Source organism: Lycium barbarum, chromosome 4 (assembly GCF_019175385.1).
Source record: "Lycium barbarum isolate Lr01 chromosome 4, ASM1917538v2, whole genome shotgun sequence".
Taxonomy (NCBI): domain Eukaryota; kingdom Viridiplantae; phylum Streptophyta; class Magnoliopsida; order Solanales; family Solanaceae; genus Lycium; species Lycium barbarum.
Genome location: NC_083340.1, coordinates 123,586,008 through 123,658,096, shown reverse-complemented (window position 1 = coordinate 123,658,096; position 72,089 = coordinate 123,586,008). Strand labels below are relative to the sequence as shown.

The 72,089-nt window shown below is 37.4% G+C and overlaps 1 pseudogene; it reads right to left on the bottom strand.

The window, feature by feature from the left end:
- Window positions 1–14,541: 14,541 nt before the first annotated feature.
- Window positions 14,542–29,559, bottom strand: LOC132636349 (cell division control protein 2 homolog 1-like; annotated as a pseudogene).
- Window positions 29,560–72,089: the final 42,530 nt, after the last annotated feature.

The window sequence follows — 72,089 nt, the reverse complement described above, 5'->3', positions numbered from 1 at the left end:
AACCTCTTCGGGATCAACTTTGGGGCCGCACTAGGAGGGAAGCCTTTGAATGTATCTCTTTGAATCTGGTCCCTTCAAGATTGGGGGTGCTCCCAGGATCTGATCCACCCTAGAGTTATATGTTTTCACTTTTTTCTTCGTTGAATCAACCCGTTTTGCTAAAGTCTCGAGCATCTTCAAAACCTCGGTAGACGAACCGGCTCCGGATCCGTTGCTCTCGACTATCCGTGCTTTCTCTCGCCTTGGTTCGGTAACCCCTTTTGGCTTTGCTGAAGATACTTGGTCGTCTTGGCTCTGAAGCTGAGCTATAACAACCCCTTGTTCAGCTATGGCGGTCCCTTGTTCCTGCAACATTTCAAATATTAAACGTAAGTTAATCTCATCCAGTATATCCGGTGTTTTCCGGCCTTGAGCCTGAGACAAAGTAATTGAGTTATGGGTATTTGAAGTGCCGTGAATTTTGGCACATTTTATGTCTTTTTCACTAGAAGTGTTGCTTGTTTTTAAGTGTTTTTACATCGGTTCTTATATTATTTTGGTGTTTTGTAGGGTTGGTTGACTAAGGAACGGAAATGATAAGAAATGTTGAAAAACGGACAACTTGGAGTAAAAGGACGGTCCGTAACTCGAGTTACGGACCGTAACGTGATCCGTACCCTGAGAGGAAGATCCAGATACGTGTCGCTATAAAGGACGGTCTATAATTCAAGTTACGGGCCGTAACGTGTACCGTAATCTGAAGGAAATTTCCTGTAAGAAGCCTAAATAATGTCACATGTTACGCCTAGAAGGACAGTCCGTAACGCAGGTTACGGGGCGTAACATCATGGCGTAACACATTGGCCACTGAACACTGAAGCCATGACCCGCTAGAAGATACGGACCGTAACCTGTGTTACGGTCCGTCGCAAGAAGCCGTAACGGTTGACCTATATCAAGCTAACAAAGGACGGACCGTAACCTGTGTTACGGTTCGTAACGATGCCCCGAAAGGGTGTTTTTGTCCAGAACTTTGGCGTGATTTTTGGCCCTATAAATACTTAAAGTTAGGTTTTTAACACTCATTCTGATCTTTTGGGAGCATTAACTTTAAGCCTTGGATATTTGTGAAGTGGTTAGAGCATTTAAAGCACCAACTTTACCCTCATTCTACATTGTATTAGCATTGTAAGTACATTATGTTAACTTTTAAGCTTTCTTTGTTAACCAAAATGATGAGTAGCTAGTTTTACTTTTAAGGTTGTGGACCCCATAATGAGTATTATGTGAATGGGTTTCTACTATTGATAGATGCATAATAGTTGTTGGTATTTATTCTATCTTTGTGCGCTAGCGTTAGGTAATGATTGCAAGCATTAGCCTAAGCCATTATACTACCTTTTCTTGGGAAAGCGAGTTAGTATTGGTAAGATTGAATAACAATGACTCGAGGCGTTAACCCTCGTTTAATAGACTAACTTAGGGATAAGAACAAGTTTAATTGGCATTATTGGTCGCTCTTCGAGTTCAACTCTTTTACATTTGGAAAAATCATAAAGAGGAAATACGGCCTAACTGTTGGGAAACATTAGAAAGTCCTTAAGAGATCAAGTGCATATTCTTAGAACAACCATTAGAAGTATATCACATTGAAACCTGAAGCATAATATCTAATCAAAGTGGGGAACACAACCTTAGTCTCTCTCTCGCATTAAGTACAATTCAAGTCGAAGTATTCAATTACATTACACAACAAATATTTCAAACTATTCAGAATAGGATTAAAGCCTTTAAAGACTAGTATCACATACAATTAGTACCATTTTCTCTCCATATTCCCTGTGGGATTCGACCCTAACCTTGTTTGGATTATTATATTTGACAACGACCGCTTTACGCCACTCATAGGTGTAATTTGAGCGTATCAGTATTCAAAGGATCTGTGGCCGGAAGGGAGGCATTCTCCTGATTGACGGTATTCTGCCGGTTGAGCCTTCTCTTGAGTTGACAGCATTTGGGTCGGCTGGATCCGCAGGCGGGTTCCATAACCAACTGTTGTTTTCGTTTTCAGCAACTATCTCGTTGTTGTTCACATGCCCGGAATGACCACTGCTTGCCATTTCGTACGTTTTCTATGCAGATCTGCAAATTCCCAAACAACAAGTGAGAAAAGAAGTAGCAAAAGATTAAACCACCACTATTATCCTAGGCCCCACGGTGGGCGCCAAACTGTTTACCCTCGGATTGTGAGCAACAATTAAATTTGTAAATGGTAACTAGGATATGTGGATGAACATAATCTTCTATGATATAAGATCCTGTAGAATATATATATATATATGTGTGTGTGTGTGTGTGTGTGTGTAATGTGAACTAGTAAGTGATAGCAAATATTATTGAGCAGTAATGAGAAAAACTGGAAAGGAAAAGTTAGCCAATGTATCGGATTGGTTCGCCTTGGAGATATTTCTTATATCCGGACCAAAATGCTTAAGGGAATCTTTATAACACTTTTCTGATTACAATGTTGTTGAATGATGAAAAGCCAACCTAAAAAAGGAAGGGGTAGCCCTCTATTTATAGGTAATCATAAATGGGCCTTAGTACAATATAAAAAAGCCTTTCTAAAAAAGAAAACCCTAAAACGGATAAGGCTGATCTGTACGGTCTGACACCCGTACCGTTGTCAGCGCAGATGGCGGAACTGTTTGGTGACGCGTGGCCGCTCCATAACTGATTATTCGGACCTACATCAGATATGCTCATTTAGGTTCATGGTCTATCGTGTCCGGTAAAATACCTTCGACGTTGAACGCGTTCGTGCCCATTCGGACCTGTCTTTTACTCCGGTTCCATTAGACACAAGTTGACCCAGTTTTTACCGTATACAATAATTTAATCTTAAATGAGGTTTTTTATATTGTGTAATTATGCCCATGAAACATGAGAAGTAGAATAGATTTGCCCTCCGTTAATAGTTGGGTCAAATATGCCCCTCATCATCACTACTTGAGGTCAATTTTGCTTCTAAACTATGCGAAATGGAACAATTTTGCCTTTATATTTAAACGGTGAAAGCTTAGTACACAGTGATGTCACGTGTCATGCGAAAGGATTATTTTTTTTAAACGGAGGATAAATTTGAACCTTTCGTATAATTCAAGGGCAAATTTGTGCATAGTTCAAGAACAAATTTGACCCTTCCCCCAAATTTTGAGTTTTTAAATTTTGTTTTATTCCTCCTTTCTTTCTTCACATTTGTTCCAAAATTTTCATTTTGGTTAGACAAAATTTGTGGAAAATATTTTTTTCTAAAAAACTAAGTTTCTTAAAAATGATGAAAATATTTTTCTAGTATAACTAGAAAAAACAAGCTCCACACATTGCATTTAATACTAATTATCTCTTCTCCACCCTTCAACACACCCTACCTCCAAAAGAGGATTAAAGATGATAGGAGCACCATTATCTTTAACGTAACAATGCCAATTACTAGCTATAAATTTTTTCCAAGTCCAACAGATCTATTAAGGTGGGAGGGGTGCAGAATTTCACGAAAACAATATTTTTTGATTATAGGTTGAAACCTTATGTACATGTGTGTGTACATAGAAAACATAATAAAAGAAATGGAAAAGGGTCAAAAATGCCCCAAGTTTTAGTTTGGTCCAAAAATGCCCCTAAACTATACGAAATTGAACAAAAATGTCTCTATTGTTACTTAATTGGGTCAAAAATACCCTTTTTCCAATAAACATATTGTTTCTTTTCTTTTTAAACACATTCTTTTTCTCTAAAAGTTTATTTTTTAAGAAACCTTTTCTTATTTCGTTTCTTCTAAAAATCCCTTTAACTAATAAAAAGTGAGAAGTAATTTTTTTTCTTCTTAATCTTGTTTTATCAATTAAAATAAAATTACCCCATGTACTTTTTAAACTGATAATATAAGTCATATACAAAAATAAAGAAATAATGTGTTTAAAAATATTATTTTTAAAGAAACCTTTTTTTGTTTCTTTCGTTTTAAAATCCCTTACCTAATAAGAAAATGGGAGGTAGTTTTTTTTCTTCTTAATCTCAGTGTATCGAAATAAAATTACCTCATGTACTTTTTTTAACTGATATATATATAAAAGATAACGATAAAATTCTTTTTCTTAATAAGCTAGAAAATATTTTAATTTTTTAATCTTTTCTGATTTGAATTAGGATAAGCGTTTGCTAATGTGATCCTTGGTTTTAAGTTAAAACGAAAAAGGGTAAACAATAACTCCATCGACGATATCTTAAAGATATTTGGTAGTTTGGAGCAATGTAATAAATTTTCTTGTTTTACGGCATTAAGATTGTTGTAACTTAACTTTAAAAGCAGGAATTATATCAGCAATGCTTATCCCACTTCAATTCGGAAAGGATTAAGAAATAAAAATATTTTCTATTTTATTAGGAAAAAGACTTTTTCGTTGTCTAAATTAACGATGGAGTTACTATGATCTTATATATATGACTGATATTATCAGTTAAAAAAGTACATGGGGTAATTTAATTTTAGTTGATAAAACGAGATTAAGAAGAAAAGAAAATCACTTCTCGCTTTTTTATTAGTTAAAGAGATTTTTAAAAGAAAAGAAACATGAAAAGGTTTCTTCAAAAATAATATTTTTATAAAAAAAATTGTTTAAAAGAAAAGAAACAATATGTTTAGTACGAAAAGGGCATTTTTTACCCAATTAAGTAACAATAGGGGCATTTTTGTTCAATTTTGTATAGTTTAAGGGCATTTTTGGACCAAACTATGAACGAAGAGCATTTTTATTCAATATGCATAGTTTAAGGGCATTTTTGACCCTTTTCTGTAAAAGAAATATAATAGCTGTATATTTCATCTTGTATACAGTAAAAACCGCTATGATGAAAATGAGTCAGTCCGGCGAAAGGTCGGGATAAATTGGGAGCATGGATGTCGAGTTGGGACATCGGTCCAGGTTCGATGATACGGAGATAGCAAGGTCCGAGATGACAGGCCGAATTTCTCGCCACTAAATTCGCCGTCTGTTATGTTACAGCTGAGGAGACGCCAATTAGCGTCAACACGAGAAATCCGCGATGGGCCAGATTTCTCGCTGCTAATCCCGTTGTCCGGTACTTTCGGACCGTTGGCGCCGCCAGCTGCAGTAAATAAAGTTTTACCTTATTTAGGGAAGCATTAGGGTTTTGCCTTTATAATATAAATAGGGGTAAAGCCTTATTAGAAAAGGAGATTCTACTTTTTGGCTCATAAACTCTATAACACTCATTATTCAAATATATAAGCTATATACTTGTTTAGTCCGGTCAAGAGGCAAGAGAGCTTGGCACCGGCTAGTGGAAGATAACAATTCACAGGTTGTTTCAACTCTTACTCTTTACTTGCAATTGATTGTTATTTCATATCTCATAACGTTAACAACGAATTAAACCACGTATTCTTTAAACCGCGTATAAATTTAATTGTTACCTTTTTTTAGGGGTAAACAGTTTGGCGTCCACCGTGGGACAAAGGATAATAGTGGTAATTTGTTTGCAACCCTACTTTCACTTTTTCTGTTGAAATTTGTGATTTCAGGTTAACCTCTAAATGTCGAACAACAACCAGTCGATTCATTTGAACAATAATGGTGAACCATGTCACCACGGCGAAAACAATAACAACGGGGTACCAGTCAACAATTTTCCCCAAGATCCAAATGGCGTTCACCCCATTGATCCAAATGTTGTTAATACAAATGACGCTGTCGACCAGAACATATACGGCAACCAGCAAGTTGCTCTGTTCAGCAGCAATAACCCTGTGATTTCACCTCGGGCATCTGTGCGAAAGACATCGGCTAATGCGGGAGAAGAAATTGACTTACTCTTGATATTTGAAATGTTGCAGGAACAACGGACGAATATTGCCCAACTCCAAAAGAAGGACAGCGGAGTCAATGCGAAGGAACCAAACCGAGCCAGTGGACCAGCCCGAAAGGAAAATCAGGTGGCTGACAATGGCAACGGATCGAGTTCCGGAGGGTCGACCGAGGTCATGGAGATGCTTGAGGCGTTGGCTAAACGGATTGATACAAATGAGAAAATGGTGGAAACGTACAATTCTCGAGTGGACCAGATTCCCGGGGCTCCGTCGATTTTGAAAGGGCCGGATTCCAAACGATACCGTCAAAAGTGTTATCCCCCGAGTGCGGCCTCGAAGTTAACCCCGAAGAGGTTCAAGATGTCGGACATTCCTAAGTATGGCGGAACGACGGATCCAAAGGAGCACGTGACTTCCTTCGCCTATGCCATAAATGGCAATGATCTTGAGGAGGACGAAATAGAATCGGTGATACTGAAGAATTTCGGCGAGACATTGTCCAAAGGGGAAATAATGTGGTATGATATGCTTCTTGAACATTCTATTAACTCATTTGAAATGCTTGCAGATACTTTTATAAAGGCTTATGCTGGAGCTCGAAAGGTCCAAGCAAGGAAGACTGACAAATTCAAGAATGCCCAAAAGGACAACGAGTTGCTTCGAGAGTTCGTGTCGAGGTTCCAAAAGGAACGGATGCTGTTACCCCCGGTTCCAGAAGAATTGGCAGCCCAAGCCTTCACCAAGGGCCTTAACCTCCGGAGCTCTGTTGCTTCATTCAAACTGAAAGAGAACCTGTTAGAATACGAGGCAGTGACATGGGCTGACGTCTATAACAAGTATGAGTCCAAAATTCGAGTGGAGGATGATCAAATCGAACTGCCACCAGGAATGGCGAACCGAGGTAAAATGCAGATAGTTCGAAAAAGGCGATGGATACAGATCCAAATTCATCCAAAGTAGATACCAACCGTATGGACTTCTAGAGAGGTCGGACTTCAGGTCGGACAGGGGAAGAAATGGTCCTAGTCATCACTTGGTCGAGAATGACAGGCGTAATGAGCACAGTTCGGGAAACCGAGGGTTACAATTTAGAAGTGACACTGGCGGGTTATCTACCAGCGGAGAGAGCCCAAAGTTGTCCGAGTACAATTTCAATGTGGATGCTGCTGGAATCATTTTGGCTATTGGCCATATTGAAGGAGCGAGGTGGCCGAGGCTGCTTTGGTCCGATCCTTCCCAAAGGGATCTAAATGTGATATGCGAGTACCATGGTACTCATGGCCATAGAACAGACTGTTGGCAGCTAAGAGACGAAGTGGCCCGAATACTAAAAAAACGAGCACTTGCGCGAGTTTCTAAGCGTCCAGGCTAAAGGGAATTACAGAAATAGAGATACAAACAGGCAAGTTGAGCTAGTGGAGCCACAACATGTGATCAACATGATCATCGGTGGGGCTGAAACTCCCCAAGGTCCGATGATGAAGAGGACAAAAGTCTCAATCACTTGTGAAAAAAGAACTTGGGACTACGTACCGGAAGGATCCATTTCCTTCAGTGATGAAGACGCGGAGGGCATCATGTAACCCCACAATGATGCCTTGGTAATCTCTATCCTTATTAATAAATCACAGGTTAAACGTATTTTGATTGATCCAGGTAGTTCAGCCAATATTATCCGTTGGAAAGTGGTGGAACAGCAGGGACTACTAGACAAGATCGAGTCGGCGGTCCCGGTCCTTAACGGATTCAACATGGCATGCGAAACTACAAAGGGAGAAATTACCCTACCAGTGAATACCGTTAGGACGGTTCAACATACGAAGTTTTGCGTCATTGAGGGAGAAATGAGGTACAATACGTTGTTGGGTAGACTGTGGGTACGTGACATGAGGGCGGTGCCCTCAACGCTGCACCAATGTTGAAGAAGCAGCCCTGGTACCAAAGGCACCAATGTTGAAGGATGTTGACAAGTCATTCAAGGGCAAGGACGCTAAATAGAAACCACAAGACTTGGACACAACTGGCATAAAGAGAGAGGAAGGATCGGCGAACTTCGAGGAAAAGGACTTCGGGGTTCCTAGATCATTCGTGCTGCCGGATAATTCGGATGCAACCAAATCAACCGTGGAAGAATTAGAGCGAGTCGTCTTGTTCATACATCAACCGGACAGAAAGGTATACATGGGCACGGGGTTAACCCCGAAGCTCAGGCATAAATTAATTGAATTTCTTCAAGCTAACGCCGACTGTTTTGCATGGTCCCATTTAGATATGACAGGTATCCCACCGGAGTTGACGACTCACAAACTAAGTCTGGATCGAAACTTCCCTCCGGTGAAGCAGAAAAGAAGATCGATGGCTGAAGTTAAGTATAAGTTTGTCAAAGAGGAGGTAACCAAGCTTTTAAAAATAGGTTCCATCCGGGATGTCAAGTATTCGAATTGGTTAGCTAGCGTAGTAGGTATTCCTAAGAAAGGCAATAAATTTAGAATATGCGTAGATTACAAAGATTTAAATAAAGCATGCCCAAACGATTCGTTTCCTTTGCCTCACATTGATCGAATGATTGATGCGACGGCAGGGCATGAAATGCTAAGTTTTCTTGACGCTTACTCCACTTACAACCAGATTTGGGTGGAACCAGAGGACCAATAGAAAACTTCTTTTGTAACCTGATATGGCACATATTGTTACAACGTAATGCCATTCGAACTAAAAAAATGCTGGAGCAACTTATCAACGCCTAGTTAACCCGATGTTTGAAGAACAAATAGGAAAAACAATGGAAGTTTATATTGATGACATGCTAGTTAAGTCCCTGGTGACGGAAGACCATTTGAAGCATTTACAGGAAACCTTCGACATACTTCGCAAATATAGCATGAAGCTGAATCCGGAAAAATGTACCTTCGGGGTAGGCTCGAGCAAGTTCTTGGGCTTTATGGTGTCAAACCGAGGAATAGAAATCAATCCGGACAAAATCAAAGCCATTGAAGATATCAAAGTAGTTGATAATGTGAAGGCGGTGCAAAGGTTGACCGGAAGGATTGCAGCTTTGAGCCGGTTTATCTCTCGATCTTCGGATAAAAGTCATCGCTTCTTTTCACTGCTGAAAAAGAAGAATGACTTTGTATGGACACTGGAGTGCCAGCGAGCTCTAGAAGAACTAAAGCAATATGTGTCAAGCCCACCTTTGCTGCACACACCGAAGGCGGATGAACAGTTGTTTCTGTACCTAGCAGTGTCCGAAGTAGCGGTAAGTGGCATTTTGGTGCGAGAAGAAGAATGTACGCAATTCTCAATTTACTACGTTAGCAAAACTTAGGGGGGGGGGGGGGGGTGCAGAAACTGATATCCACACTTAGAAAAATTTTCCCTAGCTTTGATAAGCACATCTAGAAAACTAAAACCTTATTTTCAATTTCATCCTATATACGTAGTAACCACATATCCTTTTAAAAATGTCATGCATAAGCCCGAATTGTCTAGCAGGTTGGCAAAATAGGCAGTAGAAATTAGTGGTTATGATATAGAGTATGAACCCAGAACGGCCATAAAGTCTCAAATTTTGGCAGACTTCGTGGCAGATTTTACACTCGCAATGGTCCCCGAGGTGGAAAAAGAATTATTGCTAACATGGGGGAAACTTTTGAGGGTCTGGACCTTATACACGGACGGTGCATCAAACACGAAAGGGTCCAGACTGGGAGTCGTACTTAAGGTCCCCCAGGCGATATTATTAGACAATCGATACAGACTTTAAGATTGACTAATAATGAAGCCGAGTATGATGCTATGCTTGCAGGTTTAGAGCTGGCCAAAAGCTTAGGAGCCGAAGTCATGAAGCAAACTGTGACTCGTTTCTGGTCGTGAATCAAGTTAATAGCGTCTTCGAGATAAAAGATAAGAGGATGCAGAGGTATCTAGACAAAATCCAAGTGCTACTACATCGGTTTAAGGAATGGACCTTGTAGCATATGCAAATAGAATAAAATAACAAGGCAAATGCGTTGGCCAATTTGGGTTTGTCAGTAGGAGCGGAAGAATTCAACTCCAGGACAATCGCTCAATTGAGGAACTCCGCAGTAGACAACGGTCATGCCGAGGTAAATACAGCGAGTAACCTGGGACTAGCGCAATAAGTACGTAGACTATCTTCAAGATGGGAAATTGCCCACAGACCCTAAGGAGTCCAGAGCTCTTCGGACCAAAGCAGCAAGGTTTTGTTTGATCGATGGCCAATTGTATTGTTGGTCTTTCTACGGCCCTTTGGCTAGATATTTGGGGCCGGGAGAAACGGACTATGTGATGCGAGAAGTCCATGAGGGGACGTGCGGAAATCATTCGGGGCTGAATCATTAGTCCGAAAGTTGATCAGGGCCAGATACTACTGGAATCAGATGGAAGAAGACGCAAAGAATTTTGTCCGGAAGTGCGACGAATGTCAAAGGCATGCGCCGATGATACATCAATCGGGAGAAGTAATGCACCCGGTCCTATCTCCATGGCCATTTATGAAATGGGGAATGGATATTGTCGAGCCTCTGCCTTGGGCCTCTGGTAAGGCACGATTCATTTTATTTATAACTGACTATTTTTCTAAGTGGGATGAAGCGCAGGCCTTCGAAAAAGTCAAAGAAAAGGAGGTCATCGGCTTCATTTAGGATCACATTATCTGTAGGTTCGATATTCCCATCGAGATAACGTGTGGCAACGACCGGCAGTTTATTGGCAATAAGGCCATAAACTTCCTTGAAGGTTTGAAGATCAAGAAAATCGTGTCTGTTACGGTTCGCATTTCGTGGGCGGGGTTAGCTCTCGGAAAGCTACTAAGAACTTGTTGGTGCTCTTTCAGACTTGTTTTGAAAAAGAGTCCCACCTAATTTTTAGGAAATTAGGAAAATCGGGTCCAAAGGGTTTATTCAATCGTTGTAAAAAATCCTTTGTAATCCAAAGTTCTAGGTAAGGGTTCAGGTGATCCCTTAGGAAATGTGTTGGGCACCCTAGTATTAAGGATCCATACTATACGGTTGACCTTCGAATTCCAGTGTGTGATATTTGCATGAACTATTTATTTTGTGTTTGTTTTTCGTATTTATATAAAAAAATAAAAAAAAAACCGTCATTTTGGCATACTACTTGGTTTTTGAAGCAAATTAAATATATCCCCTTTACATATAGGGTATTTTAGATTGGATTTATAATATCTGGATAAGAATAATCTCTTTTATACATATAAGGATAATATATATTTTTTTAAGAAAATTTCCAAAAATGTTCCGATTTTGATATATATGTATATAACTACGTATATATTCATTCCATGTTCAGGCACAATCTCTACACTTCATCCGGGTCAGTTCATATAATACGCCAGACTATCCTCTTCTTAAAACTTAGCATTTATAAATGTGTCTTATCTATTCGAATGAATCCGATTTATAAAATGGTTTGATTTTATCCTTATTGGATCCGTATATATATATATATATATATATATATATATATATATATATATATATATATATATATATATATATACATGAAAAGCATATTTTAATTTAAATGTTTGGGTCTTGGCCCATAATCTCAGATTTTATAAAAAGGGAATTTTCGTTGGGCATAGCCCAATTTTTTTTTGTTATCCTTTATGCCATTTTTTGTCCAAAACTCGTTCCAATTTTGTGAAAGAAAACATATCCTCTATCCCTTTTTGACACTGATACGATTAAAAGCCATAACACTTTATAGTTTCAACAACCCTTTGATTTTTATATTTAAACTTGTGTTTATCAAAGTTGTTTTATTATTCTTGAATCTTTTAAAACCATTGTGTTTGAACCGGTTTTTGAAAAATCGTTTGGGAATTTAAAAGTCTTCTAAACGGCGTATGTACCGTTGTCCTAAGACGGCTAGTTCGTAATCAAAAGGATTCCAATATTAATGTGAGTTTTTACAACTTCATAAATACAATACAACACTTAAATATAAATGAAACAACACAAGTAAAGAAAAGGGACGGGCTGGGGTGTACCAAACCCCTTAATTGTCCATTTTTACCCATGGCTAGGCCTTCATGCAATGACGTTCAAAATTAGCTTGCCTTTCACGACTTCACCGAACTTTTTTATTGAAAGAAAGACCTGTTGGGCTACACTGTAGCCCAACAGGGAGGTCTGACCCGGCCCAAGTGGCCATGCAGTGGAGGAGGAGAGGAGGAAAGGGGAAACCAGTTAGAATTTATTTTTTGAACTTAATCATATATATATATCGGACAAGACTGAAGCAGATATATATTTATATATACACATGCATATCAACGAATCATACTATCAGTACCATATTAAGCCTAGAAGATGGGCCTGGCAAGCCCAACACACATAAACCCTTAGCATATCTACCCAGGCCCAACTTTGGGAATGTGACACTTAAGCTAATCCTAAAATCTAATTCAACTTATCCTAAACAGCAAATAGTTGAGCATGCGATAGATCTATATAAAGAGAAGGTGCAATCTCAAATGAGCCAACAGGTCCTAAACTCAATATAAGCAACCATAACAACACAGCTATAGCATTCAGTAAGCTGGACAATTGAGAGGAAACACATCATTAACATGTTTAGATACTTTAGCTGTCTGTAGGGGAATACTTAAGAACATTTCACAAATAAGAGACTTATCAGGATTTAAAAGTGAAAGGTAGAAGCCTTGACATTAATTCAGAAAGCCTATTTGAACTAAGGTAAGTTCATTGCATGCCTTTACTATATCCTTATTCTAATTTTGCAACCAGATGGTCTTAATGAGCTTTAACATCACTTCACAAGAGGCAAGATCATTTTTGAGATTGAAACAATCTTTTAAGGAACAACAGATTCCAATTAACACCAAGGTAGACCCCATTAAAAAAAACAAATTCATTTTATTCAAAAACCCTATACCCTTAGTCTAATGAGAGGAAGAGTATGGTTTGTGTCTACATATGGCAAGTTTCACCCCATGGATTATAGGGCCTATCATGTCAGCCTCTTATTTGGGAGAGTAGTACTATAAACCAAGTTGGACTTGGTTCTTTCCCAATCTCCTCTCTAAGGCATCTTTAAAACACTTCCTATGCCAAGTGATTTGCAATATGCATATCTACACACCTATTTTCCTTCATCCCATCAATCTTACTATCCTAGAAGTGAGACAACTTGATTTTAAAACGAAAATTAACTTGAAATCTTCCAAAATAAACTGTTTTAACTTCTTTTTAACCAAACAGAACCTAAAAGACCCTATCTGTTTAATCTATGTTGATTTTAGTGGCACATTGTTAATAAAATCCTTCGGAGGTCTTATTAACCCCTTCCTAATCAACCAAAGGCTTCAATAGGCCCCATGACAACACAAATGAGATTCAGAAGAGACCTTAAAGACCTGAGGTGAAGTAGTACAGGGTTGGTCATCACTCCAACCCTTTTCTAGACCTTTACCTCAGTAAAAGGAAAGCAGTACAAGGCTGGTCATCACCCCAGGCCTGTTCCTAGACTTTTCCTTTTGATAAGGAGAGACAATATGGGTTGGTCATCACCCCAACCCTTTCTATGCCATCATCCTTACCTCTCTAAGGTGTACTCAACCCTTTATCCCATCTTATAGTCAAATGGCAATCACTAAAGACCTTTAGGATTAGGCTGAGTTTAATATTACCCTTAAGCTATACTATTTTGTTTATTTAAGACTACCCTCAACTAATTTATCCTCTTTCCTAAGGCATCAATCAACTAACAACTTATCAATATTAGACCATCCTAGGTTTTACCTCTAATAGGCAAATATACACATGACCAGTTTCAATCTTGAAGACAAATCATCCCTTTAAACTAGTTAAGACAGGATAAATACACAACTTGACCCTATTCATTTTATCACTCCCAACCTATATATACCAGTTATCAACATATATTTAAGCATTGGAAATAGCAGTTTCATAAACTAAAGTAAGCAGTTCTTAGGAGCAGTTGAAACAATTTAAGAACAGTGTAATAAAATCTTACTTCTTTAATACAGGGATGCCTCAAGGCCAATAAGAAAACCAGGAAAGGTTAGAGGAATGCAATAAAAGAAACAATGTAGGTGAAACAGGTTTCAACATTCATAGCAACTATATTCTTAGCTTCTTGAACTCAGATTAATACTATCAAGTTATATTGTCAAAGGCAGACCTAGCTCAGATAGAACACTTAAGTCTATGGTAGTCTAAATGTCTATATGATTAAGTCATCTATGTAAGCTTAGACTAGATGATACTATAGTCTTATAACCCCAAATTGCCAGTTGACAAAATAGTCTTATAACCCAAAATTTGCCAGTTGACGACCCATCTTAAGCTATTTACAATAATCACAGCCAAAGTTGAAATCAAACCTTTTATTCCCAGTCTTAACCTTGACTCTAGAACCTTTTGACTAATCCATGTTTTCTTTGTGTAAGCAGAACATCAAGGATCAAAACCAAACAGACACAAAGGTAAGCATACCATATTTAGGCCAAATCCTCAGGATTAAAAAATAAATGCAGAGCTAATCAGCTAACAAACCTAAACTAAACAGGAAACTAAACTAATACTTAAACCAAGCATAGGTGTCACGACCCAACCCGCCATGACTAGCACCCACACAAACTCTTTGTGGGCAAACCAACACGTAAGTCATATATTCATTCTAGTCTATTTTTATATTAACCAATTCAATAAGTTATTAGCCATCAAGCACAAGATAAATCAAATTATGTCATGCTATAAAACAATGAAGTAAATGCGGAAGTCCTATTATTACAAACCCCAAAATCCGAAAGTCACCGTATGAGGACTCTAATCTAAAGCATGTCTAAGGAATGTAATCTGTCTAAATAAATAACCAACAATGTCCGAAATAGATATAGACATCATAAAAGAAGATCTTCAGGCGACTTAGCATGGATATAAGCTCACCCTAAATCTGTCAGCAACAGCCTCAACGCTAGATATGAGGTCGGGTAGCAGTCTCTGGATCACAATCTATACTCAAAAGAATGCAGCAAGGTAGTATCAGTACAAACACTATGTAACAGTAGATATCATAAACCGACTAAGATTAGTATCATGCATACATCATAAAATCAATAAAATAGACAAGCCAGCCAACAACACGAAATAAATAATCCAACAAGTCACCCAAAGATATCAAGAAGCAAATCAACAGAAACAACAAACGGGAACTAGTCTACCAACAATAACCATATGCTCGCTGTACACACATGCTAATTGATGTCATTGCTCAGTAGTCATGACCTGCAGGGGACCCATGGTGTCCATGTACCACTCGTTCCGGATACTCATCGGACCTGAGCCATAAATCCTTCGCTCCGAAAAGAACCTCGGGCGTGGTCCATATCATATACCACACGTTTTCGAAACGAACCTCGGACCACGAGCTCATAATCTAAGTCACATCCTCACCCCCGGTCAAATGTGCCTTTTCATATATATGCAATAGTATTGCTTATCCTCTTATTTTCAATAATCGAATCATCATTTTGTATCCCAATTTCACCGAGAAGATCTTATTAACTTCTCACCACAACAACATCAAACTATAGGTTCCAACACAATGAATAGTGGCATGAAGCCCACGCAGTCACTCGAACAATTGCATATAGGAATTCAACCACACACACACATCATGTTTGAAGACTAGACATGCTTTCTTCTATCGAATTCACAACATATACAATCAACTAATCAAAGTCTAACTCAAGTAGACTGTAACTTACCTCAAACGTAGAGCTGGAATAATGCGAATCACTCCGCTACAGCCTTTCCCTTCCGTAAAGCCTCGAAACGCTCAAAGTCTAAAAATTAGAATGCTCAATGAGTCATAATTACTCTAGTCACAAACTCAATTCAAGAACACCCTTCCCTTTAGCCCCATTCCTATGGATGAATGATTTCGAGGTGTAAAACAACCTAACAATGGCCTTAGTAACAACCACTCATCAATTTATAAAGAAACTTTATCAAAACATCAATTACAATTAGTTTCCATGGTCAAGCTACCATTTTTACGAAACCCTAAGTCTCAATTCACTTAGTTCATGGCTCTAATGGTTCAATTCTTGATTAAAAAGAGTTAACCCAAACCCATTAGATGATAACAAATGATATCAATCATAACCCATCATTTATAGAAAGTCTATTAGGTTCTAGGGTTACTATTACTAATTCACCATTGGAGACTCATAAAAGGGATGATAATCATGAAGATGATAATGTAATGATTGAAAGGGATGGTTGAGACTTACCTCTCAAGAATATTCTTGACCTAGCTTGGAAATTCGCCCTAGGTGCTTGTGACGAACTGTTTTGGAGTTTTATGAATAAAGAATTCGGAACTAAGTGTTTAAAAATCGAGATTCTGCCTCCGTCGACCGCTGCGACTGTCAAATCACCGCTGCAGCGGTCTCGCTATAGCGGCCAAGTGCCCGCTATAACGGATCATAAAGAAACTGACCTCCGTCATAGCGGGCCATATCCCGCTATAGCGACATTGCCATAGCGGTCCATTGCCCGCCACAGCGGACACAACGAATATCAACTGACTGCTTGTGGCGAGGAGTTCACCGCTATAATGGTTCCACCGTAGCGGTACCACTGAGGCAGTAAGCTCGCAATTTTCCCCAGTTTTTCACTCTACCACCCAACATTTCATCTGAGGCCGCACAAACATAAGCAAACATGCACATAGATATAAAAAACACCATACGAACTCACCTGTGGCCTCGGAATTCCCAACGGAGTTCTAATTTCCTACGTCACCCCCCGATGGACTCAACACAATCAAACAATAATCACAAACAAGTCAAGTTTTCAGTTCTTAGACTTATACAATCGGGTTTTTATTAGCTCGTTCTACCCTTGGGAAGGTTCTATTTGGTGGAGCGATCCTATATTTTTCATAACGATCGGGAGGGTCGTTACACCAGATACCATTTAAAATACCGTTCGTCCCCGAACGGACAAGGATGAGAAATCTCGGAAAAGTTACCTAACTCGGCAAAAAGCTGAGGATACTTGGTACGCATATCAGATTTTGTTTCCCAAGTAGCTTCCTCTACCGGGCGATTCTTGCACTGAAGTTTAACGGAGGCTATTTTCTTGGACCTCAACTTGCGAACATCCCTATCTAAGATAGAAATAGGCTTTTCCTCATATGTCAAGTTCTCATCTAGCAAAACCGAATCCTAACCGATTATGTACGACCCATCGCCGTGGTACCTCTTCAATATCGAAACGTGTAATATCGGATGAACGCTTGATAGACCCGGAGGCAAAGCCAACTCATAAGCTACCTCCCCCACACGCTTGAGAATCTCGAACGGCCCAATGTACCTCGAGCTAAGCTTGCCCTTCTTCTCAAACCTCATTACACCCATGAAGATACACCCTTCATGGGTGAGACTTTCAACAACACTTGCTCTCCCTCTCCGAACTCAAGATCTCGGACTTTACGATCAGCATATTCCTTTTGCCTACTCTGTGCTACCACTCTCTTAGAAGGTCCGTACTCCAAGGTCTCACCTCAAACGCATCCAACCACCCAATAAGAGACCTATACCTCCTCCCGTACAACGCCTCAAATGGAGCCATATCAATACTCGAGTAGTAGTTATTGTTATATGCAGACTCGGCCAATGGTAAGAACTGATCCCAATGACCACCAAAGTCTATCACACAAGCCCGAAGCATATCTTCAAGAACCTGAATAGTCCGCTCGGACTGCATGTCAGTCTGAGGGTGGAAAGTTGTACTAAGGTCCAACCTAGTACCCAATTCCTCATGCAAATGCGCCCAAAATCTAGAAGTGAACGTTGTGCCCCTGTCGGACACAATGGAGATGGGAACCCCATGTAGCCTAAGCACCTCACGAATGTAGATCTTAGCTAATTTCTCCGCATCATAAGTTATCCGCACCGGAATAAAGTGGGTAGACTTAGTCAACCTGTCAATAATAACCAGATAGAATCAAACTTCCCCAACGTCTTTAGAAGACCAACTACGAAATCCATTGTTATTCTTTCCCACTTCCACTTAGGAATGGGCATCCTCTGAAGTGTACCCCCAGATTTCTGACGTTCATACTTTACCTGTTGGTAGTTCAGACACTGAGCAACAAACTCCACTATATCACGCTTCATCCTAGTCCACCAGTAGTGTTGTCTCAAATCGCCATACATCTTAGTAGCGCCAGGATGAATGGAATACCTCGAACTGTGAGCCTCCGTCAGAATAGTCTTAATCAAATCACCCACACGTGGCACACAAACTCGCCCTTTAATCCGCAGAACCCCCTCTTCATCGATCACGGCCTCTTTGGCCTCACCTCGCAACACCTTGTCATGAGTTTTACACAACTTAGCATCCTCAAACTACTTAGCCTTAATCTACTCCAGAAATGATGATCGACCCTCAACACAAGCCAACACCCTGCCCGTGTTAGAAATATCCAGCCTCATAAAACTGTTAGCCAGAGTCTGAACCTCTTTAGCTAACAGACGCTCCGAAGAAATCAAACGAGCCAGACTTCCCATACTAGCTGACTTCCTGCTCAACACGTCAACCACTACATTTGCTTTACCAGTATGATACAAGATGGCAATGTCATACTCTTTCAGCAGTTCCATCCATCTCCGCTACCTAGAGTTCAGATCCCTCTGAGTGAACACGTGCTGCAAACTGCGATGATCAGTGTACACCTCATAATGGACCCCATACAAATAGTGCCTCTAAATTTTCAGCACGAACACTGCTGCCAGTTCTAAGTCATGAGTAGGATAGTTCTTCTCATGCACTTTCAACTGCCGAGAAACATAAGCAATCACCTCTTTTCTTACATCAAAACAGCACCCAAACCAGAATGTGAAGCATCACAATAAACAACAAAATCTTTGCCCTCCACAGGCAATGCTAGAATAGGCGTTGTAGTCAACAATGTCTTGCGCTTTTGGTATCTCTCCTCACACTCGTCAGACCACTGAAACGGTACCTCTTTCTGAGTCAAGTCAAATGAGAAGCAATAGAGGCGAACCCTTTCACAAACCGACGATAATAGCTAGCCAAACCACGAAACTACGGATCTCGATCACTGATGTGGGCCTAGCCCATTCCCTGACTGCCTGAATTTTCTGCGGATCCACCATAATACCCTCCTTCGAAATTACATGCCCAAAAAAGGGACACAGACGACAACCAAAATTCACTTGGAGAATTTAGCATACAGCTCTTTCTCCCGCAATACCCCAAGAGCAATCCTCAAATGTTTCTCGTGCTCCTCCGTACTTCTAGAATACACTAGGATATCATCAATGAACACTATCACAAAAGAGTCTAGAAAGGGCTTAAACACACTGTTCATCAAATCCATGAACGCAGCTGGGGCATTAGTAAGCCCGAAAGACAAAACCAAGAACTCATAGTGTCCACACCGTACTTGTCCACAACCCCTATCTTATGGAGCCTCTCGTGGCAATGTATGATGAAATCGTACGCATCCTCTGAATTAGTACTATAGAAAACCGGAGGCTTCATTTTAGTAAACCTCCAAAACAAATCATGCTCCTTACCAGTCATTACCGGCCCTGCAACTGGCCTCGGAAAGGCCTCAAAACCCGGAACTTCATCCAAGCGAGGTGCCACTGCTGCGGCATGCTTAACTCTCAGAGCCTGAACTCTATCCGGTCCTAGGGCCGCTATCCCTGCGCCCCTAGCTGCTGGAACGGTTGGTATAGCCCCGGCCTGTGCTAACCCATGCAACCAATTCAGCACATGCGCCATCGCATCTGGTATACCAGGAGCAGCTGCAGCTCCTGGAGGAACTAGTACTGCTGCTGGCTGGGCTGGTGCGATTGCATCTCCTGCGGCCTCATTAGGAGCCATTGGAGGCTCGGGATCAACTACTGGGAATCCGCCTCCAGCCGGTGCCGCCCCTCTACCAGAACTGGTACTGCCGTTGGCTGGGCTGGTGCGGCTGCATCTCCCGCGGCCTCATTAGGAGCCACTAGAGGCTGGGGATCAACTACTGGGAATTCGCCCCCACCCAGTGCCGCCTCTCTACCAGCTCCTCTGCCTCCACCTCTCTGCCTCCACCTCTGCCTCTGGCTGCTGTCGCACGTGTTCTCGCCATCTACGAGAGAATGAAGGATAGTCAGATACCAATTGGAATCAAGTAGCACGAAAGAACGAAAGAAAGAAGAAAGAAAGAAAAGGGAATTTTCCTAGTGCCCGGTAGCTAGGGCCTATCATGACAGCCTTTTATTTGGGAGAGTAGTACTATAAATCAAGTTGGACTTGGTTCTTTCCCAATCTCCTCTCTAAGGCATCTTTAAAACACTTCCCGTGCCAAGGGATTTGCAACATGTATATCTACACACCTATCTTCCTTCATCCCATCATTAGATCAATCCTACAATCCTAGAATTTGCAACATGTATATCTACACACCTATCTTCCTTCATCCCATCATTAGATCAATCCTACAATCCTAGAAGTGAGATAACTTGATTTTAAAACCAATTTAACTTAAAATCTTCCAAAATAAACTGTTTTAGCTTCTTTTTAACCCAAAGGACCCTATTTGTTATGTTGATTTTAGTGGCACGTTGTTAACAAAATCCTTCCCAGGTCTTATTAACTCCTTCCTAATCAACCAAAAGCTTTAATGGGCCCCATGGCAACATAAATGAGATTCAGAGGAGACCTTAAAGACCTGAGATGAAACAGTTCCTAGACCTTTACCTCAGTAAAAGGAAAGTAGTACAAGGCTGGTCATCACCCCGGGCCTGTTCCTAGACTTTCCTTTTGATAAGGAGAGACAATATGGGTTGGTCATCACCCCAACCCTTTCTATGCAATCATCCTTACCTCCCTAAGGTGTACTCAACCCTTTATCCCATCTTATAGTCAAATGACAATCACTAAAGACCTTTAGGATTAGGATGAGTTTAATATTACCCTTAAGCTATACTATTTTGTTTATTTAAGACTACCCTCACCTAATTTATCCTCTTTCCTAAGGCATCGATCAACTAACAACTTATCAATATTAGACCATCCTAGGTTTTACCTCTAATAGGCAAATATACACATGACCAGTTTCAATCTTGGAGACAAATCATCCCTTTAAACTGGTTAAGACAGGATAAATACACAACTTGACCTTATTCATTTTATCACTCCCAACCTATATATACCAGTTATCAACATGTATTTAAGCATTGGAAATAGCAGTTTCATAAACTAAAGTAAGCAGTTCTTAGGAGCAGTTGAAACAATTTAAGAACAGTGTAATAAAATCTCTAAACTAAAGTAAGCAGTTCTTAGGAGCAGTTGAAACAATTTAAGAACAGTGTAATAAAATCTTACTTCTTTAGTACAGGGATGCCTCAAGGCCAATAAGAAAAACAGGAAACGTTAGAGGAATGCAATAAAAGAAACAACGTAGGTGAAACAGGTTTCAGCATTCATAGCAACTATATTCTTAGCTTCTTGAACTCAGATTAATACTATCAAGTTATATTGTCAAAGGCAGACCTAGCTCAGACAGAACACTTAAGTCTATGGTAGTCTAAATGTCTATCTGATTAAGTCATATATGTAAGCTTAGACTAGATGATACTATAGTCTTAGAACCCCAAATTGCCAGTTGACAAACCATCTTAAGCTATTTACAATACTCACAGCCAAAGTTGAAATCAAACCTTTTATTCCCATTCTTAACCCTGACTCTAGAACTTTTTGACTAGTCCATGTTTTCTTTGTGTCAGCAGAACATCAAGGATCAAAACCAAACAGACACAGGCTAAGCATACCATATTTAGGCCAAATCCTCAAGATTAACAAATAAATGCAGAGCTAATCAGCTAACAACAAACCTAAACTAAACAGGAAACTAAACTAATACTTAAACCAAACATAGTACTTAATTACACAAGATGCTACTAATATTTAAACTAGAATTTAAAAGAAAGCAATATCAAGATAAATGAGCAATATCAAGATAAATGGTTACCTTTTTTGAGTGCAACCTTGGTCAAGAATGGATTTGAAAGTTCTCTTGTGCTTCCAATCCCCTCCTCAGCCACAAACAAAACAAACACTTTAAAATTTTCACTCGAAAAAATAAAAGTTAAGTCTGAAGTGTCCAATTCTAGTCGATCACTTCCTTGAAAACCCTAATTTCGAGATTTAGGTGAATACATTTGATATTCCTCTTCTTTCTTTGAAGGCTTGGGGTTCTTCACACAGAACCCCAAATTGTTGTTTCAAATCGATGTGGGACTAAACGATTTATAAAGGGATTCATCTTGAATCCTTGTAATTTTGTGAGAACCAATAGGAATTGTGGGTTTGAAACCAAATACAACAAAAACCATTAAGGATTTGCTGTTCTTTGACCGTAAAATTCCAAAAGCTAGAGACAATGTCGAAACTCTACCTTTTTTGGTTGATACGCGGAGGATTCGTACAAGAAACAATAAATGCTTCCCCAAACCGGCTATACACAACCTGTACAAGCATCGTACGTCTATGTATTTGCCCTTTTTGGCCTTAGATGACGAGGAAAGAGAAAGAGAATATGCCGAGAGAATATGCCGACGGCTAGGGTTTTCCCTTCAAACCCTTAGACAAAATGAAAGAATAAGGCTTTAGGGGTCTGTTTGGTTGCTTTAAGCCGAGAATGGGCCGGGTCTGGTTCCTTTTTGGGCTGGACTCGGCTAATTCTAAAAGAAGAGAAGTAGGCCCATTCTTTTTCATATATATACACACACACATAGTATACGAATACGTATATTAGTGTATAAAAAAGGGTTGATTACTAAAGCATTTTACTTATAGCTAAATTAAAACTAATTAATCAATTAATTTAAAAACACTGCTAATTTCATAAAATAGACTGAACTTGCAATCATGGCCTTAATTGAATCAAACCATGAAATTGGTTATCTCAATTATGGCCCCAATCTGACTAACCAATTGATTAGTTCAATTGTAGCCGTAATTAAACATATGATAAGCAATTTACAAATGTAATCATTATTAATTATGATTAATTTACAAATTGTCAATGTGACTTCTAGGGGTGTTCATGGTCCGGTTTGACTCGGGTTTTGGTTAAAACCAAACCAAACCAATTAAGTTGGTTTTTCGTATATTCAAACCAAACCAAACCATTATAGTATAAATTCTATCGGTTTCGATTTTGTCGGTTTTATCAGTTTTGTTCGATTTTTGCGGTTTTATGAATGTATTAATACAAATAACCTTTGAATCAAATGGTAATTAAATACGGCTTTGACCGTGATCTATTAAAATCTAAGAATCTTCTTAATTAATTCATTAACTTTATTTAGGTATAGGCCTATGACTATGGGTATAGGAATTACAGAAATATAACATCTACTTTTCATGATTTTAGTTACCTCCCTACATATAGCCTTTTCATATTGCGCAGCCCCTTCGAAATTTTGTTATCTAGACTCTTTGTGTTTACAAAGCATTGAGAAGAAAGCACAGAAGTTAAAGTGGAAAATGATAAACATAAAGACAAAGTCATCAACCAAATCTTTTTAAATTTCAATTGCCATTTTTTCCCTTTAATTTGTTCGGATAAAATGCTAGCTTATTAGTAGTAATTCAGATGGCATGTAAATGAGGGAATTGTAAAACCAAATAAGGGGAAAATTCTATTTTACCTTTAGCAAAATTCTTTTTCTTTTACCTTAAATGGGCTACACTTTTCTTTCTAATTATTTGACATTGTATTGGACTTGAAATGAGCCAAAATTTTGAAGAAGATATATATATGTATATAATATTTTAGATATGTATGTATCTATCGGTTTGGTTAGGGTTTTTTTTGGTTTAACACCAAACCAAACCAAATGTTATCGGTTTTTTAAAATTTAAAAACAAATCAAGTCAAACCAAGCCAGTTTTCGGTTTATTAAGTCGGTTTGACTCTGTTTACTGGTTCAGATTGATTTTTTGGTCTCATTTGAACACCCCTAGTGACTTGATTATGCAGAAATTAAAGTTTGAGGGACAAAAGGATTATTTATTTTAATTAATCAATTTCCTTGAATTAAAGGGAGTAAAATACTTGCTAATTTGGTACTAGATAATTCAAACAATTAGTTGAATGATTGTTTTGAATTAATCTATTAATAATAAAATATGTAGATTATTTTGAATACTTTACAAAATATATTCGAAGTTATTTTTCCAAATGAAATGGCAAAATATTATCGAAATAATTTTGCTTACATGAGAATTCAGGCCACCTGTAGTTCGACTTGCTGAGGAAGGATATCCCTTATGCGGGAATACCTTCGGATTTCCCGGTGTGTATCCGACCGGTTACAATTTTTTTAGTAAAAAAAAAAATTGTGGCTAAGTCTGAGATCGGATGGCTTCCAAATCCTTGGAGAGCTTAACTCTCATGGGGACCATATCTTGACTGGCTGCGCAAGAAAAAGTTTCACGTTTGCTCCGCAAGTGTCTGGATCCGGTTCAGCGGCCTGCTCCTTTCTGGCTGCTCCATGCTTGTTTTCGTCTATTGACAGCTTTGCAGATAAATCCCGTGATGTATGCTTGATCATTTTGATGAATGGCCCTTTTGGAGTCGGTTTGTTTGAATGAATGTTCCTTTCGGCATGCACATGCTTTTTGTTTGTATGAATGCCCCTTTTGGCATGTAGATGCCTTTGTTCGGATGGCCCTTTTAGCAATGTTTGTTTCGAATGAATGGCCAATGTTTGTTTCGAATGAATGGCCCTTTCGGCATGCACATGCTTTTTGTTTGTATGAAACGGCCCTTTTGGCAATGCTTGTTTGAATGAATGGCCCTTTCGGCATGCCTGTTTTTTGTATGAAACGGCCCTTTTGGCAGTGCTTGTTTTTTTATTTGTATGAATGACCCTTTTGGCATGCTTGTTTGTGTTTGTAGGAATGGCCCTTCTGGCATGCATATGCTCTTTTGTTTGTATGAATGGCCTTTTTGGCATGCATATGCTCTTTTGTTTGTATGAATGGCCCTTCTGGCATGCATATGCTCTTTTGTTTGTATGAATGGCCCTTTTGGTATGCATATAACAGATATGGCCCTTGCGGCTTGGTGATCTTTCTTTCGTCCATAGTGTTGGTTGTGACCCTCGTGATCGGATGCGTCCTCTTGTCCTTTGTCATGACTCTTTTGGTCGAATATGTCCTTTTCTTCTCTATTCCGACCCTTTTGGTCGGATGTAATGCTTTTTCATCCATTTTACAACCCTTTCGGTCGGATGCATCTTTCTCCCGTTCATCCATCTTGTAGCCCTCAATGGCTTGGCTTTTAGCAGCACCCTCAGAATCTAAGCCTTTTGAAGTGCCAGTGATTGTAGCTGTGGTAGGGCTTTTGTTCTTATCGCTCGAATCTATATGACCTCCGGACAGTACAAAGTAAACCTCTTCTGTAGAACTAGGTAGTAACCAAACCTTTTAAGAATTTGTTCAAGGGGGACCCCTCTGTTGTGGCACTTTTAAAAGGGAGAATCAGATTAGGCTGTCACTACTCTAGAAGAGGAAGCGTAGCTGGCACATTAAACCATGACTGTACGGTGAAAGATATCCCTAAAGTCATGGCGAAGGAGAGTATTAAACGAAAATATGTTATTACAATGGAGTTGTACAACCATTTCCCCTCGGGCTTGAAATGGAATATGAGATAAGGTAACACAATAAGACAAGGTCCAACGAATCTTCGAGAGAGCAGAAAACCATGTTTGTACCTCATGAGTGAAAGTTCTGACAAGAATACCAAATGCTCTAGCCAATCCAAAGTCAGCCAACTTTAAAGCATTTGTACGTCGATCTATGCAGCAAGTTTTGAGGCTTCAAATCTCGATGAAGAACTCTATGAGAATGACAATAAGCAATTCCATGAAGTATTTGATACAAAAACATCTGCAGAATTGGGAAGATTACTTAATTGCTGACCATAAGCAAGAAGCATGTGAAACTGATAAACCTTAACCACTCAAGTAACACTTTATCAAATTACAAATGCGATAGGAGTAATTTTTGTTTCCAAGTATTTTTGCTTAGCTCATCACCCTCCCTCTTGAAGTAAAACTGTAAATAGAGTTACAAGTTATGACCAGCTTCCTGATGAAGCAACAAAACCATCAAATGGCTAACACACAGTGACAAAGCAAACCTCCAAAGTATAATAGAGATTCTACTCACTTTAACCAGACGTGGATCCTTAGAGAATTCAGGACACGAATCCATGTGCTTCTTCAAGTCCAAGTCAAGATATTCAAAGACTAGATACAATCTCTTTTCACTGTGCACCACATCCTGCAACCTGTGACCAATAAGAAAAAGGAACTTTCTTGGATTTGCAGAAGATACTGATACAAACTAAAAAACGGTTTTTACCATGTTACAAAAAAAAATGATTTAACATAGCAACTGAAGGTACTGAGGTGTACGCTGTGAATCTGTTATCTACTCTCTAATTTGAGTAATTTCTTCTAACTCAATCTGCCAAACCAACTAACCCCCATCACGCAGGCCTTCTGGCTTCTACTCATGGCATCCGCCCCCCACGCACACACACACAAAAACCATCCAAAGGAGGTCCCTTTTGCACTTACATAGATTAAAAGAACAATCAAATGGCAGTCCAAGCATCATGCTAATTTTACTTTTACTCTTCTCTCATCATCATTCAGAAAGCAACTGAACATTTCAACCAGATACAATCTCTTAGTCTTATAAGGTCAACCAGTTTCTAAACCTTTCAGATATATAAATACCAAATTATATTGTGTTGTTAAATCTCCAAAACCACAAGACAGATCAACAAAATAAAAAAAGAAAAAAAGAAAAGTTTAAAAACATGGTTTAGCTAATATACAAAGAGTCGAGGGGACAAAAACTAAAAGCTTAAATATTCCTAAAAGTTTGCTATCCGCTAATGCAGGAATGACTGATGGGCTTCTTTGTTTTTTTAAATAGTCTACCTTCAAAAGAGATTATATGGCCTAGTAGTCAATGAAGTTGGTTGAAAACCATGAGGTGTCAGGTTCGAATCCCAAAGGAGGCAAAAACACCAAGTGAAGTGTTCTCATCTCTCCAAGCCTTGGTGGACAGTCTTACCTGTGCTGGCGGGAGATAGAAGGTATCCCGTGAAATTGGTCGAGGTACATGCAAGCTGGCCCGGACACCACCGTTATGATAAAAAAAAAAAAGTTATTGGTTATTGCAGTACCCAAAATGTGTAGATGTGGTTTTAACTTTTAATACATACATGCACAACTTCTACAGTACTACTAAACTAAATAAGTTGTTGAAGTTTACAATTGTAGAATCCAAGTAAAACCGTATGGCTTTACTTTCCATACTAGAAGTTGCCTACAAACTATTGGAGTATAACCATTACGAAGTAGAAGTTATCAAACCTAATCAAACTTGAACATGCACTGTAGTGGTAAAGCAAGGAGGAACAATATATGCCATGAGGATTCCTCCAGGACATATTGAAGCAACAAATTTCAGCTGCTAAATCCTTTCCCGACGGCCCAAAGTAAGACGCATGGGGAAAGATTCTCTTTATTAGGGACTCCTTGTTACAGCATTCACAGAAGATTGGTATTTAAAAGAAATTTTCACAAAGTAAAAGAAGTCGGTAAAAAGAAACAGCAAGGCCAGAAAGCAAAATGAGATTCATTGGTCTCGTGAAAATTAAAAGAATGAATGTCCTGCATTAATCTTACTTGAGGAGTTAGACAACAAACATAAACCAAAGTTCACATATAATCAACCTCATTTTGATAGCATAATCACAAGAAACCAAAGCACGACCCAAATTACACTCTACGGCAATATACAATCACATAGTAATATCACTAAATTATACCTCACAATATTAGCATGCTGCATCTCTTTCAAGAGAGAGATTTCTCTAATAGCTATGCTTGGTACCCCCTCATCTTCCTGCTCCAGCCTTATTTTCTTCAGCGCAATAGTTTCATTTGTTACTCGATCACGAGCCTTGTACACTACACCATACGTTCCTTCTCCAATCTTCTCAACTTTTTCATACTGCAGTGACTCCCGAAATCACTATCAACATAAGAGTAATCCTAAACCCAAAAGCAACTAAAGTCTAAAGATACAGATAATAACTCCTTTACCTGGTCCATCTGGTTCAAACTCAATGCACTCCCTGAAAAAGAAAGCAGTCGAAACACAAAAAGATTTTCAGACAGCAAAGTGGTAAGCAAATAAAAATATATCTACTGTAGTACATATTAAGCCTTACAATTGAAAGCTAATCCAAAACATATTATACATTCGACTATCAACTATTGAAGTACTCCCTCCGTCATGTGACACTCTTTCCTTTTAAGTCGATCCCAAAAAGAATGACTCATTTCTATATTTAGTAACAATTTAACTTTAAACTTTCCATTTTACCCTTAATGAGATAATTTATAGCCACACAAATATCTACAGCTTATTTTAGGCCACAAATATCAAAAGTCTTCCACTCATTCTTAAACTCTGTGCCCAATCAAACACCTTCACATAAATTGAGAATAAGGGAGTAACACTTTAAACACATTTTCACGTCAATGCAGATCAGAGATTGCAGTTTTCGCATTTAAGCACAGAAAAGGCTTTACTGGACCAAACTTTAGTGTTTGGTTAACTGAAATTGTTAAAATACTTTCTCCATGCAAAATTGCAACTTCACACTTGGAAACTATTACTAGTAGACAGTAATAACATGAATTAGGGAAAATCAAAAGTCTTCCACTCATTCTTAAACTCTGTGCCCAATCAAACACCTTCACATAAATTGAGAATAAGGGAGTAACACTTTAAACACATTTTCACGTCAATGCAGATCAGAGATTGCAGTTTTCGCATTTAAGCACAGAAAAGGCTTTACTGGACCAAACTTTAGTGTTTGGTTAACTGAAATTGTTAAAATACTTTCTCCATGCAAAATTGCAACTTCACACTTGGAAACTATTACTAGTAGACAGTAATAACATGAATTAGGGAAAATCAATTTCAGTTGGTTTCAGTGTTGTAAGATAAGAATGGCTATACTAATCTATCTTCAATTAAAGACACTACATTGTTTGACATAACTAAATCAGAGATCTCCAATTCAATCAACTCTAAGCATCGAAATTAACCTTGAACAGATAATTGACAACGGAAAATGTATAGAAATAAATATACTACATTATTCAAATGTAGACAAATTCCAATAAAGCTTCGAATCTAATGATTTACATAGGAAAACGAGGAACAATGTGGAGTTACCTTTGGTCGGAAAAAAAAAAGAGCCGTTATCAAGTGTCGGCGTACTTGTTTTGGACTAGACTCAACTTTACTCTTCTTTTCCTCTATTTTGCATACAAGTCCAAAATGCATTTCACCTTTTTTATTTTATTTTTCCTTTATTTCCTTTTAATAATATAATTTTTAATATTTTAATGAAATTTATATTAATACTACTCTTTTATTTTTTATTTTTTTGTTTCTCCCCAAGGATTGATTTTTTTATATCCAGGGCTCGAACTCAAGACCTCTGATTAATGGAGGAGCAATCTCATCCACTACACCGCATTCTTTGGTGGTTATGTTAATATTACTCTACTAGTTATATAATGATAAAATAAATCTGAAAATAGACTCCAACGAAATACTCCTAGAGGACGTATATGTTGTTATATAGTTTAAAATATTCACTATGTTGAAAATTTTCGATTTTGCTAGGAAGTTTGTCGCAATGTAAATATGTAATGCTAAATAGCTAGTAGTTTATAGAATTTTCTGATGGACTAGCGGGTAATTTTATTGTTTACCTACTGAATTCGTCCGTCTCTAATTTTTGTTTTTTTAGTAGTGTGGCATGAAATAGTAAGGAGATTCACACTTGGAAACCAAATATGATTCCTAATTAAATTATCCATTATTTTCTAATGTATCACCCCTGAAATTATCCATTCTTTTCTGAGGTGCCGCTCGTGAAATTACCGTGAATGCATATGTTATGGGAAATGTATGTTTTTTTTTTCTTTTTTTATGGAAAAGGGATAAAAATGTCTGTAAAGTATGTGAACTTCACTATATTTGTCATCCGTTAATAGTTTGATCCAATTATGTCCTTGTTGTTACTTTATTGGATTAAAAATGTCTTTGTTTTACACAGAACTTAACCGAGGACATTGGGACCTATACGCATAGTATAGAGTCTAGAACCTAAATGACCCAAAAAAAAGTGGAAATGAACCAAAAGTGATACCAAAGTACCCTTAACGCAACAATTTACACGTTATTGGACTTAACTGTAACGACTCAGTTAAGTCCAATAACGCAGTAAATTACTGTGTTTTCTGTTTCTTCTTCTTTTATTGATTAATTACTCTCTTTCTTTTAAATTTTCACATTTTTCCGTACTTTGGCCATAAATTAATCATGCTTCGAGACTTCGGAACTTCAATATTTTATATAGAATCCCATTTTTTTTTGTGCGATTAATAATGTAGGCTCAATGCACCAAGGATACGCAAAACTTCGGGTCGTCGTTTTAGTGGTTGAAAAGTGCTCGAAGTAAATTTTTGTTTGAAAACTTGTTATCATTAGCTTTAAGTTTATTTTTTATTTTTTTAGGGTTTAGATTTAAGCGTGTTATTTTTTAGTTAATGCGTAACTTTATATCAAATATGTTGCGATTTTTTATAATTAATTTAGAATGTCACATGAGTTAGTTATAAACAATAACAAAAAGTAAAATAAGATTTATCATTAACAAAAAATATACTTAATATTTACTTAAATTATACAACTTATATTACAAATAGACAATCGTCAATCGGTCCCACATGTAGTAGACTTTAGAATACCCTGACGCCTAAGGCTTATACGATCCCCGCCACCCTCGTCATCATCCCCGTCCCCCTTTCTCCTCTTAATATTAGGACGCTCTACGTCATGATCATCCGCCCTTCCCTTCTTTGCACTCTTGATGATAAAGTGCTTCTTCTTGGAATCTCATATCGCTGGTACTCTCAGAGCATCCGATCAGATGGGCTCATCCTCATCGGGAGACGGGACCGCAACATAATCATCCTCATCGAGATACGGGACCGCAGGCGGCGAAGGATGTACGTGAAAAAACATATAAAAATTAGTACTAATTTTAATTTATATTGAATACATTAACGTTTGTTAAAAATCAAACCTGTATATAGACGGGTGCATGAGTAGGCTCCTGAAAGGACCTCTAAGGTGGGTCTGGTGCAGAATCTGAAGTAGTCTCATGGACGGTATGCTGGGACGCTGAAGCTAGAGCGGTGTCCTGTCAATATAATTATTCAATATAAATAAAATAATAATTATATTGAATATATTAGCGTTTGTTAAAAATCAAACCTGTGTACCGACGGGATTTAATTTATCGTTCGTTATTCAAGATTTAGTTTATCGTTCGTTATTCATTTTATGATTGCAACAATTATGTTATATATTAACTAACTAATTCATAATTAACAATTGCTAACCAATTATTCTTCTAACTACAATTAAAGTAATAACGAACTAACCCATTTAATGAGAAATTATATTAACTAACTAATTAATCATTAATTAAATAATTAACACATAATTTAGATAACTACTTAGCACATTAACAATTAACATATGATAAACAATTTGAATAAATAAATTAGCAATTACATAATTAACATATAATAAGAGATTAATTTTCTAATTAACAAATTAGCATAGAATAAACAATTAATAGATAAATTAAGTAAATATTATATTTTTTGCGTATCTATTTATTATGATTAATGTTATTTTATTTTTGTTATCGTTTATAGCTAACTCGTGTGAAATCCTAAATTAATTATAAAAAAATCGCAACATATTCGAAATAAAGTTACGCATTAACTAAAAAATAACACGCTTAAATCTAAACCCTAAAAAATAAAAAACTTAAAGCTAACGATAATAAGTTTTCAAACAAAAACTTACTTCGAGCACTTTTCAACTACTAAAACGACGACCCAAAGTTTTGCATATCCTTGATGTATTGAGCCTACATTATTAATCACACAAAAAAATGGGATTTTATATAAAATATTGAAGTTCCGGAGTCTCGAAACTTGATTAATCTATGGCCAAAGTACGGAAAAAGTGTGAAAATTTAAAAGAAAGAGAGTAATTAACCAAAAAAAAAGCAGAATAACGCAGTATTACTGCGTTAAAGGTACTTTGGTATCACTTTTTTTTCTTGGGATATTTTGGTTCATTTCCACTTTTTTGGGATCATTTAGGTTTCGCCTATATTTGGTCCAATTTAGTTCTGCATTTACGAAGCAATTTGATTTAATTGTAATGAATTTTCTGAAGACATCACATAGAACACATTATGAGTTTTTTTTAAGCAACTTAACACACCATTTTACATTATAAATGAGAAGTTCTAAGTAACAATACAACAATCATAACGTTTTAAAACAAGAAAAAATATTGCATTGCTCCAAACCACGAAATATCATTACATTCCAGTAAACCACTGATTGTCATAAGATTCAATCATGTAATGACTACTTTAAAACTCAAGTTCATCCATTAAGCTTAATTAAGTCAGCAATATCAATTCAATGATTATTGATTATTATAACAAATTATAATTTTCACTTTTTTTTTTATATTAATTGGATGTAATTAAATCTTTTATATACATAGCAACTTAAGACTACTTTATGGGTTGTACGAAATGTAATTAAAATTTTATATAAGGTATTAAAATTAAAGAAATTTAATATTATACCGGATGATTGTTGCTTTATTTTAATATTTTGTTGCTTTATCTTTATATTTTGCCTTGAAGTTCTATTATATGTTCAATATTAAATTAAACCTTATTGGAGCTTTATTTTTAATTTAAACTAATAATGTATATTATCCAATCACATTTGAATATGCAATTGGTAATTTAAACTAGTAATGCTCATATTTTTCTTGATCAACCAATCTATAATAAATTTAATTTTTTTAATGGTTTACAGGGAACTAAATACTAAAGAGCTGACTCGGGCTCGGTTACACTTTAAGAATCCTTGGTTGAGCTCGGCTCGCTCAGCTCGACGCCTAGGTATCCCGTTTCAATTTTATATGTGGCGGTGTTTGATAAATATTTTGGGAACTTGTGACCTCAAACATGAGATAAAATTTTTGTAGCTATAAAGCATGTTATTAAGGGTAAAAGGAAAAGTTTAAAGTTATTTTTTTCAAATATAAAAATGTGTTGTTCTTTATTAAATGTACTAATTAAAAAATAGTCAGCGGCAGATCCAAAACTTTACTTACAGGTTTACGAGAACCCAGTAGATTTTGGTTATACCTTGTGTGAACCCAATTAATATTTTAATCTAATTTGAAATGACTGGAGGAACCTATAAACATCAAATCCTAAATCAATATCTGAAAATAGTGTCACATAGAATTGAACAACAAAAGTACTACTTCTCTTTCCTTGTAGTGACAGAAGGTTTAACATAGACCCTGCCTATATATCAACGTCGAAACGTGAAATACATGAAAAGTGAGGGATGGGGAAACCCTAGATACTTAAATCTTGTGTGAGATTGTACATTCTCAATTAGTTATAATTGACCAATCAGTATTGTGGTGGAGTGGTAAGTACTCTTTCATTCTTAATAAGAGCTCTTGGGATCGAGTCTGGTATGAAGTCATCTTCGTTAGGAAGCACCTTTTTCCAGCATAAATACGAATTTAATTGAATTCTAATACGGATATCAGATGAGAAAACAAAAAAAGAATTTAAATACAATTGACAACGCTTACGATATATAGTAAAGCTCTCTAAGTTTGGTGAGAAATAAACGCAACTAATTAATATGTGGGGAAATGCAGGAGTGGGTTTGCGAAATGCCGGAGGGGAGGGCACAACAATCAATTGTTATAAATAATTATAATATGATCAGTATATGCTATGAATATGGATCCTGAAAGAGAGGAAGTGCCACTTATACGGCTTCTTTTTTGGTCCAAAAGTGAAGTATACTATGTAGAAGCATATCTAGAATTTTTAAATGATGGATACATCACTTAAAAAAATTATTAAGTAGGAATTGATGTGTAATTCTTTAGGTAAATAACTTAACATTCAACCAAGTACACCATTCAAACTTCTTGAAGCATGGTGTCAACAGATAATATTATACCAATTTCAAAAAATATATTAATAAAGTATCCAATTTTTCGGAGAAACTATAGGTGTAGGAATTGCCCCTATTAAGTGTTATATGATCAAATCTCAATGTCTATTTAATTAGAGGTAGTTTAGTCAAATTACCTATTTTTGTCTAGGAGTTAGTATTTTTTTAAGGGGTGTGCAAATGGCTAAGTGGACTCTTTTTTTTATCCGGAGGGTGTAGCTTCTAATCTGTCTGTTTCAAAAACACTTGAGACAAACAAAGGAAGAACTATTAAAAAGTATTATAGTCAAACCTTTCTATAACAACATCGTTAGGTCCAATTTGGCTAGCGAATGACTATTATACACGTATAACAGTATTGACATTTAAATAATATCTTGTTGTTATAGGCAAAAAAAATGCATAATATCTAACTTTTCATTTTAATTGCCAAATTCAAAGATTAATCACACATTATATAACGAAGGAAAATAATCTCTAGTCCTATTGTAACGATCCATTAGGTCGTTTTGATTGTTTTCCCGTTTCTGACTATTTTGTCCTTGTGAGCCCGCCCCTTTTGTTTGTTTTGGACTGTTGTGTAGTGGGCGTGGTTGCCACAATTCCCGAGGTGGTCTAATATCTTAAGTTGGGAAATTTCATCGGTTTTATTGTCACGCCCCAACTCGGGAAACGTGCGGGCACCTACCATTTTTCCACCTCGGTAGGCGAACCCGTCCCTTAACCAACACCCTAATAAATAAATGAAATCAACTCCCAACAATAATATAAATAAGTCTGACATAAAAGTAATAATAAGTGCAGAATAATAAATGCCCAAATGAATCTAGTCTAAGTCGTACAAGAGCTACTACATAGATGAAGTCTGAATACATAGTCTCGTGGATAAATACTGTCTCAAGGATAGAAATAAGACAAGTAATGAAAGAGTAGCCATCCAAGCTGCAAATCTTCCAAGTGCTCACCCTGGATGCTAGTAAATCAGGCCTCGGGATCAATCACGAGGGGTGGAAGTCTCTCCAACAGCGTACTCTGCACTCATAGAAAGAGTATAACAAGGTAGCATCAGTAAAAAAATAAGGTACTGAATAAGCATCATAGGCCGACAACAATTAGATCACGTATGCAAACAAGGAAATGGAATGATAATCATGCTCCCAGACAGATACAAGTCAACAAGTCCAATTAGTACAACCAATTACCAAACGATGTCTCAAATATTTTACGAATCCAAACATAACCCAATAATCACCCAATAACTCAAATATCACCGAAGATCAATATCAATCCAAATGACAATAAGAACATATAATGTGTATGCAAATGGAATGCAATGCAAGAATGCACACATGCTCTGGGGGGACAATGTCCACCTCTCGACCGTCATGACCTATGGGGGACCGCTAAGTCCATGTACCGTCATTCCGTATCACACAGTCTAGAATGACTCCTCCATCCAATATCATTGCTAACCACTCCGTATCACATAGCATAGAGATGGCTACGCAAATATAGTAATGTCGCATGAATCATACTTACCTCTGTCATCACCATCTTCCAATATCAAGATCAAGACAAATATATCATGGATATGAGAAAGTATGTCATGCAATGAGAATATCATAAATAACATATGGATTCCAGTCAATTCATATAAGGACAACCATCATAGTACAAGTATCACATGAATCTGTTCCTTCCAACCAGTCTCTCGTAATACATAGAAACCACCAATTCACATAAGAAAAGCCAAGCAAAAACCTAGGGATTCTATAGGGCACGAGCCCGAACACTCAAGTCACACAACAGTACCAACCTAAGAATTCCACCTCAAACTTCATACCCGAAGGTTCACATGATGTCTCCAACAATTCCCTAGTACTACATACGAGTCGCTAACCGGAGTCTAACCAAAAAGGTAAGCCATAATCTACCTGGAGGGTCTAACAGGAATCCCAAGCAAATCACGCGAGCGCCTTGCCCTTCCTTAATGCCTCCAAATACTCAAGGTCTAATTAATACGTAATCTAGATTAGAAATCGTGAAAAATAATAGCCATATTGCTAGGCTTTTAATTTGGTCAACTTAAGCCTGTGGAATTTGGGGAAACGGGCCCACAAGGGCAATACTGGAAAATCGAAAGTGAAACATGCAATTCGAGTCTAAGTGATCAAACCCACTAATAAATTCCTAAAACAACTCAATATTAAGCTAAATTCGTATTTAAAGTGAAACCCCCAATTTTTGGGTATGAACCCTAACTCTCAAATTCATAAATTGGTTACTAATAATGAAGAATTCATGTTTATATTTCTATTACCCATCAATTCCATACTAATATAAGCTTATTCCATCGACAAATCAATGTTTGATAATCAAAAGTTCATTCAAGAAAGAAACCCCAAAAATCCTCTTTAATCCTTATGTTATTGGAAGACTCTAGCATGAATTAAGGAGTTTCTAAGGTGGATTATGAATCATAAATGAAGAATAGGGTTAGATGAACTTACCCCAATGAAGAATTGCCTCAGAATCTCTTGTTTTGCTCTCAGAATTATTCTAGAACCGTGAGTAATGAATGAGGAGTGATAGGGTTTTAAAAAGGATTTAAGGTGTTTAAGTTCCCGTCGACCGCTACAGCGGTTTGCAGTCCGCTACGCCGGAACCGCTACTGCTGTACTGGTACCGCTGCAGTGGACACCAGTCACCAGAAAATTATTGGTTTTGACCATTCTCAATCCGAAACCCGACTATCAAGCCCCACAGATACAAAACAAACATGCAAACACACATTAAAACACGCTACGAAGTCACCCGTGGCCTCAGATTTCCAAACGGGGGTCTCATTGACCAAGTCAACCCTCAATACCCTAAAACCAACTTTCCAACCCAAGTCCCAAAATGTACAATAATGCATTGGGAAACAAACTGAACATACCCGCAAGTTACAAATGACCATCCAGACCTCTCGGAATCGATGGATTTTCGAAAAAGGTTTGTTTACTTAAAAGTCAACTTTGGGTCAAACATTTTTCCATTTAAGACTTATTATCACAAAAATCAAGCTAATATTCACCCGATGACCTCGAAAATCATACCACCCATCCCCGCAACTCTAATATAAGCTAATGAAGCTCGAAAAAATGTCAACAAGGTCAAAAGAACAGGAACGACCAAACGGGTCGTTACATCCATTAGCTTCGGAATATCGAATATAGGCTGGTTGTGTATTTGTATTGGTTCCCGAGGGACTCGGGGGCGTCTTGGTCATTTGGTTGGAAAGTTAATTCTTGGCCGTTCGGGGTTGGCTTGGTCAACGAGACCTCTTTTGGAAATTTTGAGTGCGCGAGTGAGTTCGTAGCGTGTTTTTACATATGTCTGCATATTCAGCTTGTATTGGGGAGGTTCCGGGAGAGTCTCGGGATTTCGGGATGTGAGAGTCAAAACTAGTTTTTGCTGGTTCTGGTGTTTTCGCTACAGCGAAGAGAGTTCCGCAGGAACCAGGGTTGGTTGATTCGATCTATCCCTGCTTCTACAAAGATTATCCCACAGAAGCGATGCCGCTGTTGCGAGGAATTTTTCGCCGCTGCGGAACCGGAGTGTTTAATTAATTTACTCCTCGGCGAGGTTTCTATCGCTGAAGCGGGTGCGCAAGGGCGATAAAAAGGGCACAGGAGTGAGAAATCGCTGAACAGAATACTATTTAGTATCCCTTTACACTTAGACCTATCATTCAAAACCCTTAAGGCTTGAGAGAGATTTTGAAGGAGATTGAGGAGATTTCAAGGAGAAACCATTGGATAAGTCTTCTAAACTTGATATTATGATTATTCCCATGATTTAGATTCATTATCCATGCTTAGAATGCTAGAATTAAAGAGGAAATTGAGGGATTTTGGAACCTAACCTAAGAATTGAGGGTTTTGGTATTTGAGCATGATTTAGTGATTATTAATGGATGATTCTTGGTTTATGAGTTGTATTAAGCATGGGGACCATGATTTTAAGTTCAGCTTACTGTTTTGCCCTTTTGGGTTTGGAATCCTAATTTTAGGGCTTAATTTGGGGATTTGGATTTATGCAGCATATGGATGTTAATGGATTCGTATTCTAACGTACTGTCCATATTTGATTAGACTTTGATCATTCAGAATGGCAAGCGGGGTTTGTGATTCAAAATTTGGCATTCCAGGCAAGTTGAGACCTTGCACTCTTTCTTGAACGTGTGGTTGGCTAAAAATAAATCTAATAGAGGGTTATAGGTTAATTACGGGGGTTCCAATACTTGTGAGGTGACGAGCACCAGTATCGGATACCGATCTTCATGTTAAGGGTATTTGTGCACTTTCAATTGTATAGTTAGTCTGGATGTCATGCTTTGGGCACTAGCTGATAGATTAGTACGATCCTTTGGATCTGTGATTGGGGTCGGATGCCCGTAACTTTATATCTCTTATTATTTCCTATCTTATTTGTTTGAGTGCACATCACTCATATGTCCTTGTTGAGAATGAAAAAGAAACTAAAAGGTGAATCCTTTATGATAATGAGAACCTAAGAATGGATTTCTTACGTATATATTTTCCCTTGATTTGATGTATGCCATATTCATACTTTACATGTACTTCATGCATACTATTTGAGGATATGATTGTGAGTCCGAGGGGATCTAGTTCCGGACGAGTGATGATGCTTTAGCGCGTTCCATTGACAAATGGGTCCGGTCAGCTAAGTGGCAGGTTCATGAGACATGATATATGGAAAATCGTGATCCGAGGGTGCTACTGGAGAGGTCCGTGATCCGAAGACTTTTCGAAGCAGTGATATATGGGCCTCACGAGCCCTCCATAGGTCACAATTTGTTGACATTCGAACGTGTGTATATCGAGAAGTGGAGTAAAGGCCTTGTATTGTATTCAATAAGCATCCATTCATTCCTTATGTCGTTTGTTGTGAATATTCATATTGACTTGTCTTATCTTGATATCTACCTGCTATGTGAGTTTAACTGTTGAAATGTGATTATCCTGTATCTCGGACTAATGGTAGACTAGTGTGGTTGTGGTATCGTAAACTAACCCTCGTCTTCTTTCTAGACTGGGCCGGTCAACGATGTTGCTGAGTACCCGTTGATTATTGTACTCACGCTACATTTTCTGCACCTTTTTGTGTGCAGATTTGGTCCCCAGTACTAGGGGAGCTCGTGACCACCAGGCTGCCCATTAGGAGGTTTTCTGAGAGATCGAGGTGGGCACCATGGTTCTGGACAGCTCCCGACTCTCTTTTATTTATTACTTTCTATCTTTCATCATTTCAGACAGTTCCATTGATGTATTTCAGACTATTTTTACTCTTTAGTAGTCCTTGTATGTGGGTGACATTAGATTTTGGGATTAGTGTGATAACTTTCTAAGTATTTTATTTAAGATTGTTTAAGACTTGAAAATTGGCTTGTATGATTTAATTCCTCATTTAGTTTTCCGCTTAAAAAGGGTACGCTAATGGCTTGTGTTGCCTTACTAGCACGGTGGGGATAGTACCACCACGACTTGAGATTTTGGGTCGTGACACCTATTATTGGTAATTTTAGAGATTTTATTTCTATTAAAATTATTAATCATTATATTACCAAAAAAGAAAATAGTTGTTATAGAGGGGGGTAATTTGTAACGACCCGCTTGGTCGTTATGCGTGCATTGACCATTCTACCCTTGCTAGTATGTTTCCGTGGTCAGGAATGAGCGGACCTAAATAAATTGGGGTGTGTTTTTACGTTGTGTTTTGTGACTTAAGTGACTCTGTAATGTGTTTTTAACTTGGTTGTTTGCTGGCTTGTGTGCATAGAGCCTTAGAGTGAGTTTTAGAGACTAAGTATAAAGAGTAGAAAATTTCCGTGCTCACTGCCCAATATCCACCACTGCAGAGGGGAATGGTCCCGCTGCAGCGAAGGGGTTGCTCACCGCAGCGAGGCCGCTGCAGCGAAGAGGGGACTTCTGCAGCGGACCTCAGTAAGTCAGAAACCCGATTTAAATACCTTATTTCGACCCCACTCCTCACATAATCTCAAAAGCAGTTCCCAAGAGCATAGCTATCAAAGGTAAGCCTTAATCACTTTCTACGCGTAACATTCTTAGTTGATTCTAATTTCGATCAAAGGACCTTTAATGGGAATTGAAGGGTAGAACACAAATACCAAGAAAACCCTAGAATATAAATGGGTTATTGTTTATTGTTGTTTATTGATTGTTAACTCATCTAAGAGTAGAGATTAACGTTTCATAGCATGAGAACATGATATTCAATGATGGAAATTGGTTGTTGAGACCTAGGGTTTCGATAAAAATGGGAACCTTAGCTAAAAACATAATTGTAGGGTTAAAATGACTAGAGAACTCATGAATTGAGTTCATACTCCATTACTTACTAAGCATTATGATTCTAGACTTTGAATGTTTCGAAGCTTTGAGGAAAGGAAAAGCTATTGCAGATTGATTGCATTGTTCCAGTTCAGCTTCGAGGTAGGTTTCGATTCACTTGAGTTAGACTTTGATTAGTTTATTGTATATGTCGTAGAATCTGTGGGAGAAAGCATGTCTAGGACTTTGGATATGGAGTTTGGGTGATTGTTGTTAGTTGTATGAGTTAATGGTGTGAAGTGATGCTCCATTGTTGAGGCTGATAAACTTGAATTGTATTCTTGAGATATTTGAAAGGAAGGTGTTAATATATACCCTTCAAAGATAAGTTGATGTTAGTGACATGTTCTGTTATGTTGAGCAGATTATTTGTGAGTCTTATTGAGACTTGTGCTATTTGATTATACTTCATTGATGTTGACTTGATACGTGTTCTTGAGTCATTCCTTGTGATTTGATTATGAGACGTTGTTGATGATAATTGATATGGAACACATACATCTTTTAAGGCACATTTGATAGGGGGTGACGATGTGGCCTGGTTGTGAGTTCGTGGTCGGAGGTTCATCCGGAATGAGTGGTACATGGACACCATGGGTCCACTGCAGGTCATGGCTAATTGGGGAAAACATTATCATTTAGCATGTGTGTACATATATATGATAGAGAGGGAACTTTTATTGTGTATTTTGCTTCCTTTGGCTTGAGTATTAGTGTCATTGATGATAATTGGTGACTTATTCTGAAAGTGGATTATTTGAGGATATTATTTGTAAAACATGTTTGTTGTGCCTGTCGGCCTATTTCATTTATTTTATGTATGTATGCATGATACTAATCTAAGTCGGCCTATGCTACCTACCAGTACGCGTGTTTGTACTGACCTACACTTGCTGCACTTTTTCTGTGAGTGCAGATTTTGAACCAGAGACGTCTTCCAGACCTCGCATCTAGTTAAGGTTGTTCATATCAAGATCTGAGGGTGAGCTCCTATCCATGCCATGACGCCTGAAGATCTTTCTTTATTTCAGATGTCTATATTCATCCCAAGCATTATGTTATTTTTAGACAGTACTTCTTCTTTAGACATTGTTGGTTAGAGTCCTTGTACAGTGACTTTTAGATTTTAGGGGTGTAATATCTAGACTTCCGCACTTATTAATTAGTTTATTTTATTGTCAGGCATTATATGCTATTATTCGTGAGTAATGTTTATTAATTGGTTTAAGTAATTGAAATTGGCTTGATAATGGGTTAAAGGATTGGTTCGCCCACTAAAGGATTAGTGTGGGTGCCACTCACGTCTGTTTGGGACGTGACAAAGTTGGTATCAGAGATTTAGGTTCGTTGATCTCGTTGTACAAGGACATATCTAGTAGAGTCCTGCGGATCGGTACGAAGACGTCTGTACTTATCTTCGGGAGGCTATGGGATACTTGGAAACTTCAATTTCTTTCTTTCGTGCGACTTGGTTCCAATTGGTATATGGATGATTCAAATTGGTATCTGACTTTTCTTTCTATTCTCTCACAGATGGTGAGGACTCGTGCGGCAGCAGCAGCTAACGAAGTACCCACGCAGGCCGCTGGGGCCGCAGCTCGCGGGTGAGGACAGGCCGCTGGGGCCGCAGTTTGTGGAGGAAAAGGCCAGGCCAGGGGTCGTGGTTGTGGTAGAGGCAAGGGAGCAGCAGCACCAACTAGGGGCGGGGCTCCTGCGGCTGGTCAGGAATGCGCTAAGTCCTCTGAGCCTCAAGTTGTTCAGGATGAGGCAGCCGCGTTCGCAGCAGAACCAGCTCAGTCGGATATTATCGCTATCCCAGTGCTGTCAGATGTTATGGTTCGAGTGCTGAACCTATTGAATGGTTTAGCAGAGGCAGGTGTGTTACCGGCAGGTGTAGGTAATCAGGGTGTGAGAGCAGGTGGTCTGGCTCAGGCTCCAATTTAGGCACCAGGGGTGCAGCAGGCCGCAGCTGTGGCTCCACGTTTGGATGAGGCCCCAGGACCTGAGCTATTTCCTAGTCCAGTGAGAGGACCGGTGATGAATAGGGTAATTCTTCTGTGGCTACTTACGAGTCTCGATTTCACTCCTTGGCTCGTTATACTCTCCAGCTTTTGCCTACTGAGGAGGAGAGGGTTAGACGCTTTGTGAAAGGGTTGAATACTGCCCTTCAGTTGTCAGCTCTTCAGCTGGTAACCAGGGATTGTACTTTTCAGGAGGTTGTGGATCACGTAAAGACTATTGAGGGTATCCGTCAGGATGGCTACAACAAATATGCAGAGAAGAAGGCTCGAAAGGGTGGTAATTTCAGTAGTACGTTTTCTAAGGGACAGGGATCCCAAAGTTACTCGGGTCATCAGGTTCAACAAACTGTGCCTGTTTCAGTTGGAGGCTCATCTGGAGTCGTTCAGTACTCTATCAGCTAGGGGAGGGGCTCTCAGTCCCGAGTTCTAGATCAGGGAGATTATTTAGCTTATTCGGTGTCAATTCAGAGGCCCACTCTTGATCGTGCCTGCTTTGAGTGTGGCGAGCATGGGCATATTAAGAGGTTTTGTCCTAGACTCATGCAGGGTAACCAAAGTGGTCAGTTTCAGGCTCCCAGTCCCCCAGTTGCTCCGGCTAGATGAGGGGGATCTTTTGGTGGGAACCGTACTCAAACTAGGCGGGATGGTCACGCGACTGGTAGAGGTGGCTCTTAGTCTAACAACGGCGGTTATCAGACTGGTAGGGGTAGTGCTGAGACAGTTCAGGGGGATCGTGGAGGTTCTCAGGCTAGTGGTGGGCGTGCCCATCACTATGCTATTCCAGGCAGGCCAGAGGCCGACGGCTCAGATGCAGTTACCACAGGTACTATCTCAGTTTGTCGCCGGCAGGCTTCTGCACTATTTGATCCGGGCTCCACGTTTTCGTATGTGTCTACTTATTTTTCTAGGAGCATTGATACGACTTGTGACTTGCTTAATACTCCTATTTTTGTGTCTACTTCGGTCGGAGATTATGTGGTTGTCAATAAAGTGTTTCGATCTTGCACTGTTACGATTATCGGTTATGATACCTGGGTAGACTTAGTGATTTTAGACATGATAGATTTCGATGTTATTCTGGGTATGAGTTGGCTATCTCCCTACCATGCAATCCTAGACTATCACGCTAAAATCGTCACCTTAGCGATGCCCGGGATACCTAGACTTGAGTGGAAATGAAACCTTAATCCCTCTTCCAAGAAAATTATCTCCTATGTTCGTGCTAAGAAACTCGTTGAGAGGGGGTGTCGGGCTTATTTGGCACATATTCGTGATACTGTTGCTGAGACTTCACCACTTGAGTCAGTTCATGTAGTTTGTGAGCTGTTTCCTGTGGACTTACCCGGTATGTCACCAGACAGTGATATTGATTTCTGCATTGACTTAGAGCCGGGGAATCGCCCTATTTCTATCCCTCCATAGTGTATGGCTCCAGCAGAGTTGAGGGAATTGAAAGAACAGCTGCAGGACCTTCTTAGTAAGGGTTTAATTCGTCCGAGTGTCTCTCCGTGGGGCGCTCTTGTGCTTTTTGTGGATAAGAAGGATGGGACTATGCGGATGTGCATTGATTACCACCAGTTAAATAAAGTCACCATCCGAAATAAATATCCTATTCCTTGCATTGATGACCTCTTTGACCGGCTTCAAGAAGCGTGTGGGTTCTCTAAAATTGATTTAAGATCGGGCTACCATCAGTTAAAGATTCGGGCGGAGGATATCCCTAGGACAGCGTTTCGGACTAGATACGGACATTATGAGTTTCTTGTCATGTCTTTCGGGCTCACTAATGCCCCTGCTGCTTTTATGGACTTGATGAACCGACTTTTTAAGCCATTCTTAGATTCTTTTGTTATTGTATTTATTAATGATACATTGATTTATTCAAAGAGCATGAAAGATCATGAAAAACATCTGAGGGTTGTCCTTGGATTGTTGAGGGATAAGGAGTTGTATGCTAAATTTCCTAAGTGCGAATTTTGGCTTGATTCAGTGTGTTTCTTAGGGCATGTGGTTTCGACTGAGGTGATTATGGTTGATCCCAAAAAGATTGAGGCAGTCAGAGATTAGCCTAGGCCCACGTCTGTGACAGAAATTTGCAGCTTCGTGGGGTTAGCTAGTTACTACCGCAGGTTCTTGAAAGGGGTTTGTTCAAATTGCATCACACTTGACCCGTTTGACGTAGCAAGAGGTACCTTTTCAGTGGTCCGATGAGTGTGAATAGAGCTTTCAAAAGCTCAAGACTTTGTTGACTACATCACCTATTCTTGCCTTGCCTGTGGAGGGTAAGTATTTTGCGATTTATTGTGATACTTCCCGTTCAGGTTTGGGTGCTGTGTTAATTCAGGATAAGAGGGTTATTGCCTATGCTTCTAGGCAATTGAAGATTCATGAAAAGTATTATCCTACCCATGACTTAGAATTGGTAGCAGTGGTGTTTGCATTGAAGATTTGGAGGCACTATCTTTATGGTATCCATTGTGAAATATTCACTGATCATCATAGCCTGCAACATGTGTTTACCCAGCAAGATCTAAATTCAGCGGAGCGGAGATGGATGGAACTGTTGAAGGACCATTATATTACTATTATATATCATCCTGATAAGGCGAACGTAGTGGCGGATGCCTTGGGTAGGAAGTCAGCTAGTAAGGGCAGCTTGGCTCTGTTGGTCACCTCAGAGCGTCCATTGGCCATGGAGGTTCAGGCTCCGGCTAACAGTTTGGTGCGACTTGATTTATCCAGTTCTGGCAGAGTATTGGCTTTTATTGAGGCGAGGTCATCTCTTCTAAACTAAATTAAGGCAAAACAATGTGATGATCCGAGTTTACGCAAAATTCAAGATAAGGTAATGAGTGGTAAGGCCAAGGAGGTTATGATTGATGAAGAGGGCATGTTGAGAATTAAGGGGCACGTGTGCGTTCCTCGAGTGGATAACTTGATCCAGACGATTTGAGATGAGTCCCACAGTTCTAGATATTCTATTCATCCTGGTGCTATGAAGATGTACCATGATCTCAGTCAACATTACTGGTGGGCTAGGATGAACGTGATATAGCTGATTATGTTTCTAAGTGTTTAAATAGTCAGCAGGTTAAGTACGAGCACCAAAGACCCGGTGGTACTCTTCAGAGGATGCCCATTCCTGAATGGAAGTGGGAGAGGATAGCCATGGATTTTGTGGTGGGTCTTCCGAGACCTTGAGTAAGTTTTATTCGATCTGGGTCATTATCGACCGATTAACTAAGTCTGCACATTTCATTCCAGTCCAGCTTACTTATAATGCGGAGAAGTTAGCCAAGATCTATATTCATGAGATTGTTAGACTGCATGAGGTTCCTATTTCCATCATATCCAATAGGGGTACGACGATTACATCTCGATTTTGGAAGCATTTGCATTTGGAATGTGTACTAGGTTGGACCTTAGCACATCTTTCCAGCCTCAGACGGACGATCAATCCGAGCGGACGATTCAGGTTCTTGAGGACATGTTTCGTGCGTGTGTGATTGATTTCGGTGGTCATTGGAACCAGTTTTTACCATTGGCGGAGTTCGCGTATAATAATAGTTATCATTCGAGCATTGATATGGCTCCGTTCGAGGCACTATATGAGAGGAAGTGTAGATCACCTATTAGGTTGTTTGATGCGTTCAAAGTAAGACCTTGGGGCACTAATATGTTGAGAGAATCTCTAGATAAGGTCAAGGTGATTCAAGAAAAGCTCCTAGCAACTCAGAGTAGGCAGAAGGAGTACGCGAATCGAAAGGTTCGGGATCTTGAGTTTATGTTGGGGGAGCAAGTATTGTTGAAAGTCTCACCCATGAAGGGTGTGATGAGATTTGGAATGAAAGCTAAGCTTAGTCCTAGATACATTGGGCCGTTTGAGATTCTTGATCGTATTGAGGAGGTAGCGTATGAGTTAGCTTTACCCCCAGGTTTGTCCGGTGTTCACCCGGTGTTTCATATCTCTATCTTGAAGAGGTATCATGGTGATGGGTCTTATATCATTCGTTGGGATGCGGTTCTGTTAGACGAGAATTTGTCCTATGTGGAAGAGCCTGTTGTTATACTAGATAGGGAGGTGCGTAAGTTAAGATCGAAATAAATCCCGACAGTTAAGGTCCAATGGAAGAATCGTTCTGTTGAGTAAGCCACTTGGGAGACCTAGTCAGATATGCGTAATAAGTATCCCTATGTTTTCGCTGAGTCAGGTACCTTTTTCCCTTGCCTCTTTCCCTCTTGTCCGTTCGGGGACTAACGGTTGTTCAATTGGTATCTGATATAACGACCCGCTTGGTCGTTATGCGTGCATTGTCCATTCTACCCATGCTAGTACGTTCCCGAGGTTAGGAATGAGCGGACCTAAATAAATTGGGGTGTGTTTTTACGCTGTGTTTTGTGACTTATAAGTGACTCTGTAATGTGTTTTTAACTTGCTTGTTTGCTGGCTTATGTGCATAGGGCCTTAGAGTGATTTTTAGAGACTAAGTATAAAAAGTGGAAAATTTCTGTGCTCACTATCCAAAATCCACCGCTGCAGTGGAAGGATTTCCGCTGCCACGGTACCGCTGCAGCGGGGAATGGTCCCGCTGCAGCAGGGAATGGTCCCGCTGCAGGAAAGGGTTGGTTTTCCAAGAGGCTGCTGCAATGAAGGGGTTGCTCGCTGCAGCGAGGCCGCTGCAGCAAAGAGGGAGACAGCTGCAGCAGACCTCAGTAAGTCAGAAACTCGATTTAAATACCTTATTTCGACCCCACTCCTCACATAATCCCAAAAATAGTTCCCAAGAGCTTAGAGGCGACTTCCTAAGGCTAGGGCACTATTCTCCATCAAAGGTAAGACTTAATCACTAACTTTCTACGCGTAACATTCTTAGTTGATTCTAGTTTCGATCAAAGGACCTTTAATGGGAATTGAAGGGTAGAACACAAATACCAAGGAAACCCTAGAATATAAATGGGTTATTGTTTATTATTGTTTATTGATTGTTAACTCATCTAAGAGTAGAGATTATCGCTTCATAGCATGAAAACTTGATATTCAATGATGGAAATTGGTTGTTGAGACCTAGGGCTCCGATAAAAATGGGAACTTTGGCTAAAAATAGAATTTTAGGGTTAAAATGATTAGTGAACCCATGAATTGAGTTCATACTCCATTACTTACTTAAGAATTATGATTTCTACACTTTGAACGTTCCGAAGCTTTGAGGAAAGGAAAAGCTATTCTGGATTGATTGCATTGTTCCGGTTCGGCTTCAAGGTAGGTGACGGTTTACTTGAGTTAGAGTTTGATTAGTTGATTGTATATGTCATAGAATCTGTGGGAGAAAGCATGTCTAGGACTTTGGATATGGAGTTTGGGTGATTGTTGTTAGTTGTATGAGTTAATTGTGTGAAGTGATGCTCCATTGTTGAGGCTGATAAACTTGAATCGTATTCTTGAGATATTTGAAAGGAAGGTGTTCATATATACCCTTCAGAGATGAGTTGATGTTAGTGACATGTTCTGTTATGTTGAGCAGATTATTTGTGAGTCTTATTGAGACTTGTGCTATTTGATTATACTTCATTGATGTTGACTTGATACGTGTTCTTGAGTCATTCCTTGTGATTTGATTATGAGACGTTGTTGATGATAATTGATATGGAACATATACATCTTTTAAGGCACATTTGACAAGGGGTGATGATGTGGCCTAGTTGTGAGTTCGTGGTTGGAGGTTCATCCGGAATGAGTGGTACATGGACACCATGGGTCCCCTGCAGGTCATGGCTAATTGGGGAAAACATTATCATTTAGCATGTGTGTACAAATATATGATAGAGAGGGAACTTTATTGTGTATTTTGCTTCCTTTGGCTTAAGTATTGGTGTCATTGATGCTAATTGGTGACTTATTCTGAAAGTGGATTATTTGAGGATATTATTTGTAAAACATGTTTGTTGTGCCTGTCTGCCTATTTCATTTATTTTATGTATGTATGCATGATACTAATCTTAGTCGGCCTATGCTACCTACCAGTACGCGTGTTTGTACTGACCTACACTTGCTGCACTTTTTCTGTGAATGCAGATTTTGAGCCAGAGACGTCTTCCAGACCTCACATCTAGTTGAGGTTGTTCGTATCAAGATCCGAGGGTGAGCTCCTATCCATGCCATGCCGCCTGAAGATCTTTCTTTATTTCAGATGTCTATTTTCATCCCAAACATTATGTTATTTTTAGATAGTACTTCTTCTTTAGACATTGTTGGATAGAGTCCTTGTACGGTGACTTTCAGATTTTGGGGATGTAATAGCTAGACTTCCACACTTACTATTTAGTTTATTTTACTATCAGACATTATATGCTATTATTCGTGAGTAATATTTATTAATTGGTTTAAGTAATTGAAATTGGCTTGATAATGGATTGAGGTATTGGTTTGCCCACTAAATGATTAGTGTGGGTGCCACTCACGTTTGTTTGGGACGTGACATAATTTTACAAAGAGCTTACTGCCATTGAGATGGATGTTGCTGTTATAGGTAAAATGTTTTTATAGAGAAGTAAAATATGACATAAATAATCGGTTCTGAAAAACGTAACTGTTATAGAGAGGTGTTATTATATGAGGATGTTATTATAGAGAGATCTACTATTGTTTGCCTTATGCATCCTGCTACCACACTTATTAGCTAATTAATATGCCATTTCATTTTGCTCCCACTAGTTATGATCAATCATAATCTCTGATATGGCTGATTATGGACTTGATAGTCAATCATGAATACATTTAAAATATTGTAAAGTAGTTGTCTTTAGAAGGTTAATTACCCCTTCATTTGGTGTCGATTACAATTATTAAGGGTTTCAATCAGTGACAAAGGCTGAATTTAATCAAGAGAATTCAAAAGAATTGTTCTCTTGGTCTAGAAAATTCAATTTGTACATATACAAATTAATTTTCATCTATATATATAATATAGTTTTCAGCAAAATTCGGTTAAGTAAATGTGGCCCTACCTTGTAAATAATTTTCTGTTTGATGTTGTTGACTGAACCGTATTGTCACGCCCCAACCTTGGTAAGGCGTGATTGGCACCCGACACCTTACTGGGGCCGAGCGCACCAAGCTGTAACTTGCATCTTCTATGTCTCGAATGGAAAAATAAGGTCAAGGAGGCTAACTATGAATATAATATCATGCATATGTATATATGTACAATGGGCCCACGATGCTGACATAACCACTGACAAAACATAACTATGCGGTATACAAAAAACTGTCTACAAAGCCTCTATGAACATGACTGAAGTACACAAGTCGGGACAGGGCCCCCAACATACCCGTAACACACAAAAATACATATACGAACCCAGACTCGACAATGCTCCAGGAAGAAGTGGAGCCCACCAATCAAGACTATTACCTGGAGGTAGCCTACTGTGGAAGGTCCTCGTCTCGTCTGTCTATACCTGCGGGCATGAACGCAGCGTCCACAAGAAGGGACGTCTGTACGAATAGTGTACCGAGTATGTAAGGCGGAAATATAACATAATGAACATATGCTGTAAAGAAGAAGGATAAGAATCAACCTGACACTTTTGACTTACCTTTACCAATGAGAATCTAGTATGCATATCTCTCTATACTCTCATATCTTTAACTACATCTATGTCTTAAACTGTGTCTCTAACTTACTTATCGTCCTGGTGCTAACTACCCAATTGATTAGTGGTAACTTCCCGACCGGCCGTAGCACGGTGGTAACTGCCCATCCGATTATCGCCCGGTGGTAGAGCACACTGCCCGACTGATTAGTGGTAACTGCCCAACCGGCCGTAGCTCGATGGTAATAACCGCCCAACCAGCCGTAGCATAGTGGTAAATACACATCTGCCCGATCGGCCGTATCACGTTGGTAATAACTACCCAACTGGTCGTAGACCAATGGTAAATATGAATGCATGTGTTGCGGAACGTGCAGCCCGATCCAAATATCCCCTATAGATACCCTTTAGATACTTCTAGTACTCCTTCTTTACCTATTAGCTTCTAAGCGCTTCTCATGGTCATCACTTATCCGTTAATGCCTACATGATCACATAAGACTTATAAGCACAGTTCTGGGCCATAAGGACTTCTTCCCGCTTAACTAAACATTAACCAAATCCTGAGATACATCACGTTACACCTCGGACATTTCATATCGTTGTGCTGTGAATAGACTAACGCAAGCTTAAGGTGAACATGAAGTCTTTATGACAATGAGGAGAGTACTTAGTAGCTTTATAGTAGATACGACAAGATTTTGAAGTTATATGAATCGGTGAAACTAAGTTCGGCGGAGGAAGTAAAGTATAAGTTGTATTTGGAGAGGTTTTTGCAAGCATTGAGTTAAAGATTATTTAGTAATGTCTTGGGAAGGAGTTATAGGGCTCCTTAGATGGTTAATTAAGTGTTAAACAAGTGCCAAGAAGACTCCATAATGATTTGAGATCAAATGAATCAAGAAAACAATTTCAGAAAAAATGGAGTTACTCTACCACTTATACGGTCTGTATAACTTTATACAGTCCGTATAAGGGCCCGTATAACAGTCACAGTGAAGGGTCATCACTGGAGGTATTATACGGTCACTTATACAGACCATATAAAATTATACGGACCGTACAAGTGTCCGTATAAATCCTATCGGGCAGCTTTGTTTTTTTTTTTTTTTTTATAGAAAGATGAACCAAGTCTTATTTTTCATTTCCCATATTTTCCACACCTCTTGAGAGCTCTAGAATATTCCACACACCATATCAACACCAATCCAAGAGAAATCAAAGATTAATTACCAAGAATTAAGAGAATCAAGTGTAAAGAAGCTCACTAGGGTTTGTAGAAGCCAAGAAATCCTTTGGTATTGAAGTTGGGGTTTCTCTCAAGTGAATTATGTTCATCCAAATTTCATCCTCATATGATCAAAGGTGTTTTTTACCTCTATTTCATGTTATTAAGGGTATTTGGTTGTTGAATAACTTGAATAAAGGAATGAAAGGGAATATGAAGTTCAAACATGGAAATAATGGTACTTTGAGTAGTAAATTAACTTGATTCATGATTCTTAGTATGCTATGAGTATAATCTTAATGTGAATGATGCTAATGACATTGAGGAAGTATTATGTCAGAATGAAGATGGTATTATGTTGTAGCTATGGTTATGAATGACTTTGAAAAGGAGTTTAGAGGATTGAACGATGTTTAAATTGTCTATTAATTATGATACTATGGGTGTTGCTATTGATGTTTGGGAGTTGTGTATTATATGGAGAATGTTATCGAAACAAAGGAAATGCTGCCCAATTTTTGTTAGCTCTTAGTCGCTTTAATTTAGACTTAAGTGTGTTTTGATGATATAATTTAGTACGAATTCTCTTGAATGTAGAGTTGTGAGCTTGGAAGGAGAACGTTTAGTCGTTAAGGAGCCAAAAAGGTATGTAAGGCTAGCCCCTTTCTTTCAAAGGCATGACTCCTATATTACGATTTCTTCTCTATATATCCATGACCTTCTTACATCCCAAAAGATGAAAGTTAAGGATTCTTAAGAGCTTCTTATGAGAAAGATATAAGAGGTGTTCTATGATAATGATGATTTTATTCCTAAAGATTTCAAAGCTTATGAATTGATGCTATTATGAACTTAATGAACTTATTTCATATTTGCCTTGATGTTATTCATTGTTGGCCATCTCACCTCATGATACTAGTTCCTTCAAGGTTAGACATAGTGACGATGATTGTTCCATAATATAATCGAAGGGTCCCGACCTTACGTCACTCCAATAGAGTTATAGCTTTTACTCGAGTTCTCATGCATGCTTTATGATATGTCTATGTATGATTACACCGTGCCTAGTTGGTCAGGAAGACACCACTACGATGAGCATAGTGGGCAGCTATGATGATAATTACACCGAGCCTAATTGGCCGGGTAGACACCACTAGTGGGAGGCATGAGACGGGAGGCCCGGACGCGAGCTAATGATGATCACACCATACCTATATGGTCGGGAAGTTTATGTATGTATCTATATGATGTGATGTTGTTTTAATATAAAAGTTAGCATGCATGACTCCGCTTTAAGAGGCAATCAGTTACAGGTTATCTCTTCATCTTATACTCTCTTATTTCTTGATTATGTTGTTATACATGCCTTACACACTCAGTACATTGTTCGTACGGACGTTATTTCTTTTATGGATATTGCATTCATACCCGCAGGTAGATAGGGGGACGGCAGATATACAAGAGTGCTCCACTACTCCGGAGTTGCAGTTTATTGGTATATTCTTTTGTGTACATATTTGGGGCATGGCAGGATCCTGGCCCCTCCTTATGATTTCCGTACTCCAGTTAGAGGCTCGTAGATATATATGTGTGGGTAGTAAATGTATCAGGATCTTCTTAGTGTATATTTTGTAAATCATTTTGTAGCCTCGTGGGCTTATGTACATTTATGTTTTGGGAGACCTTCGAAGATCATTTCATGTTAAGCTTGTGCTGAGAATGATATATACATTCAGGTTGAGTTTGATGATAAGTATGACAGGTGGTGCTCGGGATGCTAGCTCCAGGTACCCGTCATGGCCCTCTAGTTGGGTCGTGACACATCATAAGCCTCTCTCTTCTATCATCAAATACCTCATTAGGGATCCTCTACTAACACTCTATTCATGTCCTACAAAACATTGCTTAAGTATACATTTCTAAACTCATCAGAGTGACGTGAGGTCGGTAATCCTTCGATTAACATTATGGAACTATCATCATGAATATATCTCAACTTGAAAGAACAAAATCATAAGATTAGATCAACATCAATGAATAACATCTATATTCATGAAACAAGCTTAATGATATCATAAGAACAATAGGAACTATATGCTTTGGCATCTTTAGAAACAAGGTTATTGAAGATATCATGTATAGGTTCACAACAAAGGAATCATGCCTTAAGAAATAAGGGTTTAGCCTTAACATACCTCAAGTCGCTCAAGCAATCCAACAATTGGGCTAATTACAACTAGCACGCCATTCCTATAACAAGGAATACACATATAAACTTAGATGGTGCTACTATATCACGTATATCAACGACAACTTGATTCTAGAGTAAAACGGCCAACATTTCCCCTTACTCTCCAATCACCTCAACATATACAACAATTCACAATAACAACAAACTTACAAAAGTCTTTAAATACTCATTTTACTACACTTACAAAAAGTATACATCAAACAACCCAAAGTATACCAATATATAATAACAATATACACTTCATTTCTTCCCAATCAAGGAGCATAATCTCATCAACACACCAACAACATTAGATACCATCCATATACGGAAATTAGCTCAACAACGCAGCCACAACATGCTCAAAACAATCCATAAACTCAACAACTACAACACAACACTTTATGACCTTTCCTCCATAACTATTTTCATTTTTAAGACTTGATAAACCTTCAAATCAACTCAATATAAGAGATAGGATGAAGAACATACCTTATACTTGAATAACTTTAGCCACACCATCTTTCCTCAAGACCAAACTCACCACAACATTAAGTAGAAGCAAGAACAATCACTTTTCATGAACTAGTTTGCTGTAATCTTGATCTAAGGGGCTATAAGTGTTTAAGAGAAGTGTATGGATGTTTTTAGAGCTCAAAAGAAGTGTAAATGATGAAAAAAGGGGAATAATAGGGTATTTATACCCTTTGAAAGTCGGTTCCACCAACTTTCCAAGTAGGGCCCGCGGAGAAGCCATTTGGCAGCCTATCTTGAAATGCCCATAAATCCCTACTCTGATGTCGTTTCTATGAATGGTTTGTTACATTGGAAACTAGATTTCCTGAACTTTAATTTAGGCTTTTGTTTCACTTCAAAACTCCTAATATATTAGGAGATATTCCTTCCTCAAATTGGACCAAAATTGTCCCCCATCTTTCTCCAAAGTTCGAACAAACTTAATTTCCTTAATTCACTTGTTCTCCAATCCTTTCATAGCTTACTATATGAACTTAAACCCTCATAACCATAAGATAAGCGCATATAATCTAATATATCCTAGAAGGTAACCCCCGTGTCCACAATTAAAACAACCAACACCTAATGAATCTCGACGTACAAAACTACGAGGTGTAACACGTATAATCCGGCACCTTTACCAAACATGGGTTTTATTACTAGTGCTTATTACCATATACTCCCTCCGTCCCAATTTATATGAGGGTTGACCTGTTAGGGAGTCAAACCGTTCTTTATTTGACTACGATTTTTTCCAACTCTTTTTATTTATAATGAATTATTAAGTATGCGTACTTATAGTGCTTTTATGTAGTTTTCAAACATGTAAATTTGATCATAAAATACTCGAAGAATCTATGTTTGACATTATAGTAAAAAAAAGAGTTATTTAACTCACCAAACAGGTTAACCTTTATATAAATTGAGACGGAGAAAGTACATGTCAGCACACCTACTTTTCCACAATCCCCAAGCAAATTTTACGGAGTTAGAAAATCAAAATTCAATTTGCACCACATTCTGGTGCTGTGATCCGAAAACAGTTGGCAAATAAATTAATGGACAAGGCTCAATAATGACATTAACCTATTGGAATTGGCTAAAAAATGCCCTCCTTTAAAATATTGGGTTAAAAATGTCCTTAATGTTTTCTCTAGGTTCAAAAATGTCCTTTAGTTAACAGAAATATGACATGGAATTTCATTAAACAAGTGACCATTTTTTATTGGTCCACATTAATTTCTAACCCAAATAAAAAAACTGAACCGAACCAACACCCAAACCTTTTTTTAATAAACCTAACCCAACTTTTGTTCCACTCACATGGTGATTAGCAATAAGGACAGTTAGAAATTTAGTAATCTTCCTGACGTTGCTCATGTAGCTTGCGTCGGCGATGTAATTATGATTTTTACTCCTCGGTGTGCACCAGTCACATTCTAGTAAAACAATATTCCTAGTGGAGCTACCATGTTTTTGGGATTTTACATTCTATGACAATTAGGGCAAAATAATTATCCCTTTTAGCTCATTTTTAGTTTATTACCCGAGTTTGCCACAAAGTTGGCCTAGCGGTGATTACCGGCATGGCGGCGCTTGTGTTGCTACGCGCCATCGTACACGATCACGATAACCTCTTCGTTGCCGCTGAGGCTGTTCATTCCATCGGAATCTCCGTTCTTATGTATAAACTCATGAAAGGAAAAACTTGTGCCGGTCGGTAAATTTCCTTTTTACAAATGCGTTTTTACCTTAATTTATTGAATTATCATTTTTTTATTGTTTATCAAATAGATGAAATAGAAAAGATCGCTTCTTTTACCTGAATTTTGAAAAATCTTGATTGTTTTCGCTATGATGTTTTTTTATACCTTAGGAAGTCTTAGTTGATTGGTTCTGTTAGGTTGTTTTCTTTTATACGGGGTAGAAGTGTGTATAAACACCTGACGAAGTTATACTGGGCTTTTGTTATTTAGGCCGTCAAGAACAAGCTCTTGTGAACCCAAGAATTTGTGTGTGGACTTGTCTGCAAATTCAAGAAGCCCAAGGATGATTTCAAGCCCAAGAAGCCAAGTTAAAACTATTTCCTTCTAAAATTAGGATTAGTTGTTTTCCTTTTTCTGGTAGGTTTTACTTTCTTCTTTTCCTTGTAGAATAAGGATTTTACTTTCCTGTTTTTTAGCTATTTACTTTCTAGAGAATAATAGAGATTTGTAGTAATAGAAAAAGAGACCCTAGGCCTATATAAAGGGTTCTTATGCTTTGTGATGAGTTATGATACCTTATGTTTTGATGATTTGGCAAACCCTAAGGAACCCTAAGGAACCGGATATCCCATGTGCTGCTATGTTGACATGCTCTTTGTAGAAACAGATGCAATCAGTCTCACTACACAAGCTGCATGATATGTTCATATATGAAGGACCAGATATGTTTTCAGAGGGACCAGATGAGATCAGGTTCCCAGCAGGATATGTTCATATATGAACGACCAGATATAGATTCAGAGGGACCAAATGAGATCAGGTCCCCAACTATTATTTGGTTAACTATACAGCTATAAAGAGACCGATATTGCAGCAGTGTAGCAGCAGAGCAACAGAGTTGTTGTAGCCCGTTCAAGAACAGATGAGGGACCAAGTTCATCCAGATGAGAGACCAGGTCCCTGGAGCGTTGAAAGTCAACTCCACAGCTGTAAAGCTGCCGACACTGTAGCAGTACAGTAGTGCAGCCGCAGAGGACGGGTATGGGCTGTCACCTTCTCACCCCCTTCCCTCTATATATACAACACCATGCTCAAATGAAGAAGTATTCTTGCACAATCCGAAAATTTCTCAATCCTAAGTGCAAGTCTCCACCTTTCAAGGTGTTTCCCAAGAACAAATCCTCAATAACCCAAAGGGCCAGATCCAGAACTGAAGATGTTTTTGGTCCTTTGGTTGTTGAGTCTTTATTCTTTTGTGCTAATTGTAAACCTACTCTTCTCTTAACGGAAACTAATTGTAGGTGGCTTCCACAAGCTCTTGTGTGGTATACTAGGCTAGAGTTAGTCTAGGTGTATTAGTATGTGGGTGGCTAGAGTTAGTCACGGTGTTGAATTCTCAAAGGGTGTCTTTGAGTGGTACACTATGCTAGAGCTAGTCTAGTGTATTAGTTTGCTTGGCTAGGGGTAGTCAAGTGTGAAGGTTATGATTGGGCTATTGTAAGGGTGAAGGGTTATGGGAGTTAATTCCTAGATTACAATCGGTTGTAATCTGAAGTTGCTCGATTAGTGGAATTGATATCCTACTAGGGTAGGTCGTGGTTTTTAGTCCCTTGAGCAATGAGTTTTCCATGTAACAAATCTTGTGTTATTCTCTTACTGCACTATCTGAGAGAACTAGTAGCAACCAGGTCTCTCTATATACTTTGTTTGGTGGACGCGTAGCCTCTATCAATTGGTATCAGAGCGGGTTATTTCTAGAAGGTTAACACCTAGAAAGGATATTTATCATGGCTAGTTCATCAAAACTAGAGAAAAGAGAATCTATCACAAGACCACCAAGATCCAACAGAAGAATATTATGGATGGTGGAAGAAAAGAAGGCATAACTCTATCATGGCTGAGAATCTAAATTTGTGGGACATCATTTCTGATGGCTATTATGTTCCTATGAAGAGTTATGAGGCTGGCTCTGCGGCAAGTCCAAAGATTAAGAAGAAACCCAGAGTTGAGCGACCTGGTCCCCGGCAAGGGAAAAAGGCTGGAGTGAGAGGAGGCAGTAATGTTTTTTTTAATAGTGATTGCTTAAAGCATAAAACTGAAAGAGTGGATGATTTCCTCTCACTCAAGGCCTACCAAGACTCAATTCAAGTAGAGAAATGAAGAAGATGCAGCAGAATCTCCAAAAGGCGCAGAGGAACCCGGTCCTTATGCAGCAGAATCGCCAGAAGGCACAAAGGAACCTGGTCCCTCCATTACCCCACTCGAAGCTGAACAACTGATGTTGTATCAAGCACCCCTGAGGCCGGACAAAGAAGTGAAACACTTCTTTGCTGCAACAAAGAAGTGGACGTCAGGGCTCTAAAGATGTCAATGATGGACCGAACATGAAGGAACCTAGTCCCTCTATCACTCTATTTGCTGAAAGCTTATTCTGCAAGATAGAGGACCATGTAGCAAACATCTTCACCAAGGCACTAAGCAGGGAGCGCCTTAAAAGAAATCGCTTGGAGTTAGGCGTGTTAGCTAGTTGACCTTCCACAAGTTCCCTCAATGATTGGCTATGCTTTTCTCTTTTCGATGATGCCAAAAAGGGGAAAACAATAAAGGGGGAAAAGGAAAGAGAGTGGAAGAATGTGCAAACAGCGTCTCCAAGTTTGTCATCATCAAAAAAGGGGAAAATGATTGATATGTTTTGATGATTGTTAAACTTGGAAGAACTAGAGAGAGAGACCCGATATTCGATGATGCCAAAAGAGGGAAGCATTCCGGGTGGGGGATTGATAGTTGGTTACTGCTACCAACATGCTATTATGAGATAGATCTGAATAAGATTGATAGTTGGTTGCTGCTACCAACATGTTGTTATGAGATAGATCTGTATTCCGAGAGAGATTGATAGTTAGTTGCTGCTACCAACAAACGGGATCTGGCTCTCATAGGGAACAACGTCTATAGGTTTGTCATTATCAAAAAGGGGGAAAATGATTGTGACACACTCCATGTTTTGATGATTTTCAAACTGTGCAGAACCAGAGAGGGACCCGGTCTTTAATGTGTTCTCTCCGTACATCTCACAGTCTAAAGAAACAAATTGATATATGTGGGAGAGACATGTAGAAAGGGGGAAAGGTGAAAGGTGGAAGAGGTCTGTTAGCTGTGAAAGTGAAGGTCTGATCCGCAGGGGGAACAAGTGGGATCTGGTTCTCAAAGAGAATATTAAGTATATGTTTGTCATCATCAAAAAGGGGGGAATTGATGCGTTATGAAATATTATGTGTTGATGATTTGACAAACCTTACTCAAGGAACAAGAAAACAACTATGCGTCTTGAGGTCAGAGCTTCAGGGGGAACAAGTGAGAAGGCAGTTTGAGCTTCAGGGGGAACAAGTGAGAAATCTGGTCCTCATGGGGAATACAAAGTATGTTTCTTTGTCATCATCAAAAAGGGGGAAATTGATGAGTTATGATACCTTATGTTTTGATGATTTGACAAACCCTAAGGAACCAAATATCTCATGTGCTACTATGCTGACATGCTCCTTGAAGAACAGATGCAATCAGTCTCACTACACAAGCTGCAGGATATGTTCATATATGAAGGACCAGATATGTTTCAGAGGGACCAGATGAGATCAGGTTCCCAGCAGGATATGTTCATATATGAAGGACCAGATACAAATTCAGAGGGACCAGATGAGGTCAGGTCCCCAGCTATTTCTTGGTCAACTGTAAAGAGACTGATATTGCAGCAGTGTAGTAGCAGAGTTGTTGCAGCCCGCTCAAGAACAGATAAGGGATTAGGTTCCTCCAGATGAGATACCAGGCCCCTGGAGCGTTGAATAGTCAACTCTATAGCTGTAAAGCTGCCGACACTGTAGCAGTACAGCAGTGCAGCAGCAATACAGCAGCAGAGGACCAATATAGGTTGTCACCTTCTCACCCCCTTCCCTCTACATCTACAACACCATGCTCAAATGAAGAATTATTCTTGCACAATCCGAAAATTGCTCCATCCTAAGTGCAAGTCTCCACCTTTCAAAGTGTTTCCCTAGAACAAAGCCTCAACAATCCGAAGGACTAGATCCAGAACTGAAGATGCTTTTGGTCCTTTGGTTGTTGAGTCTTTATCCTTTTGTGCTAAATTGTAAACCTACTCTTCTCTGAACGGAAGTTAGTTATAGGTGTTCTAAATTTTCAAGGTTACTTCCAGAAGCTCTTGAGTGGTACACTAGGCTAGAGTTAGTCTAGGTGTATTAGTGGGTGGCTAGAGTTAGTCACAGTGTTGAATTCTCAAAGGGTGCCTTTGAGTGGTACACTAGGCTAGAGTTAGTCTAGGTGCATTAGTTTGCTTGGCTAGGGGTAGTCAAGTGTGAAGGTTACGATTGGGATATTGTAAGGGTGAGGGGTTATGGGAGTTAATTCCTAGCTTACAATCGGTTATAATTTGAAGTTGCTCGGTTAGTGAAGTTGAAATTCTACTGGGGTAGGTCGTGGTTTTTAATCCCTTGATTAAGGAGTTTTCCACGTAAAAAAATTTGTGTTATTCTCTTACTGCACTGTCTGAGAGAACTGGTAGCAACCAGGTCTCTCTATATACTTTGTTTAGTGGACGCGTAGCCTCTATCACTTTGTTTGATACAATTCACGTTTTTTACGTTAAACCCTAATTTGCAATAGAAATATTTTCTCTATTTCTTGTTCTTTATCCTTGTTTTTGGTTCCAAGCAAGGTGGTGATAGTCTTTATCTTGTTTTCAGTTGCGTGTGGTGTTTCTTTATCTTGTTTATTGATTTCAAGTTGTGACTTAGGAACTTTCTTGGTTCTTGATCATTCAAGGACACAGTTCTTGAATTAAAATCCGTTCTAGTTCATACCCAGAACCTTAACTTGTTTCCCATTGTTTCACCCTGAATATTTACTTGTTTTAAACGGGTAAATAGTTATTTTCATAGTTCAAATCGTCATCTTTCACCTCATCTTGGAATCACCTAATTCCGAGATCTATAGCCCGATTTACGTCCGTTTCTTGAATTCTGCCCATCAAATCGTTTCAAGATCAAGATCCTGGTTGATTAATTCTTTGTAACTCGAAGAATCTCAACACCTCTTATACATTATGTATAAACCCCTCTTATGTATACACACTTCTTGTATAAGTTTGTGTAATATTGTATAACAGTGTAGAAGTGTGTATAAATACCTCTTATACGTTATTATACACTTTTATACAAGGTTGGTACATTGTTTACAATAGATGTATAGAGTTGTATGATGTTGTATAATGTGAAATATTGGCTATGCGATTGTGAATTAAAAATATGGCTACCTGGATGTAATTTCCTATGCTGGATTGTACATTATTAATTTTTTTTTTTTTTTTTTTTTTGTGAGCGCATCACTCCTTTTATGATGTGAGAATATCTATTCTTTGAGTATCTCCCGCTAAACGTCCCAATGCTAAAGCTAAGAATGTAAAACTCAAAAGATAAAAACGAGTTTGGATGTTGGTTCGGGTCGGGTCTTTTATTTGGGTAAAAAATTAATGTGGACCAATAAAAAATGACCACTTGTTTAATGAAATTCCATGTCATATTTCTGTTAACTAAAAGGCATCTTTAAACTTAAAGAAAACGTTTAGGGCATTTTTAACCCAATAGGTGGAAGGAGGGAATTTTTCAGTCATTTCCAATAGGATAAGGACATTATTAAGCCTTTTTCGAAAAATTAATATCGAAACTTGCATACTATTTATGCACCGCAAACATGTGTTTTAAGTGCTCTCAATGTGCCAACATTCTAATTGATTTTGTAGTCTTATATAAATTTGTTTTTAATTTTATATCATTTTAACAAGAGATGAGCTATAACACTTAAGAGATCTTTACAAACCAATTTGCTTCTATTCAAATTGTAAAGGGCTATGTTTACTCGTTTCTTCTTTGGAACCCACACGTGATATTTGGATGTCTTTTTTTTACCATTGTTATGTATTATTGGATCAGGAGCGAAGCTATATTCATCAATTTTTTATTGAACAGATTCAAAATATAACGAAGTAAACACATGAAGAAGCAAAGAAGATTAAACAACAACCATATATACATAAAAATAATTTTAATCTTATATATAATGTAATTTTTTGACGAAAGGAATTCGGTATCCCTTCGCGATATCCTGACGCCCTTAAAGAAATTCATGAGTTCGTCACTCTATTAAACTATTTGTCAGTAGGGTCAATAAAGATGAGTTTAAATCTTTTATTTCAGATTCTCACTGAGTGCAAAGTATTACTACATTGGACCAACTACTTTGTACCTTTTACCTTTTTGCAACATTATGTTTAAAATAGGCTAAAGTCATCGACAGACCCTCGAACTTGTTCGTAAAATCTACTTAAACCCCCAAGTGAGATCCTACCATCTAAGCCCTCCAAAACCACTTTTACTGTGTTACTTGAACACAAAATTAAGATTCAGCCAAACACGAATAGTGCGTGCAATTCACTCGCCAAAACAACCAATAAAACAAAAACACGTGGATTTTAACTTAAAAAAAATTAAAACAAAGATTTTACAAGAAAAATAAAAAAAATGTTATCTCTCTTCCATCTTCTCAGCTACTGCCGCCTTCTCCAAGCCGCCATCTCTCCACCACCATCTTCATGCCACCAACACCAACACCATTGTAGCTTTCCACCACCCATAAACAAGTAACAAAACCTTCCTCCTTTCTTCACTAATCCATTACTTTTCGTCACCAACACCGGAAAAATAATCAATGTTACTAACACCAACACCCAATTTTCGACACTGATCTGTTACATATCTTCATCGAAAAAATAATATATCAATGTTACTAACACCAACACCCAATTTTCCTCACTAATCTGTTAACATATCTTCACCGAAAAAATAATCAATGTTACTAACACCAACACCCGATTTTCATCACTAATCCGTTACATATCTTCACCGGAAAAATAATCAATTAGCAAGGATTTTCGCCGGAAAATATGAAGTTTTACTGCAAAATGATTTTCCCGCCACCTTCCACTTTTCTTGTTTTCTTCTTCACTCAAATTCATTTTTCAGTCAATCAAGAATCAAATCAGTTAAAATTAAAAAGTCAAGATCTGAGAAAGTTACCACCATTACAACCCCACCATTCCTCTTTTCTTGCTCCTCTACATTTTGATGAATTTTTTTGTAACATATGTTTAATAAATGATAACCCAAAAACAAAAAAGTTAAGGAATAGAAGCTGGGGGAGGGGTGACGGTGGCGGCAATAGTAAGATTATGGATTGGTCGTGGGTGGGCCAAGGGAGGAGATAAGGAAGATGACCTTCCTTTTTTAGTTAATTTTTATTTTCTTTTTTGATTATTATTACAGTCACATATTTTCAAGTTGAAAAAAAAAATTATATTTTGAAATTGTTTCATGCACTCCTGAGCAAGTGTAATTAACGCACGGTGACATCAGTGGCGGACCTAGGATTTTGAGTTCGGAGGTACTGGATTCAGGAATTTTGAGTTCGGGGATGCTCTATTAACTATTTATATCTGTTTCCTTTATATTTTCTATACAGTTATACACTCCGTGACTGAGTTTAATGGGTGTTGGAGCACCCAAAATTTGCACATGGGTCCGCCACTGGGTGCCACCTCAACAAATTGTGTCCAAGTAGCACAATAAAAGTGGTTTTGGAGGGTTCAGGTGGTAGGAGTTTCAGTTGAAGGGTGTAAATGGATTTCACAGACAAATTTGAGGGTCTATCGATGACTTTAGCCTTTAAAATATTTTCAAACTATATAAATGCGCACCAACTTTGACAAGTGTAGGTTTTCCATCTTCTGTACAAAATGATACACTTGTAGAGAATGTATTTTCCATTTATTTCTACATTAATACTATGATATATATCAAGTTAATTACCAGTCTAATGGCTACACATCCTTCCCACATTAATAGTAGGAAAACTTCTACAAAGAAAGGTCAGAGACAGACCTACGTCAAGGTAATGCCACCTACCAGTGATCCTTTCCTTTGTACAAGCAAAATTGGTTGCATTAGCTCACTTTTCCGCACATTTTCCATATTCTCCATCAATGGGTATATATATATATATATATATATATATATATTCCATTTATTTCTACATTAGTAAATTTGGCCGTGCGAAGAAAAGTCTCATTAGATTTACAAACTAATCGCTTTATTATATCCAAAAACTGAAAATACTTAAACCAAATTGATCCAGCATTCTGAAAATGAGTACAAATCTATGAATAGTTAAATAAATAGTCATATAGAAATTAAAGGGCTACAGATTTTAGTCAGCTGATTAATTCATATTTCTTCCAAAACATATACTCCCTCCGTCCCAATTTAAATGTCTCACTTTCCTTTTTTTGTATGTCCCAAAAAGAGTATCTTTTTATTTATTTATATTTAGTAAGTTTTGGCTAGTTTTAGACTACAAGATGTAAAGGACTACACACATCTTTAATTTAAGACCACAAGATTAAAACAATCCCTTTATTCCTTAAACTTAGTGTCCAATCACACTAAGACACGTAAATTGGGTGTTACATAGAGTATTCATCGCAGCACGAACAAAATAAGACTCATTACCAAAAGCTTGAAAATGATACTACTGAAAGGCAAAAAAACATAGATAAAAAAGTAACTATATCCGGAAAACACTATAAATAATCCATACTGAAGGTGACCAGAAATATAACAACGTAAATTATTTGTTTAACAGGAGAAGAGAGAAAACGATGATCAAAATTGAAGTCCCTACATTAGCTCATTATTGCATTTCCACTTGATTTCACCACACAAAAAATAAATTCGGAAGCGCAACTTGGAAAAAGGGCACCCGCTCCAATAACAGAACCACTCACTCGCTATTGTTTTTAATCTGAATGAAAAATACAGACCCAATGAATTGCTTAAAAACGCAACCCAGCAACAAAAAGAGCACCAATAACACCTATTTGCAGATTCTCATTGAGTTTCTGAGTTTAAATTAGCATTGTAAATCATATGTTACGTCCCTTGGAGGACATCCCATAAATTAACTCATACGTTATGTCTTTCTGTTTACTCGAAATAATGAGGAAATTAATGATATATTAATGACACTAATGAGGAAAGATATATTATACGTTTCTGTTTGAAAGAAAACGAATGAAAGAGAAGAAAGGGAACCAAGAAATGAAATAAATGGCATAATAAGGTAAGAGATCTATAATTTTTACAAGTTTTAGGATAGAAATAAGAAAAATTCAAAATTCTGAGAAAAAAGATAAATGATGATACTGGCTATTGAGACATGCCACCTCAATTTTTTATTTCTCAACTTTATATTATATATAGATTAGTAGTATGATATATATATATATATATATATCAAGTTAATTACCAGCATAATGGCTACACATCCCCCATTTAATAGTAGGAAAACTTTTACAAGGAAAGGCCCTGCCTCGTAAAAAGTAATCTCACCCACCAGTGGTCCCTTCCTTCGTACAAGCAAAACTGATTGCATTAGCTAACTTTTCTACACATTTCTCATATTCTCCGATCGGGAGGCTTAATAACATAGGTGGCCTAAAGCTAGCTTTTAACTGGAGGCCTTTATGCTTTTTTTAAAAAAATCTCTCTCTCACACGCACATAATATTGAAAGTATATGTTTTTGCACTTTTTGAGATAAAAAGTTGTTAATAATCTTCTTATAAGTTATTTAATCTCTCCTATGATATTGGTGATCTTGGGTAATAGAATTTGATTAAAGAAGTTGATAACTTGATATCAAAATATTTTTTTGATGTTTCAGCTCTTGGATTTTAAATCGAACAATAGCACCTTTTTTTTTACATAATAATATAAGCTTATTGAAAACTTGAACTCTTGTAAAAAAAAAAAAATTTAAAAAAAATAACAAGAAGAAGAAGAAAGGAAGTATAAGAGTGTAGTTCATGTTTTCTTGTGAGAAAGGTAAACACTAGGCATAATACATAATTATAAATGCCCTCAAACTTGGCCTCAACTGACAAGTATGCCCTCCAACTTTGAGTGTGCACCAGTAGGCACCTCAACTTGTCTCCACTTTATCAGTTGAACATCCATCTTACAAAATGATCATCTAGACACCTCCAAAATTTATGTGTCACGTCAGTATTTGTGTTTACGTGTTTAACTTTATACAAGTTGAGCTGTCTACTTGTGCACACCCAAAGTTTGAGGTCATACTTGCTAGCTGAAGTCAAGTTTGAGAGCCTGTGTATGCCATGAAATCGCTAAGACATAATGAAAATGATCAAAATCTAAAGGCACTAAGTCATGTTAAAATAAGTACGACTAATAAGTATTAATTACGACTAATTATTAAAGAAAACTAAATTAAATTATGTATTTTACACTGTCTAAACCAATGCAAAACTAAAAAATAAATATCTAACATTATTGTTATTCCTAGCGTTAGAATTATATTTCTATTGTTAGCTAATGTACGGATTTGGTTTTGATTTAGACTTTAGTTGAGCTACTAATATCTATGAGATATAAAACTTATTGGACCATTCAAAATTCTAAGTCCAAGCTTGAAATAATATGTGAAAGACAAAAACAATGAAAAAAATCAAAATATATTTATAAATGACACTACAAATATATGTCTTTTATACAAAATATTTTTTAAAAGTGTATACGTGTAATGTCAGATTGGTTTAGTTTGGTTTGACTTTTTTTAGTTAAAACCAAACCAAACCAAACCAATTATGGTCAGTTTTTATTTTCAATAGCAAATCAAGTCAAACCAAATCACTAGTCGGGTTTTTTCCTTGATTTGACTCGAATTGTCGGTTGAGTTTTCTTGGTACGCCCCTAAACATAGAGCTTAGCCAGAGACCAAAATTTATGATTTCACCAAACATGAGTTAAGAAGGGTAAGGATCTTATGTGATATCCATAAATTGTCTACTAAACATGTCTGTTGTTTGTCTATTACATATTCTGGTAATACCTTAAAAGTTAAATTAGATGGCGGAAAAAATACTAAATTATTGGTTCCAAAATGTATTCTTTCTAAGGCGTTTTTGTCTAATGCAGATGTAGGTCTAAAATGAAGGTTACCTAATACTGTCTGTCTGTATGTATCTTGGGTTGAGGCTATGCCTTTCCCCTTGTCTGCTGTCTGAGAACTGGAAGGTCTCATGCTGTTCAAATAAAAAATCAGTTAGCAGTAATCTTTAGTCTACTTAATTGGTCTGCTAAATTATTATCTTTTCCTTTTATATGTTCAAATTTTAAATTATAAATTGAAATGGTATCTAAGAAATTTAGCCATCGTCTTCTACTACTATTTTTATCATTTATCTTTTGATAGAATTTATCTATAGCTTCGCAGTCTGTTCTAACTAGTATTTCTGGTTTATTTAGGATATATAGTCTAAAACTATTTAATCCATATATTACAGCTAAAATCTCTGCATCTATACTACTCATATTTTCTTTTTCTTTATACTTACCACTTTGATAAGCACATATATTTTCTTCATTTTTATTACTATATTTATTGGGTTTTGCTTTTAGTACTGCTCCGCATCCTTCAAAACTACCGTCTGTTTCTATAATTAAATAGTCTGTTTCTAGAGACATGTTTAAATCGGGAATGTTTTTTATTTTTTCTTTAATTTTTTGTACTAATTTAATGTCTTCAGTATTAAAGTGTTTTTGACCATTAGATCCAGTCTTTGAATACAATGGTCCTGCTATTTTTCCTAAATCTTTTATAAAATTTCTAGCATAATTGACTATTTCTAAAAAAAATTGTAATTCTTTAACATTGTCTAACTTATCTGGCATTTCTAAAGCTTTTTTGGCTATATGAGGTTGTAACTTTATTTTACCCTCTCCTAGTACTACTCCTAAAAAGTTAATATAATTTTTACATAATTTTATTTTTTTCTTACTAATTATTATTCCATTTTCTACAAATAGTCTAAATACCGTTTGTAGGTGTCCTAAGTGTTCTTTAATATCTCTAATAAATACTAGTATATCATCTACATATACTAATACAAACCTTTTGTATTCTCCAAATATACTATCCATTTTTTGTTAAAAAATTGGCGGAGCTGTCTTTAATCAAAATGACATTACTAACCATTCAAAATGTCCTTCAGGACAGGTGAATGCAGTCCATTCTATGCTTTCTTCATGCATTCGTACCTGTCAATATCCTGATTTACAATCAAATTTACTAAATATTTTCTTTCCTTGTATTCTATTTATTAATTCTGTTTTGTCTGGTAACTTATATCCATGTGTCTTGGTATTATCATTAATTCTTTTATAGTTTATTATCATTCTTGCTTTTCCTCTTACCATTTCGCTATGATTTCTTACCATAAATGCTGCAGATCTATGTTTAGAAGTAGATCTCCGTATTACTCCTAAATCCAATAGTTCTTTTATTTGTACTTTAAAATCTTCTACATCTTGATTTGTTGCTTTAATCGAAGCTGTTTTAATTATATAGTCTGGATTTATTATATCTAATTTACATACAATCCTATTATTTTTCCAATGTTTTAATGGTTTTTCTCCTATAATTTCTATTTCATCTAGTATTTTTATTATATTATCTAGGTCTTTTTGATTCTTTATTACTACTATTCTTTCTATTCCTGTTTTAAAACTATATAACTCTGTTTCTATATCTATTAAAGTATAATTTTTTTCTAACGAATCCTCTTCTCCTAGAATTTCTTCTTCTTCTAGAGTTAAATTTTTTATTCTGGCTTATCTTTACAACATGTATTATTTTCTTGACACTCTTTACATCAACTATCTTATTTCTTTTGCAGGTTGATTCGGTCTGTGGTAGGGATCTTCTTATGACGGATTCTAGTTTCAGTCTTAAGAACTTGTACTGGTGTATGAGTAATATTTTTTAAGAAAATTACTCCATCTCTTGTAATCATGCAGCTGTCATTATTATGTAACATAAAGTCTAATCCAAAGACAAAATTTACATTTATATTAAGGTCTCTTACCCATATCTTATCCATTTTATAGCTTGGTTTGTAAAATTCTGAACATGTATTTATAAAGCTAATGTAGGCCTTATGAACATAATGTCTATATATGTTATATGTTCCATCCATTTGCATGGCTACAACTAGTTTTCCTAGAATTTTTATTAAATTAGGTGGAACTATCCTCTTGTTTATTATGCACTTTGTGCATCCTGAATCTACTAATGCTAATGTTTCTATCTCATAATCATCTATTTTAATTCTTGCAAGTATTTTTATTGTTCCTAACTTTTTATCTTCATTACATACTAATGCTTCATGGTCTTCTATACTCATTAATTCTGCTTGAGAATGTTCTGGTATTGTTCTTAAGGGTCTCATTATTGGTTGTATATTTGATAATTTTATTTCTTCGTCTTCACTATCCGCTTCTTTTTGTTTTCCTTTTTCTAGTTTACATCTAGTTTCTAATTCATTTATTCTTGTTTCTAATGTTATCATTCTTAGATTAATAGTAGGGTCTTCAATTTTCTTATGAGTTTCCTCTTTATTTATTTTTGTTTTAAATTATTTTTCTATACACATTGTACATCCTTCTATATAACAATTTTTACATTTAGCTCTTTTGTCTCTACTAGGATACCATTTACAAAAGAAACATGCATTACTATCCAATCCCTTATTTATTTCGAACTCATGGTTACAGTCTTCCGCTATATTTGCTAAATTATCTATTGCTTCTAAGTCTAGATTTTCTAATCCTATTTCATTGATTAATTCTTCTGCTTCTGAGTCTGACGAGTCTGTTTTGATTTTTTATTCAGTGTCTACACTTACTATAGAATATATACTTTCTGTATCTGACATATATTCGTCTACATTTGTTAATGTTTCTTGAAAATCTTCAATTAGCTGAGAATTTCTTATCTTATTATTTATTCTTTTTGGACATGTATTTGCTAAGTGTTCTACACTTCCACAAGTAAAGCATTCTAGTCTATTTTTATAATTCCATTTTGTTCGATATTTTTTTACATGCCTATTTCTGTCTAAATAAGGTTTTCTAGCTGCTGATTTTTTAAGATAATCTTTCTTTCTATTATATTGAGGATAATTTCTATTATAATGTGTTCTGTATTTTTTATGCTTTTTCTTTTTATAATTGTCTTTATCATAACTTTGTGTAGTGTAAACCACACTTTTACAAAAGTTCATTTCATTTTGTTTTAGCTGTTTTTGTATCTGTATATGGGTACATTTTTCTTGTAGTATATCCACTATATGTTGTATTCTATGTCCTATAGACCATTTTAGATTAGGATTCTGCACTACTCCGTCTCTCTTATTCCATCTATCTTCTATTTCTCTTCCTAAGGCTCCTGGTAGTTTATTAAATAATTTTTTACCTAATTCTTGATCAAACGCATTTCCACTAATAGTACAGTAGTAAAAATAATCATTTAAAAATTTCTTAATATGAAACCAACTACTTATGCTTAGTTGTTCTAATTTTATTACTGCATTTCTTTGTAGTACTAATAATCAACTATTTGGATCTTCCCCTGTAATTAAAGTATGTATTTTATTAGTAAAATTATATGGATTTGCTCCCATGGATACTAAGTGTTGAAATTCCATTGGGAAATTTTCCTTATAAGCTTCCCATAAAGCTTTGACTGGTTCTCCTAAAAAAGTTTCTAAATATTTATACATTGTTTCTGCGTCTGTATCATTATATGTTTTTATATTGTCTGCTACTACTATTCCTTTCCAAAGATGTATTACTGAATTCCATCTTTGCGGATCATGTGTTGCTATATTTAATATTTACCTTTATTACCTCCTTCTTGAAGAATAATAGATTCTTCTATAGACATTCTTTTTCCTGATGGTTTGACATTGTCTAAGGGTTCTCCTGCTGTTCTAAAAACTGTTTTTGTTTGTTTCAATATAAATATGGCTAGAATATCTATTACATTCCCGATTTAAACTTGCCTCTAGAAACAAACTATTTAATTATAGAAACAGACGGTAGTTTTGAAGGATGGGGAGCAGTACTAAAAGCAAAACCTAATAAATATAGTAATTTAGATGTAAAGGATGTAAGTTAAGAGAATTAACAATAGAAGAAACCATAAGTTGTATCTACAGTATATTGCTCTCCAACAGTTGTTCTTTGAAATGGACTAAACATGCCTCTAGAAACAGACTATTTAATTATAGAAACAGACGGTAGTTTTGAAGGATGGTGAGCAGTACAAAAGAAACATGCATTACTATCCAATCCCTTATTTCTTTCGAACTCATGGTTACAGTCTTCCGCTACAATATACTGTAGATACAAGTATAGGAAATGTACCGAGGAGAAGAGTTTTTAGAACAGCAGGAGAACCCTTAGACAATGTCAAACCATCAGGGAAAAGAATAACTATAGAAGAACCTATTATTCTTCAAGAAACGAAGGAGGATCAGAAAGGCAAGAAAGACCAAGCTATCTTTTTCTATATCTATTAAAGTATAATTTTTTTCTAACGAATCCTCTTCTTCTAGAGTTAAATTTTTTATTTCTGGCTTATCTTTACAACATGTATTATTTTCTTGACACTCTTTACAACAACTATCTTCTTTCTTTTGCAGGTTGATTCGGTCTGCGGTAGGGATCTTCTTATGACGAATTCTAGTTTCAGTCTTAAGAACTTGTACTGGTGTGTGAGTAATATTTTTTAAGAAAATTACTCCCTCTCTTGCAATCATGCAGCTGCTATTATTATGTAACATAAAGTCTAATCCTATGACAAAATCTACATTTATATTAAGGTCTCTTACCCATATCTTATCCATTTTATAGCTTGGTTTGTAAAATTCTGAACATGTATTTATAAAGCTAATGTAGGCCTTATGAACATAATGTATATATATGTTATGTGTTCCATCCATTTTGCATGGCTGCAACTGATTTTTCTAGAATTTTTATTAAATTAGGTGGAACTATTCTCTTGTTTATTATGCACTTTGTGCCCCCTGAATCTACTAATGCTAATGTTTCTATCTCATAATCATCTATTTTAATTCTTGCAAGTATTTTTATTGTTCCTAACTTTTTATCTTCATTACATACTAATGCTTC